The following is a 66,615-nucleotide window of genomic DNA, read 5'->3' as shown; positions in this document are numbered from 1 at the left end:
ACGACGTGTACGACATCGAAAGCATTCTCGAACGCAGAACCCGTAAAGTGGGCAAACGACGTGTCAAAGAAGTCAAAGTACGTTGGAAAGGATATCCACCCAGTTTTGATTCTTGGATCGACGCTTCGCAAGTCATCGACTATAAAAAGAAGTGACCATCATGCCCTTTCACACAGACGCAGCTACGTCGACCACTCCTTCACCTAGTTCTTCTCTGCAAGATTTACAAAACAACCTTTGTGGGTGTGGTGTGGAGAACGTGTGCCTAAAACGCAAATCGTCTTTATCTGACAAATCTTCGTGGTGTATTGTGTCATCGGGGCAGCCATCGCCAATTTTAGTTTTCAACAAGGAGACAAACAACTGTGGACCATTTTATTGTGCAGTTGCATCGATTACCTGCTTCCCAATCCCCCCCTGAAATTATTTTCCAACGGGAACCACGGGAACCTTGTGTCCAGTGCCAGTGCCAGTCACCACTCCAACAACAACAACCACAACCAGAACCCCATTTTAGGCGGAGACACGCCTCTGACGTCCAGTAACCCCTCGGACAGCCACAGAACTCTGGAATTATAAGTCACCAAAACCAGTTTTACTTAACCTTACCCAGTGACAGTTCCATGGAGGTGTTTCCCCACAACACGTTGTGCTGTTACACGGCCAAATTACCTCAGGACATCCCCTTAGATCACGAAGCCCATTGGGAAGTGGCTTTAGTGGAAATCATTCACCCGACCCAAGTCCTCAATGTCCTTCCCAATCAAAATTCTTTTAAGGTGGAAGTTCATGACGAGCAAATGCAAAAGTACTTGAATACCCATGTCAAATATGACAATAAAACCTATAATGACAAAACTCAAACGTGGACCTACAACTTGTTGATTCCCCCAGGCTATTATTTTAGTGGTCAACATTTGGTCAGCACCATAAGCTCCAGGTTTAATGTCGTGTTTCTGGAAGCTTTGGAAAGTACCCAAAAAAGTGTCACCATGGAGTACCACAAAGCAGCTCGTCGCTTCTTGATGAAATTTGACCGGAGTAAAATCGTGTCCATTTTATTTTGTCCTGAATTGTTTGACATGTTGGGCGGAGACATGGACATGAGAATGACCATGCTCAAGAAAAACGAATTAACAGTCCTTTAAGACAACGAGTCTTTTACCAAGTTTTTTCGTGCCCCGGTAGAACTGAACCAAGGACTAAATTTGATGTTTGTGTATTCCGATGTGGTGGAGTATAACGTGGTTGGACACACCTCCGTACCGTTACTGCGTGTCATTCCTTTCAAAGTGGATTCTGCCACGACCACTGACGAGGAAGGTGGAAACACTTATCACGTTCACCGCGAATTTGTCCATCCTCACTATTTGCCTGTCAGCAAGTCGTATTTGGACACGGTCAACATTGCTATAGAAGGAGATCTGGGACAAAATATTTCATTCACCAAAGGAAAAGTCACGGTGAAACTCCATTTTCGAAAACGGTTCTCTCACGACTCGTAAGTCATGTATCCAGTGTACCGAGGGGCTGCTCGACAGCGAGGACACGGTTTAGGAGATATGCTAAAATCGGCCTTTCGTTCGGTGGCTCCGGTGTTGAAACCGATGGTGACACGCGGATTGCACGCCTTGAAAGATGCGGCACTGACGCAAGGCAAAGAATTTCTCCAAAATGTCATCATCGACAAACAAAACCCTAAAGAAGCCTTCATGAGGGCTGGCAAAAATGTCTTGCTGCAAACGGGCAAAGACCTTTTGGGCCGACCAGACACACCTATAAATGCCCTGCACGCTACCGAGTCAGGCATTCAGCAACGACAAGGCAGAAAGAGACGACGAAGAAAACACCCTTTCACCAGACTTCACACTTCTAAAGCGAGAAAGGCAAAGAAAAGAAGAACCGTTCGAGACTTACACGTTTTCGATTATTGAGACACATCAACAACAAAAAAAAAAATGATGCACCGAGAGTCATGCGCCTGTTCCAAGTCGGAACTGGATATGTTTGCCATGCCCCCCACTATAATGACCATGCAAGAATCCTCCTTGCTTCTTTTATGTTGTCTTTAAGTGTGTCAGCACACCTGACCTTAAGAACAAAAGATTGATATTTTAAGTCTTTGGTTTTATGTTGGTTAATACTGAAATGTCAGCAGGTGCAGAACTGAAATTACATATTCTGATCATTTAATAATACATACACACATATAGCATGCTAATATTTGGGAACGAAATTTCTGGCAAGAGCCCATAGAATTTCATAATTCCATAATTTCCTTTTGTGTATATATATATATATATATATATATATATATATATATATATATATATACACACACACACACACACACACAGACACACACACACACAGAGTAAATCTGTCCTAATGTTCATCCGTTTACAGTGATTTCTCATTGGCAAATATAAATGTTCTGCATGTACCTGCCACGTGCCTTCTGCATTTAGTGGCCAGGTGTTTCCTGTCCAAACAATGTTTTTCCCCAGTTTTAAGTGGTTACTGACATGTATTTACCGTGGCCACTCAGTATATGCAAAGTTAACTTTTATTTAATGAAAGAGGCACTATTTACATAAAGGAATATACTGATGGTAATTGTTAATCTGAAAGGTATCAATACGTCCACTGACCGCTCTGGTGGTCTAGTGGTTAGAACATCCGCCTCGGATGAATGAGGTCGTGGGTTCGATGTCCGGTCGAGTCATACCAAAGACAAAAATGGTACTAACAGCTGCCTTGCTTAGCGTTCAGCATTATTAGAGGTTAGTTAGGACTGGTTGGCCTGGTTTCAGGATAATGTGAATGGGTCGAACATCATGCTACGTGTCTGCGATATGATAACCCAGTGCTAGACATCACTATAAGCTGTCACACTGCAGATATCATAGCGATATGACTAAAAAATTGTTAAAACTACGTTAAAAATCCAAATCACACACACACTCAATATGTCCAAACAAAAAATAAGGCAATGTTATCATTTGGGTCGAAGATAGATCCAATTCCTTGCTGAGAACTTTGTGATCAACATAGAATTAAAATTGCCTTTTGTACCAGTTTGACAGGTATAGTTCAATGTCTTCATCTATTTGTCTTTAAATTAAAGCTCTATCTAAAGAGACATTTCATCTTTGAGATGAGTTATATCCCTTTTCTTTTGCATCAGAGGTAATTTGATACTTAAACAATTCTGTAAAGTGAGACAAAGTTTCAGTTTCTGGGTGCCAAACAATAGACCAAATGACTTCATCACAGGTTTCTCAATAAGCTGTCTTTTTTAATTTGTATTCATCACAGGTTTCTCAATAAGCCAACTGTCTTTTGATTTGTATTCATCACAGGTTTCTCAATAGGCCAACTGTCTTTTAATTTGTGTTTATCACAGATTTCTCAATAAGCCAACAGTCTTTTTTTGCAACTTGCTAATCCATATATTGTTTTTGAAGAATGAACAGCTTTTCCCAAGCTTATTTTATAAAAATCATTCCTCTGTTTAACATTTGTGTACAAAGTGTTAGTCAGCTGTGAAATTATTGCTTTGTCATGGTGTAAAAAGCAAGCTAAGATCAGTGATTATTTTAAGTCAGGGGCTGCTCTTGAAAAATATAGTGACCCTCTCAGAATTGAACCCTCAAGATACCGAAATCCCCTCAAGACCAATTTTTTTTAAATCTCTGAATTTTACTTTTTTATACCATCTTTTTTTTACCTAATAAACAAAAAAAACCTCAACTATAAATAACAAAACAAATTAGATCCCTAATTTTAATTTTATACATTTAAAAAACAATTTTAAAATCAAAATGTGGTTCTCGAAGTTGGTGGTATATTTTAGCTGCTAAATTTCAGACACATGTTTTAACAGCATAATTACAATTAGGAAGTACTGTAATGGGCTGTACAGTGAGACAAAGACTCATAACATATCCTAAGAGCATAACAGGTTGAAATAATACTTGACAAATGTTCATGAATTATGACTGGACATTGGCCCTGAGCACTTATATAATTTTGACAATGATGTTCCTTATTGAGGATAATTAATATGACTGGGAAATTGAACTTGTGTCACATTTTTATGAAAGCAGCCAGACTATTAATGAAAGTGATGTTTATGAATTAAAAAACTTCATGAATGCTAAGGATGCTCCTATAATTACATTGTTCCTCTTTCTCTCAACTCATAAGCTTTCAGAAATGGACTTCTTTCACATCAGCAAAAATGATAGTAAACCAGAAACATCTCATATCCAGAAAAGTTCATTCTGTGTGTGTGTGTGTGTGTGTGTGTGTGTGTGTGTGTGTGTGTGTGTATACACCACTTCTGCCAAAATATCATGGTTGTTCAAGACAGACAGTCTTTCTTGAAAGGTTGTGACACTGTTTAACAGGAAGATTTTTCACACAGTAACATGCACACACAGTAAAGGAGAGATTTTGCCATTGTGTATTTACCTCATCAAAGCATGAAGTTTCAAACTAAATTGAAGCTCTCAACTTAAGCAAAAGATTGCTCACTGTCCTTTTCTGGTTTCTAGAACAGTTGCCAGTGTTTGCAATGTTATAACATTTCTACAGAAAGGTGAACAGACAAAAAGAAGGAACTCTTCTATACATATGTTCAAAGAGATGTAACTCCAAAATTTACAAAATTCTTGAGATTATCAAAGACATTGAACTACATCATATCAGTTGCTTGAACATATTGACTAACCCATGCAAAGATGGTGACCATGTTAGTAAAGAAACTCCCATTTGATTCGAAAGACCAACAACTTGACAGTGTTAGTGATCTCCTGATTACAGTAAGGTTATAAATTATAAATCGATGAATGAAATGGTTAAGTTTTGTATATTTTTTATATCCTTGATGCTTTTAATTTTGAAACTCAGTAGGGTTGTATAAGCAAATGGGAGGATGTGTGAATACTATCACAAGATACTTGACAGATATGTTCTCCAAACATGTCTTAGTTCATCTGTATTATGAAAGTGAGAATGGGTAAGAGCTTAAGGTCTTTCCAAATATATAAATGCTGCACAGAATATGCAAATAAAGGACTCAGCTAGTTTTGTTCATATAGCTTGATTCACCATTTGTTTTATTAGTAAAAGGCAAATATGTCGAATAAATACATAATCATAATGACTTTATACCATGGACATGCACATACTGGTTGGGAGAAAATATCTGTGGAGTTTGTTAGTCCATTCATTTCATTATATTAGAAACTTCCAGGTTTGAGTGATCTGGAACCGTATGAAAGTTTGTAACATCGTTGATTTTAGTATTATTGTCGAGAGTCGAATACATAAGGTCAAAGGTCATTATTTAGCACTAAAGCATCCTAAGCTTTAGCCATCTTAGCATTGTTTGCCAATGATAAATGCAAACTTTATGTATCTTTAGGATAACAAAAGTTAGTTCAGAAATAAAACATAAATGAAAACTATCCATGACCATGCAGTCTATTATGTGTACTTAGAGTAACATCGAAGCAGAACTGTATTTTGTCATATTGACTTTTGTTCTAGATATCTACAAACATGGCATTTCTGGAAACAAGATTTTTTCAGCTAGGAAAGGGTCCCATATGCAATTATTCTAGAGCATGAATTTGAAACTAGAACCATTTGATATGTTTAAAACTCTAATAGCAATCATATAAACTAGTTTTCTTTTCTTTTTCAGTTCAAGTCAATCATATTTCTTAAAAGAGAGTTCATACCTATCAGGAAACTATTTTTGTCTATCTATAATTGAGATATTAGAATAAGAGATTGAAATAATTTAGCCCAAGACAAGAATATAACATTTCTGTTTTTACTCCTTTCGTTTAATGCCATCACTGCAGTAGCAAGAGGAAATTACTGCACACATGACTGTAGATGCCACATCAGATTGCTTGATCAATAGAGGATGTGCTGCAGTTCTGAGATTTACAATGCTCATGCATCTGCACTACCTCTGCAATTCTCAGTTAAAAGTATGTAACTCCAGCATGGATGAGACTGCACAAGATTCAGAAATCCTGTGTGAGATCTTCTCAGTACTCAAGGTCAGTGTTGACATGTTTCAGGGAAGACTTGAGGAAATCTTGGAAACATTTCTTCTTACAATCCTGAGTTCAAGCCTTCAGTCCACTGTAGATCTTATTTGGTAGTTGCTCCTCTAACATCCTGGTAATGTGGCTTGTATGTCTCATCTGTAACTTCATCAGTGGAATGTGGATGCATGGAATGTTTGCCTGTGTGAGAACTTAAGTGTCTAGAGCCATGTCTTGCCATATTATCCTCATCAGTTTCTGCAGGCGGCATCTGTGACGGTGGTTTGAATTTTGTAAAAATGTCAACAGAATAAGATATTTGAATCATACGTTATGCATTCCGTTTGCTTTATTTTAAATATTTTGTAAGAAAAAATCAACTTTCAAAGTTTTTAATGAATGTGTCATCTGGCTTATTTGTGAGTGGTCTCCCTTATACACAACTCTGGAACATATGCATTCTTGGAGTAAATATTTTTTTATTTCATAAAGGGTGTATATCATGTTCATCAGCTGTTTTTAAATGAGATAGAAGTAAAACAAAGTGATGGATTGATCATGAGCCATCATTATAAACTTGGTCATTGTTGCTTTCATGAAATGTGACTTGAAGGAATATGGAATACTGGTTGGCTTTAAAAAAAAGCGGCGAAACAATAACAAAACATACTGATTTCCATGTAAGAAGTTTCTTTTCCACGCTCACTTGATTTTATTTTAAACTCTCAGGATGTGAGTGGATTTTTTGTTTGTTTGTTTTTCTTTGGTGCCAGTTTAACTTATTCACCATGTCAGTTTGGATTGAAGTATTTGTAATATTTTTATGTCTTATATATGCACTGAATAATTGACAAATACAGCTTGCTTTCAATTTCAAGTTCAGTTATCTTATTCTTTTTACTTTACCTATTTTAGAGGAAGTTTAGCTTATGTCATGATTCTGTGTTACTCCAGAATCAGGGTTCTGTCCTTGAAGTGTAGTTTGAATTGTCCTTGAATTTTTTTTCACATAAACCTGTATGAACCCTGTAAACTTGCTTGGGCACTATATAGCAAGAATTGTGTTGATATGCTGTTAAATTCTAGAGTCAAAACACCTATTTTGATCATATATTTTGGACAGTTTGCACTTGAGATAAAGAAGACATCTATTCATTTTTGGGGTAGAAGGTTAAAGGTCAAGGTTATATTTACTGAGAGAAGCAAAATGATCCCACAAAACTACTTAGGTTCAGTACCACAATGCTTGATTAAACTTAGTAGATGGCATGCATTTGAGACAAGAAAAGCACCTGTTATCTTGCGATTGAGAAATCAAGATCAAAGGTCTCCAAGACCTCTAATACAAATCATAACCAAACTTAGCCAGCATTTGTGACAAGAAAGGCACCTATTGATTTTTGGATTGAGTTGTCAAATTTCAAGGTCACTGAATGAATGAAAAATGGGATCAAAAAGGTCGAAGTCATGGTCATTGTGACTCTTAAGAAAAATGGATTTTGTTAATAACTTTTGTTCAAGAGTAATTTTCTTTCACTTCAGGATAAGTAAGAAACATTCAGATTTGTTGGTTTGAAGGTCACATGTATGCATCATGGTAAGTCTAAAACGAAAAAAGATGATACCTGCCAGCCAATATCATTTTGGTGTAATGATTATAATTGCATAAATTGAATTATCTCTTATGCTCACCTGTGCATGGATTATCCATGTAGGTGCATTAATAGAAATAACATGAAATGGAGCAATGATAACTGTTTGTCGCTTCTAAACCCATATCCACAAACATCAACATGTATGGGATTAGATATATGAAATTGGCTTTTCAATCAGGCTCAGTGGAAATTTTGATAGTATACTGTCTTATACAGTTTTCATCGGTATATTCGATGTTTCAGTTCTGGTATTAATCCACTTGGATTTTCCCATTTGTGACAAGAACACAAACTAGTTGGATATGAAGTTATTAACAAAAATAAATCTAAATAAATCAATTTTAGTGTTATTTGACATTTGGACTTGCACTCATTTCTTTGCAGCATTAGTGGCTTTAGATGTTTAACACACACCTTATTTAGGTGGAACGGAAAATATCTGAGGGTTTTTCTCGGTGGATGTTATCACGAAAGTTGAGACATACCCTTTTATAGGCATCTATTCCATATATCACTTTTCACTTGTTTAGTATGGACCCTGGGACTATCCAATATATGGACAAAATACAACTGCAAGTGTCATTAAGGGTTAGTGCTGTTTGCTTAAAATTACTTAGCATCACCTGTCTTAAAAGACCACCCTAACTGCCAAAAATCATAGTCTCTCAAGACAGATTATAATACTGTGTGATTAAAAAATATATGCATTGAGAATTTTTTGGTCTCAAGACTGGTGGTATTTCAAATTGGTAGTCTCTCAAAATGGGTTTTTACTATAAAATGATCAATAATGACCCCACATTTTGAACAACAACTGAGACTCAAAGTCCAAATCTTTGATATTCTATGACAGTGTTTTGAATAAAGTTCGGATCATGTAAAATTCAGATTTTTCTTAACTATTGTTTCTATACCAGACTGACAAATTGCAGTGCTGTTTAAGCTATATGTCTTTACAATTTATAATTGATTGTTTTCAAAGAAAGGTTTTGGCTTATATTTTGATGGATTTATGCTGACAGTGTCAGATCTTTGTTTATTTTTGCAGATGACCAGACAAGAACTCAAGATGATATCAGGAATGACATCAAGTTGTATATGCGCATAGATAAAACTGTACGTTCCACAATATATTGTAACTCACAAAATATTCATCAATATAGTTTCCATGGATCTAGTGAGGAAACTGAATTCGGAAACTTTTTTGCACTATAGATATGGAGGAGTTTGTATTATGTATGCAAATGTTCAGATGGAATTAGACTATAAGCTTGTAAATACTGTTAGTCTTACTTTTCATTGAAATTATTACTAGATTGATCTGGATAAAAGTGTAAAAACGACATAACCCATTTTATTTTGAAGAAAGTTATAATGGTCAGTACAAAATTACTCTCTAATATATACTGATGATTGTTTATTTGACATAATGCACAAAAGACTCTATCATCATTTTAGCGATGTTTGTGCTGTTTTTTGTTTTTGTTGTTGCTCTTGGTACAATTGACATTATAATGTAACTATTAGTATTGTTTTTTTTAAATATATATGCAGTCTGTGTACTTGTCTGTTTTGATTGTCACAATTGTTTTATGTTGCATTGGTAAAATAAGTCAACTAGAAGTAGTGTTTTTTATGTTACCCAGACCAGTGGCATTAAAAAAGGTTATTGTACATTAAGAAGACCCAGCTCAAATTTGATTTTCACCATTTTCATAAAGGGTTTTATATAGTTGTGACCCCTGTTTGATTACAACTTTGGCTTTCTATTTAGATTTTATTCATTAGCTTTTAAAGAACTTAGAGTGTAATCAGATTTGGTATGAGGCTTTACATTTTATCCATTTTCTGAAAAATATTCTATATGTTATTGCCCTAATTTGACTTAGAATTTTGTTTTCCTTTTCATTTTGACTAAGTAACTTTTGAGGGACTTAATGAATTGAAAACAAATTTTATTTGAGATTTACATTGAAAAGATGAAGGTCAGGTTTGATTGCTATTATCAAAATTTTATGGAATTGTGACCCATGTTTGACTTGGAACTTTACCATTCCATTTTATTTCTGCTTCGGACCAGCCTGTGTCAGCAACCATGGTGTGTCCTTGGGCAAGGCACTTTACTCCAATGCCCTGGCATTAATTGAGCTAGACTTTTGTTAATGTGCCATGAAGCACCAAACCAAAAACCAAATTAAACCAAATCATTTCTGTTTAATAACTTTTGATGGACTTAATTGTATGTTATGTTTTTCTGATGCTTTTCTTGAAGAGGACATAGGTCAACTTTTTTGGATATGTTACAGGGTTTGACCCTTGTTAAAGTTTGAATTTTGTTGAATTTTATTACTAAATTTTCACTGAAAACGTTTGTTGGACCTGGTGTATTTGAGCCTGTTTCTACGGATTTCTTTGTATAATCCTGTCATGAAGGGCAGTGGCAGATGCTTTATCTGCTCGGAAAATGGACGCACCCGCCCATCCACGAGTCTCCTGCTACCTTGCAGGTTGGCTCTGCAGGTCGGCTTTGGTTAACCAAAGGCTAAGGGAGTGAACCCTAAAAGAAAATCCGGAGTGGAGACCCTAAGGCAGCTGGACGATGTACTACATCCCCTCTGGCATCTCCTTGGTCTGGAGAGGGATGGGCTCTGCCAGACGACTTTTGCCCAAGACACACTGATAATGCTGGACAAATCTGAGCTTACAATACCGGATCGGTCGTCGCCCGGGTCAACAAGGACCGCGCCTGCCGTTGTCCACGAGGACGGAGATGACAAGTGTGCTACTGGTACTATGCATACAATCAGAGCGAGAGACAACATTGCCATCGCCACCGGAACATTAGAACTCTGTCGCAAGTAGGAAGACTCCAAGAGTTGACACATGAGCTGGAACACTACACATGGCACATTCTGTGAAGTTAGATGGAAATCCCTAGGAGAACACCAAACCGAAGATGGGCATATGTTATACTATAGTGGGGAGTTTGACAAGTCCATAAATGGAGTAGGCTTCCTTGTAAACAAAGCCATCAAGGGATCTATGCTGGAATGCTGCCCCATATCTAGCAGAATCATTTTCATTCGTCTGAAAGCATCTCCCTTTAACATCACAATTATCCAAGTCTATGCTCCAATACTGATCATGATGATGAAGAAATAGAGGAGCTTTACAACAAACTACAGGGTATTCTAAACATGGTCAGTAAGAAAGATATCCTCATTGTCCAAGGAGACTGGAATGCCAAAGTTGGCAAAGACGCTCTAAAAGACTGGGAGGTACATTGTGGACCTTCTTGCAATGAGCTTTCCAATGAAAAAGGGAGACGGCTGCTCGAGTTTGCAAGCTACAACAACTTGGTACTAGCCAACACCCTGGGACAACATAAAGCTTCACGATGCTGGACATGACACTCACCAAATGGAACCCATCACAACCAGATCGACTACATACTGGTTCAAAACCGTTACCGATCTGGGATCAAGAGAGCAAAAACAAGGACATTCCCAACAACATTCCAGCTGAACTTATCAAGAATAGGGGAGAATGAATGAAAGAGCTACTAACAAAAATTTGCAACAAGATCTGCCAGACAGGTGAATGGACAACACAATGGACCCAGTCACTGATTATAACACTTCCCAAAAAAGGCAATCTCCAGCTGCGTCAAAATTACAGAACTATCAGTTTGATCAGCCATGCTAGTAAGGTAATGCTGAAGATCATCTTGAACAGACTGAATCCACAAGCAGAAGAAAAAATCGCTGAAGAATAGGCCGGGTTCCGGAGTGGAAGAAGCACAACAGAACAAATATTCAATCTCAGGGTTCTGTGCGAAAAGTACTCGCAACACCAACAAGACATCTATCATGTGTTCATAGATTTCAAAAAGGCCTCTGACAGACAATGTGTGGCATGAAGCATTGTGGGCCACAATGAAGAAGTATAACATGGGTCAAAAGTTAACCAATACCATCAAGCAGCTGTACGCCAAGGCTGCCAGTGCAGTAATTGCCCTAGGTGCTGTGGGGGACTGGTTCCAGACAACAGTGGGGGTGCGTCAAGGCTGTCTCCTGTCACCCATGCTTTTCAAAATCTACTTAGAGCGCATCATGAGCGAAGCCCTGGAAAACCAATGTGGGACAGTCAGCATTGGAGGGCGTAACATCACCAACCTCCGCTTTGCAGACGATATTGATGGGCTGGCTGGCAGTGAAGACGAGCTAGCCACCTTAGTGAAGAACCTGGATGAAACATCTTCCAGATTTGACATGGAGATAAGCGCTGAGAAGACAAAACTGATGACAAATAGTGGCAAACAAATCTCAGCCAATATTAAAGTCAGAGGACATGAACTGGAAACAGTGAGCCAGTTCAAATATCTTGGTTCCATAATCACTGAAGAGGGATCAAGAGCGGAAACTTTGTCCAGAGCAGCACAAACAATGGCAGCTATGTCAAAGCTAAGACCCATCTGGAGAGCAAAGTATATCAGTCTGAAAACTAAAATCAGACTATTGCGAGCTCTAGTCATCTCAGTCTTTTTGTACTCATGTGAGGCATGGACCCTGACAGCAGAATTACAACGAAGAATCCAGTCACTTGAAATGAGATGCTACAGAACCATCCTTGGCATCTCTTACATGGACCACTTCACAAGTGAAGAAGTGCGTAACACCATCAGGCGCGAAGTAGGCCAATATGAGGACCTCTTCACCACCGTCAAAAAGAGAAAGCTGAAATGGTATGGCCATGTCACTAGAGCCAACAGTCTATCCACAACAGTCCTGCAGGGCAGCGTCCTGGATGGCAGAAGGAGAGGTAGACAGAGAAGAAAGTGAACTGACAACATCACAGAATGGACCAGGATAAGTTTTGCGGAGACACAGGCATTGGCACATGATCGAGACAAGTGGGAACTGGTCAGATGTTCACCAGCACAGTGCCTCAACGACCACACTAGGTCATGAGACTGATGATGATGATGATGATGATGATGTCATGAAGTGTGCCCCAAAGCCATGTGATCTGATTCCTACATAAGTGCTGCTTGAGTGCTTAGTTTCTATATTGCCTTTATCAGCTGAGGTTATTAATTCTTCTCTCTCTCTCTCTCTTTCTGGGATGTTCCATCATTTTTCAAAACTCCATTTGAAAACCTAAACCAAAAACAAACCCCAAAGATCGAACTTTAACAATAAAAAAAAATGATGCCCTGTTTAAAACCTCTCATTTCTGTCACTAATTGTAGAAAAACATTGTTCTGTCCCAACTTGTAATCTCATTTGAATTTAAATGGTCCTGTCAGTCATTTTTAGTCACATATTGACCTTGTCGGAGTACTGAAACTGACCGTTTGAAAGTAGTTAATGATCGTCTCTTTGCTTTGGATTGTGGAACGATTCCAGCTCTCATCCTACTCAACTTATCTGCAGCATTTGACATAAAAGAGCAAGATATATTACCTCACTGTCTCCAACATGTATTTGGTATTTGTGATACAGCCCTACTAATGCTAAAGTCATACATATTCAAATGGACACTGTGTCTGTAAATGGAAAGCATTTCATTCCGTCTCATCTTTGTTGTTTCTTTTCATTTTTACACTCAGCTTGTTTCATGTGTCATGCTGCAGCATCTGATGTGTCACCAGATGGATGCTGATGAAATCAAAATGTATTAATTTAGTCACCCAACTGCAGTTGATACTACTATCAATGATGTAGAGAAGTTCACTTCTGATGTGAATTGTGGATGATGTATAACAAGCTGCAGATGAATGATGATAAAACTGATGCCATTTACGAAGACTTTTTCATTCTTCTCCTTTACCTCAAACAATAACTGTCTGCAACACCAACATTCAATTCAAGCAATCATTCTTGAACCTAAGTGTCACTCACAACAGTTATTTCTCATTGCACCAGCATGTCATGAACATGTAAGGCTGCAGATCTTGAGCAGAGATGCATCAGTTCCAGTCACCATTTTCTTTCTGTTGATGACACACTTGTGTATTCCATAGTTCTTTCTATAGTTGACTTTTTAATTCTCTTCTGGCTAGTTTGTCTTGATGCCTGCTGCAGAAATTTCAAAAAGTTCAAAACACTGCTGCACAGATAATCCTTGGAGAACCAAGACTCAAGCACCCATTGACTCCAGAATCAGCTATAAAAGTTCTTTTCTCTTCTACATTTTGATTGGCAACAGTCCAAATTACCAACCTGACATCAAGAATGTGTACATAACATAAACAAACTTAACACTGTTCTTCTGGTACACATATTCAGATTATTCCCACTGAAACCAAGTCTTTGCATGTTAGGGCCCAGCTACATGGAACCAATTGCTGCTTGCACTTAGACACAATGACAGCATTCTCTCATTCAAGAGCACATTAAAAACTCAACCCTTTCAGTTGCGAGAACAGATATAATATTTCTCTGCCCTTAATTAATTTCACCATGGCTTGTAATTCCATGATGTTGTGGTTTTTGTTGTTATAGTCTTGTTTATGTATGTTGGTGTGTGTTAGCTAGCATTATGAAGTGCCAAGAACTGTTAAAGATGAAGTGAGGCACTAAATCATCACTTTTATTTTTATTATTATTATTATTATTATTATTATTGAAACCAAATTTGGCACAAGGCCTTATATTACGAAGACCTAAGACAGGTTGGATATTTACTAGTGTCTTTGAGAAAAGTGTGTGGAGTTGTGGCCCCTGTTTCACTTAGAACTTTGCCCATTAATTGTATTTTATTGGCATGAGTATCTTGTTATAGGTAGGCACATGTTACATTTATTTTATTATATTTGTCATTATGTGGCCTCTTCTCAACCATGTTAAAATTTGAAGTACAATCGGATCCCATTTGCTAAAAAACACATGGCTCAGACATCCTGTAGCACACCGACTGGTGTGCAAGATGCAGAAGAATGTATATAATAATATTGATTCACATAAAATTGAGCTAATGATCTCATGACCTGATTTATTACTTCCTATGGAGGTTTAACCTGTTAAGATTCAGTAATACATTTTTATTATAGATGTCATGGCTTAATTCAAAGCAGAAACATGTGGTTCTGTGGAAACATAATTTCCTGATTTTATTTACTGTAAAATCATGTACATTTTTACTTGATGATAATCCTATGTTTTGCAGCATTTGGAGTCTCTGCATTTGCCTTCGTTCTGATCCTGATATATTTCCCAAACAAGCCTCCCTTGCCACCCAGTATGCATCAGTAGAGAGACTGGACTTCTTTTCCGGTTTTAAATGTCTTTTCAGGTAAAACAAGTGTAGTAGAGTGCTCTGTATCTTGCATACAATGAAGGAATAATTATGTTATTAATATAGCAAAATTAGAAAAGTAAATATGGGTATAGAAGGATTAGTTATTTTTATGATACTTATCGACAATACATGTGTCAACATTGTGAGCCCCATAAGTGGGGTTCTCATAAGCTGCCTCAGTAAAGCCATTTCTAGGCACTGGCATATCTGATCAATATATACTAGGAAGCATTCACTCAGTTTTCACTGCCTGTAAAGCAGCTACTTGTTTAGGGTGGCTGTCACTCTGGTTCTCTTACTGTGCTCAGCACTGTCAGTAGTTTTCGGTTCCATAAGCATCATTTGAACTCAGCCATGCTAATGATTTAATTATCCTCAATAGGCATTTAATACTATTTGGTTATTGTATAGAGACTGTTTTGTGTCACATGAGAAATTCCAAATTTGGATTTGCAAATGCAGCTGTAACAAAATTATTTTACCAACACCATCCATGACACTGTTTGCGATTGATACATCTCGAATAATAAATTTGATGTTTGTACCTATGATAGTTGCTTTGATTAGGATTCCAGCAACACTTAGTCCTACATTGGTCATGGCATTGCTTCCATAAATAGCATCTGCAACCACCTACATGTGTTTGCATTTTGCAAGCAAAATTGTCCTGCTTTGCTTATTTTTTCGTGCTCTGTTGGGTTGTCTCATGGTAACTTTGCTTGGCAGAAACTCATACACACTTGCATGTGACGTGGGGCAAAGTCATGAGGGTTGTTGAAGGCTTTGACCTAGATCATTTACTACAATCTCAAACTGCTGTATTATATTGCTGATAATGTAGATGCTTTTGCTTATCCTCCAGTGTCTTCCACTTCAAGATTATGCAAATGGAAGCTTTGCCGTATCCTGTGGACCACTGATGAACAACCAGATAAATCTGGCAGTTGAAATTCCAAGGAATGTATTGTCTTTTCGTCATCAGACAGCCTCAGTGGCAGGAGTTTCATTTGAGCCTGCATGTCTAGATTTAATAAACAAGTCCACAGAAACAAACAGTCCATGCAAGAAATGGTGAAGAAAATTGATTTGATGAGAAGACCCACTGCTCTAAAAAGTCAGGAAGAGAATTAGAGAATTTTCTCACAGCAGTACAAGCATGGTTTCCTTCTATGACAAGAGATGTAACTCAATCTCACCTAATCTTCTAAAGCATTTAAAATAACATGGATAGACCCCTCCTACTCCCCCCGTTACATCCTACTAGGAGGGCATACATCCTGCTCCATTTTAATATCCCTGAACCAAGGGGAGATCACTTTGGGTCTTGCAGGATTTAATTTGCAAGGTAGTGGTTGTACTCATAAAGTATTATGTTTAGGCAAGTATTAGTGGTGAAACATATTTTAGTCCAAATCTTTTTTCCAACAACAGCAAAAAAAATTCAGAAATGGAGTTGACTTGTAAGCCAAATATATTCTAAATCTTTGTAGCGAAACAAAAGATCTGCTACTCTAAACATGGTGAATGAAGATTGTGACTGTTGATAAGAGTGTGTTTCAAAGCTAATATTATGAAAACAACTTGTATGAGTTAATTAGTCATTGTATACACTAATTTAAATACATCTGAAGCATTTTTATAATTGATACTAATAGAGTTACCATTTTGTGTTGGCAGATTTCATAGTAAAATTCACCCAGACTTTAACATATTAAAATCTCATCATTGAAGCATATGTAATCAAGGGGTTTAATTTGATTTTTTTGTTGTTGTTGTTGTGGGGTTTAACGCCATTTTTCAGCACACGATAGGCTATATATGGCGGCCAGTATTAATGGTGGAGGAAGAACCCGGGAAAACCCCAGAAAGAACCACCGACCCACGAGAAGCTACTGGCATGCTTTCTCATATACCTACATTGGCTGAATCTGAGACTCGAACCGGCGCAGACAGAGGTGAGATGGCAGTGATCCGTAACGGAGAACGCTTTAGACCACTCGGCGGTTTAATTTGAAAGGGTATGATTGATACTAATGACAAGTATATGTAGTGTATATAACAAAACTTTGTCTTAATTTTCAGACACAAGATAAACGTTTTTTAACTACGGTTTATCATCTTATGAACTTACAACGGTGACTGTGATATAAACATAAAGGCATTAGACTCTGATCCATCATTCATTTATGTTAATAGGATGGGATGCAAATTACAAGTGTCTGCATTGGGAATTAAACATGTTTTGTCTGTCTTGCATTCTGGCATACATACCACTAGACTAGAAGGTGCAGGACAGCTAGGCTGGTTAGTAAGTGGTCTCGTATACCTAGACCATTACATACAGTTGAAAACAGTTTTTATCTATACTGGAAAAGTTGAATATCATAATATGTATTCATGGTTATTGATTTACAGAAATGTGACATTCTGGCAGATATCAGTGGTGTATGGAGTGTCTGTTGGTGTCTACAACTGCTGGGCAGGAGTGCTGGACGTCAATCTTAAAAGCCATAATATCTCGGAGGTTTTTATGACACAAGACCCCATATTCACAAAAACTTCTCATCCTGATGCACAAATTAAAAGGGCCTTTGTATATATTACCCCATGCATTGATAGAGGCTTGAGTGCATAGTAATTGTGTCTGATTATTCATCTATCTTTCTATCCATTTCTACTTCACAATCTCATAAATCAACTTGTCCCTCAGTATTTGATGGATTGCCATGTCAATTAGTAAATATTATGATAATAACTTAAAGTTGCACGTAGAGATAAATCCCGTTACTCTAGTTGTTTTTGTAGAGTTATTGCCCTTTTGTCTTGTAAAATGATGCAACCCCATTAGTCAGCAATTTTTAGTGGATTTCCACAAAAGTGGTGAATATTATTTTCATCACCTGAAAATATGCATATGAACAAAGCAGATTGTTCCAGCCATACTTTTATTATTGCCCTTTTTATCTTGCATCTTAATGCAGTACCAATATTGGTAACACAACTGGTCAGGGCTGTTCCATTAAAACATACATGGGACCTGTGCACAGCACTTTTAAAAACATATATACCAGCGTGGTTGGATTCAAAATTGCTTCTGTCCCAGGTTGTTTACTCAATAAAATTGCTTCTACAGGTGGTTGAAATAACTGGTTTGGTAGGTCTGTATAAAAATGGGAGCTAAACATAATATAAAAAACTTCCACTTTAAATATCCAGTCATCAAATTTATATTTTATGTTATGCACGCTGTATTTGTTCCCATCAAGAGTATTCGGAAGACAGTAAAACATTGTTATTGGTCAGATATAAATAGGTTGGAGAAAATGTACCACTTGACCCTGCATTTGTAGTTTTAGAAAATGAAAATCTATGTCTTTATTTTCTTAATCACGAGGAAAACTAGCATATTTTTTAATAAATCTCCTTATAAAATTGAAGTATAAATTCTGCGGCCACATTAATTTTAGTTTCATGAGACTTGTTTTGCTTTATTCGGATCCGATGCACGCTGCAAAAAGAACTGAATGGAGCCGTATTGTGACAGTAATGGCGGTGAAATAACTTTCAACCGGGGTAGAAGTCAGTATTTGGTTGAGAAATCAAAGCCTAGAGAAGTACTTGGCAGCTTTAGAGGTAAGTTCTGTTATTTGTTTCAGCAAGCTAATCAAACAGTGTTAAAAAACTAGTGAAATTCCGTTTATTCAATCATTACAAAAGTTGTCATAGATTTGCACTTTCCAATTTGTTTTTAGCCTCTTACCAATTTTAAAAATGAAATACATCAAGAAGAGAAGTTTTAAATAAGTGCAGTGCATCATTTTCAATTGTCCATTGAGAGGGCAGTCAACCATTCTGTGTACTGCACTTGCATATTAAGCGGGTCTGATCATGGCCATACATGTTGTGCAAAAAGGGAAATAAGTGTCTTCCCTTGTAGTTTTTTATGGTACATATATATAACTGATAGGTTAATTTTAAGCAACTGGATTAGCTCTTTTGTCCTCTCTGGTTTCCAGGATGGATGATGCATTGTAGTAAGATCTGTCATCTGCATCCAGTAATTGCAATGTACAATGATTTTAATATTTTTTGAAATAATGGACAAATAAATATGTATGGAATTAGTGAGATTATCAAACACGGTGAATGATCAAACCTGTTGCTTGATCATGCAGATATGGAAACCGTGTTACTAAAGAAACTCTTGTTTGATTTGAAATGCAAACAAATTGACAGTGTTCGAATGGGGATACTAAGCAAATGTATATGTTCGCACTGGGGAGGGGTTAGAAAAAGTACACCCTGCAACTGAGTTGGGATGAAAAAAAAAACTGTTTTCAAATGTCCTAAATGGACATTTTCATTGATCGAAATTTCCTTACATATCGTTAATTGCGGTGCCCTAGGAATGTCGTTTGGAAAGAAAATGTAAAAAATTGTATGAGCTATTTTTAAATTTGATATTTCATAGTGTTGATTAAATTTCCAGGTCCTATCGACTGTTTTCAATGATAAAACGAGCGATACATCAACGTTTCTATTACCAATTTTGATCGCAATTTTCTTCAAGTTCAAAAAATAGGGATACATTTTTGGGGTATTTTCGGGTTTAAAAAATGCGACCCACGCCTGACACCGCGTTACAAGCGGGTTCGCGAGTTATCAGGGCACGAGTTATCGAGGGAGTGGTGTACTACATGCACACCCGATAACCAAAAATTTATTAAAGATGCAATAAAACCTATTTGTCATAGCCAGCAACAAACAACTGATAGTATTTGCAACTTTCCAATTTGTTTTTAGCCCCTTACCAATTTTTAAAATGAAATGCATGAAGAAGAGAAGTTATAAATAAGTGCAGTGCATCATTTTCAATTGGCCAATGAGAGGGCAGTCAACCATTCTGTGTAGTGCAGTTGCATATTAAGCGGGTCTGATCATGGCGATACAAGTTGTAAAAAAAGAGAGATAAGTGTCTTCCCTTGTACTTTTTTATAGTACATATATACATCTGATATTGTAATTCTAATAACTACATTAGCCCTTGTGTTTTTTTCTGGTTTCCAGGATGGATGATGCATTACAGTCAGAACTGTGTCATCTGTATCCAGTAATTGCAATGTACAGTTTTTAATATTTTTGAGATAATGGACAAATAAAAATGTATGGAATTAGTGAGATTATCAAACACAGAGAATGATCAAATCTATTGCTTGATCATGCAAATATGGAAACCGTGTTACTAAAGAAACTCTTGTTTGATTTGAAATGCAAACAAATTGACAGTGTTCGAATGGGGATACTAAGCAAATGTATATGTTTGCACTGGGGAGGGGTTAGAAAAAAGTACACCCTGCAACTTAGGGGGGATAAAAAAAGATATGACTGTTTTCGAATGTACTAAATGGACAGCCCCTTATCCTCACCTGGAACAATAACTCATATTAGGCCAGCAGTGATGATGAGACCAAATAGCCTCAGTCATTTGTTTGTATTTTTTTAATGTTAAGGTTGGAATGGCAGCATGAAATTTTAATAATTTTTTTATTTTTAATTATTTTTTATTTTGCTTTAGATAGTACAAAATGTTAGTCAGAAACTGAATAGGAATTTTTTTTACCATTTTTACCATATAAATTTGATAATGGGTAATCTCTGGACATGTCCTTGCACCAAACTGTAATATCTCTGGCACACACACACACACACACACACCGCATTATGAATATATGATATAAGCAAGGTGCTGGTAAGTTTTTGTTTTGCCGAAAACAAATGATCGCTTCACCGTCACTTTGATCACCGTATCGGTGTAACAATAATTAATCAAAACTAAAAGTTTCTGCCGACCTCTCCTCACCATACTCTTTGTATCACGTTTTGTCATTGTTATCTATGACCTTCAAAGAAAAGTCATAAGATGCATTGATATTATTCCCAAACTAAGATCTTCGTATCATGCATATTTCCTATCTTTTTTAATTTTAAAAATACCTTTTAAGGCTGTTGCTGCTGTTGCTGGATTTGTTTTGCTTTTATTTGCAAGATACTTTGATCCCTACTGAGGTTTCCAAGAGACAAAACTGTAGTAGATATTCAGTATATATGACCTTTAATTTTGATATGTGCAAAAAAAAAAAAAAAAAAAAAGAAAAAAAAAATCTAAAATTGACCAAAACTTTCATGAGAGGATTTCATGAAGAAAAAGTATCTCTCTTGCCGGGGCCCCGAGTGGCCGAGTGGTCAAAAGCGCAATTGGTTACGGATCACTGCTATCTCACCTCTGTCTACATGGGTTTGAGTCTAGTATTCGGTCAATGTGGGTATGTGAGAAAGCTTGCCAGTAGTTTCTCGTGGGTCGGTGGTTCTTCCCAGCGTTTTCCCGCTTTCTTCCTCCACCATTAATACTGGCCGACATGCATAGAATATCGTATGCTGAAAAATGGCGTTAAACCCCACAACAAGAACAACAATCTCTCTTGCCTGATGTTTGCTAAATTCATTTTACTCTTCATGAACCGATTCAGTCGAAATGAGTCATAAGAGGAAAGAAAAACAGCAAAGTATGTAGAAAAATTAAATATATTTAGGATTTCAAAAGGACAGTTAGCGGAATTGGAGCCATGCTGTGCCTGTGCGTTCATTGGACAAAATAAATGTCCTGGATTTGAACACATGTAACTAATACGTTAACTACATGACGAATTAAAGATTAATCATCGTCATCATTATCAAACTCGCTGTCGTCATTATCTTCTGTTTTATTATTATTAATAGTACTTGAAGTAGTAGTCTTGCCATTGGTCCTGTTGATATTATTATTATTATTATTATTATTATTTTCCTTGTTCTTGTTGCTGTTCTAGATGTTATTTTATTATAAATGTCAACATTGTCATCTTCATCATCATCAACATCATCGTCATCATCATTTTATTATTATTATTATTATTATTATTATTATTATTCCTCTTCATCTTCATCTTCTTCTTCTTCAGATTGACACTAAGATTGAGATTTAGACCAGATTCAGATTCAGAAAAATAGAGGCTCACATTTAACATAAACAAATTATTCTGTCGTGATTGGATTATATACAATAATATAATGACGTCACAATAGCTTGACACGTGACGTTGAGATCAATCTTTTGCTATTGTATCTATAGAACAGGAAGCAAAATAAAACTGGAGAAAATTCTTGTACCCGATTTTTTGGTTTGTAAAAAGGATCGAGAGGTGTAAGTATTCCATATGTATAGATACATGAACAGTCAATTATTGTTGTTGCTTAATGTTTAGCATATACTTAATGTTTCCATCACAAAATACCACGCAAGTTACAGCTATACCCATGTGTAGTTTATTGCCTCAGTAGATTATATATACATTTATTTTTTAGGCGTGTTTTGTTTCTGGAGTTTTTAATTGAAAATAATAATATTATTATTATTATTATTATTATTATTGCTGTTCTTGCTATTGCTGATGCTGTTGTTTGTTTATGAAGATGTACGAAATATTTGAGTCTGGACATAAAATGGCTTCTCCTCACCACACACATTGTATCAGGTTTTGTCATTGTTTTTCTTTGATCTTCAGGCAAACGTTGTAACATTGGTTTCTTTTTATTTTTAACAGTTTTTAATAGTTTGGTTTGGATTTTTTACAAGATGTTTAGATTCATACTGAGATACCGAGAAATCTAACTAAACTGGATATTTCATGGATATAACCAGTCGTCTTGATATAGAAATCAGCACCAAGAAATCTAGAAATTCTTAAATTAATAGAGTTAAATGATTAATCCAATATGAAGCGAACATAACTTGATATCAACAAAGTTTTTATTAGAAAAATTCATATGACTTTACTAATGTTTACCAAGTTCTTTATCATCTGCATGAACCGATCCAGTCAAATTGAATCATAAGAGGAAACAAAAACCAAAAGTAGGCAAGAAAATAAATCCGTTTCAAAATTTCAAGAGGACACTCTAGCCAAACTGGAGCCATGCTTTGCATAGACGTGCTTCTGATAAAAGAAATGTCCCACATTTGTATACAAAATAACTATTACATCCACGTCATGAGTAGAGTGAACTTTCCTGAAGAGATAACTTATGCACAAATCATCATCATCATCATCATCATTTTGTTCTTCTTCTTTTTCTTTTTCTTTTATTGTAACTATTAATAATAATAATCATAATAAAAATAATAACAATTATTTTACTTCATAATAATGATAAATAATAACAAAACTTTATTTTTATCCGACTCTTTAAGAATCTGATGTATTTGTAGAAACATTATAAAATCTTTGTCTGACTAAAGAAGGATGTCCATGGAGGATAAAATATTATTCTCTTTGAAACATGTTATAGTTAATTTCCTTTTGGAACATGCATATTGCTTTTAAAAAAATACTGCTTCCTACGTTTCCAACAATATTAATTCCCAAATAAAACCAAATTCTTGTCGTTCGCACTTCGTTTTGACTTTGTTTGAGAAGAGTAGCTTAGATTAGGTTTATCATAACTTTGTTGGTTTTGTAGGGTTTAACGCCATTTTTCACCGCAAGATAGGCTATACATGGTGGCCAGTATAAATGGTGGAGGAAGAATCCGGGAAACAAACGGATAGAACCACCGACCCAGGAAAAGTTATTGGCAAGCTTTCTTACATACCCACATTGTCCGAATCGGAGACTCGAACCCACGCAGACAGAGGTGAGATGGCAGTGATCCGTAACGGTGAGCGGCATAACTTGCTTGTGCATTAAGATGTGAAAGACAGTCATGTGCAATGCATAGTAGAGAGGAATGGGATGGTGTTTGAAGAAAAGCATGAATTTTAAAGCGAAATGGATGCTCTAGAAATATTCTAATATCAATTTGGTTCAAATAGATTCATCTTACTTGATCAAGTCCTGAAAGAAACATCGGACGTAATTCGCCAACACTTAGTCCTGCAATGTAAGACATATCACAGGTTGGTTTTGTTTTAGTGCTATCCCACCCATCCACCCCAATAAATATTGTAAGCGACCTCTAATTCCTGTCTGCTAGGGATGGTTAATTGAAGAAATTCCACTCAACAGTAAAGTCAACCAAAAATGTTTAATGAAAGTAACATAGCTAAGAAACTGGAAAACTGTTACCAGTACACAATATTCATTTGGAATAAGACAAATATACTCCTGAAACACTCGTTGCTTGCACTCTTGTATTGTAACAATTTGATACTGACATTAATTTCTGATGTCTTGTTCCAGGATCTTTTCAATAAAATGTCTCAGCACATAATAGTCCGTTTTAATGTTAAATAAATTAAATAATAATTAGAAATCATAGAGTGACCCTAACAGACGAGAGTTGAAGATTTGCTTTGTATTCGTTTAACCCAGGTTACCAATGTGGTGGGAGATAACTGCACGATAATTCTGAAGATTAATTTACTTACTCAACATTTCTACGTAATTTTCCAGAATGCTTGTCTCTGCATATTGTTAAAAACACGGACGTTTAAATATTCCAGGTATTGCTTATTTTACTAGCTTTTTACCTAATTAATGTCCACATAATTCAGAGTATTATTATTACTTTGTCAGTCCTATACTATTATTATTATTATTTAGCAATTTATATATGTCATTACCTAAAAGGAGTATTGGACTTCACAGACGTTATTATCGTTTTGAAGTTTACCGCGCAGTTATCTGACAAGTACCGTCTTCCACTCAAATATATAACCTTCGGTTTTATACCACGTGACAGTACTGAACCAATCAGAAATGGCAGACCGAATCCGCCAACGAATCAGATGTGGCAAACTGGCAAACCTGAGTCTATCGCAAATCTTGCGATATCGATCACATATGAATAAGGTTCAATATATTCCAACATATAAAATATTCTCATATCTTATATCTTATTCTGTACAAAACTCTGAGACAAAAACTCTGTATCCTAATATTTCTATATAGTTTTCAGTAGTAAAACAACAGTTCTCGAATGGATAAACTGTGGCAAACCAATGACAGGGTATAATGATACTAACAGAATTGCGGTTGCTGGGGAGGTTGCTACTATGCACAACACAAATTACATTACTCAATAAATCTAACAGTTTTTATATAAAGTCGGTATATTTAAGATATTACTTTCGGCAATAAGTTCACTGTGACTTCATCTAAGTGTAAATGTATGTGAATCACATACCTGTAATATCTAACCATCGAGGTCATGGGTCACAAACGAACCAAGATGGCATCCATAAGAACTTGACTCGATCGTCGAAAAGTTCGTTTACCGCGAAACACGAACAACCTGAAACTTCATATTTACTACACGTGTCGTGATGTTCACATTAAGCAACCACATGATGGAAAAACACATCTGGTATTAAATGAGGTAACACAAGCATGTAATTTGTGCAAGAAACGGTGATGAATGTAAAATGTCAAACCTTGACAAGCGAAGTGTAATATAATGATCAACATGGTAATAGCTAAAACGTATTGACAGAGATTTCCAACCTACATAATAAATATGGGATTACCTAACTAGTAATTCAGTATAATCTGACTCCATGGACCGCAGGAAGTCTGAGAACATGCCTATGAAGTGGCGCATTATCGAAAACAGGGAGCAGTTGTACGTAAAAATTCATGTAACCACAAAGCAACTAATTTGCCATAACTGCATGCTCCTGCACTGCCCTAGGTCCAATGAGCTAAACATGCATTACTAATATCTTAAAAGAAACATCTCTAATAACATATGGAGAATTCACATACAGTAGTAAAATCCACCCCAACCCCATTATGGTGCAGAACTGGTTAATCATGAGTCAATTACAATATATTGGGTAGTGTTTCTTAAGTTGTAGGGCTAGCAACCACTGAAAAATATGTTCGGAACTCATTTCGTTTACATGACATAATATGGCGCTATTCGTGACATAGTCATCTATTTCAGATGAAATCGTTGAATTCATTTTGACTCAGACGCTACACCTTTCAATTGTTGCACTTTAATATAGTTCTTGGATATTTTTTGCGTTGTTCTATAAATAGGAAAATTAATTCGTTTAAGTTTAACCATTTATTATTCAAACAGCAACTGTCCTTCCGAATAAAATAAATATTTGACTTTAAAAAAAAACAACATTATCTTTAACACAGAATGTATATGCATGTGCTTCATGATGTCACACAGAGAAACATTGAACAGTATGCTTTACTTTAAGCATGATTATGGATGCAGATATTCCAGATTTACAGTAATGTATTTGTGACCGGATATTTGCGTTATTCACTTTGGAACAGTAGACTATAGAAGACATAGATAAATTTAGAATTGTATCACAGGATAAGACCATTTTACGTCGTGGTTGGATAATGTTTTTTTTCAGCTTGGAGGCTGGTTTATGTCGACATTTTTCAAAGAAACAGGTTTATTTTATTTCCTGTAAGATGACATTTAAACCACTCTTGTATATAGGATGGATTCCATATCACAGGTATACCCCACCCCTTTCCAAACGCAGGCTATCAGTTGACCAATTCCCTTCGTTTTATTTGTTGTTGTTCTTTCTTGAAGTATTAACTCCATTTTGCAGCGCATGATAATCTACACTTGGCGTAATGAGCTCATGTTGGGGTTGTCTAATGTTGAAAAGCGCTTAGAGCTTCTAAAGATTAGGCGCTATACAAAGTCCTCATTATTATTATTATTATTATTATATAATTATTATTCAAATATTACAATTTTAACATTATTGTTATTATTATCATCATCCTTATTATCATCATCATCCTTATTATTATTATTACTATTATTATTATTATTATTATTATTTGCATTGAAATGTCAAGAGAAACAAAGACTTTTTTCATATTCATAATTTTAGCTGCTTTAAATAGTAATGCTATTAGTGTTGTTAATAAGAGAGAAATCTAATCAGATAATTGATAACAGTCAGCTGTTATGGCCTCAAAGTAGATCATTGGAGTGACATGTTTGTTTAAGCCTATAAATATATTTGGGGCAGTTGGAATCCTTCACTTTGATAATCGTGTATCATTAATGGTTTATATAGTGAAAGCAATAACTTTACACTTGACTGTTGGAAAAGAATACTGTATGAATGCACATGTATATAATACAATTACACTTTATTATTGGACAAAGATACTATACGAATATATGGTTAGACAGGTATGATAGGTGTGGCATAATTACATTCTACTGTTGGACAGGGATAATAGTTGTGGCATAATTACACTCTGCTGTTGGACAGGGATAATTATTGTATAATTACACTCTACTGTTGGACAGGGATACTAGTTGTGGCTTAGTTACACTGTATTGTTGGACAGGGATAATAGTTGCTGCATAGTTACACTCCACTGTTGGACAGGGATACTAGTTGTGGCTTAGTTACACTCTGCTGTTGGACAGGGATAATTATTGTATAATTACACTCTACTGTTGGACAGGGATACTAGTTGTGGCTTAGTTACACTGTATTGTTGGACAGTGAAAATAGTTGCTGCATAGTTACACTCAACTGTTGAACATAGATAATAGTTATTACATGGTTACATTCTACAGTTGGACAGGGATAAGTGTCGTGGTATAATTGCACTCCACTGTTGGACAGAGATAATTATTGTGGCTTAGTTACACTCTACTGTTGGACAGGGATAATAGTGTGGTAAATTTAGAGTATGTGCACTTGGTTGTAGTGCCCCGTTTTAAGCAATTCTTAGATTTGTGTGATTACTTGTTTGATTATTGGAATTTGGCGCCATGGAAATATTCCTGGCACGAACTAATGAGCTAATTAATAGGAGCAAACGTCACGGAGTGAAGTGTTAGTGTGTTTCCATGATGTCCTGGTTCACTAGTAGTGAATTCCAACCAAAACCGAATGAATGTCCCTGTCATAAAATAGTACATATTAAAATCTAGTAGTATACATTGGTAGTGTGACTGCAAGGACAGTACTTATGGTATTAAACTGGTAAATTACACAAGGGCATAAATAAAAAGGGACTTGGCAGACACCGTTTATGTCGCAATGTGGAGCGAATATGGTGCAGTTATATCGGCGAAATGTGCCTGGAAAGCATATATTGACTGGCCTAAGGTGGTGGAGTTAAAATAGTTCCCATTGTTAGGGAGTACTCATATATGTTCTAAGGCGTGAACGGTTGGTGGTACAGAAACATAATGAAGCCAAAACACGCAGATGTACGGTTGATAGATAGTTGGCAGTTTGGTTTATCTGTGGTCTTGCATTAATTAGAGGAAAATTTAGGTATAGAATGGACATGTCGGGCTTTCTAATTTACAACTGAGGTTGTATGGAAGTCTTTGGAAAGTCGGGGTAAACTTATGACTTCTAGCGAGAATCGCGCCAGGGTTTGACAACTGCTCAGTCAAGTAAATACCCGTGTGCGTGTAACAATAGTTATGGCTTAGTTACACTCTACTGTTGGACAGGGTTAATAGTTGCTGCACAGTTACACTATACTGTTTGACAGAGATAATAGTTGTGGTATAGTTACACTCTACAGTTGGACAGGGATAATTGTCGTGGCATAATTGCATTCCACTGTTGGACAGGGACAATTGTTGTGGCATAGTTACATTCTACTGTTGAACAGGGATAATATTTGTGGCTTAGTTACACTCTACTGTCGAAGAGGGATTATAATTGCTGCATAGTTACACTCTACTGTTGGACAGAGATAATAGTTATTACATAGTTACATTCTACAGTTGGACAGGGATAATTGTCGTGGCATAGTTACACTCCACTGTTGGACAGGGATAATAGTTGCTGCATAGTTACACTATCCTATTGGACAGAGATAATAGTTGTGGTATAGTTACCCTCTACAGTTGGACAGGGATAATTGTCATGGCATAATTGCACTCCACTGTTGGACAGGGACAGTTGCTGTGGCATACTTACATTCTACTGTTAGACAGGGATACTATTTTAGCTTAGTTCCCCTAAACTGTTGGACAGGGATACTATTTGTGGCTTGGTTACACTCTACTGTTGGACAGGGATAATAGTTGTGACATAGTTACATTCTACAGATGGACTTGGTTAATTGTCGTGGCATAATTGCACTCCACTGTTGGACAGGGACAATTGTCGTGGCATAGTTACACTCTACTGTTGGACAGGGATAATGGATAATAGTTGTTGCATAATTACACGCTACTGTTGGACAGGGTTAATAATAGTGGCTTAGTTAAACTCTACTGTTGGACAGGCATAATAGTTGTTGCATAATTACACTCTGCTGTTGGACAGGAATACTAGTTGTGGCATACTTACACTCTACTGTTGGACAGGGATACTAGTTGTGGCTTAGTTACACTCTGCTGTTGGACAGGGATTCTAGTTGTGGCATAATTACACTCTGCTGTTGGACAGGAATACTAGTTGTGGCATAATTACACTGTTGGACAGGAATACTAGTTGTGGCTTGGTTACACTCTACTGTTGGATAGGGATAATAGTTGTGACATAGTTACATTCTACAGATGGACTGGGTTAATTGTCTTGGCATAATTGCACTCCACTGTTGGACAGGGACAATTGTCGTGGCATAGTTACACTCTACTGTTGGACAGGGATAATGGATAATAGTTGTTGCATAATTACACGCTACTGTTGGACAGGGTTAATAATAGTGGCTTACTTAAACTCTACTGTTGGACAGGCATAATAGTTGTTGCATAATTACACTCTGCTGTTGGACAGGAATACTAGTTGTGGCATAATTACACTCTACTGTTGGACAGGGATACTAGTTGTGGCTTAGTTACACTCTACTGTTGGACGGGGATAATAGTTGTTGCATAATTACACTCTACTGTTGGACAGGGATGCTCTAGTTGTGGCTTAGTTACACTCTACTGTAGGACAGGGATACTCTACGAATACTAATAGATGTGACACAATTACACTTTAGCAGGGCAGATGAGGTCAGAGGTTGTGGGGTTGGAGTAAAAAATTAAAAAGGGTCCTGAGTTTCCTCGAAATGGCACCAAGCAAAAGTCTATATGTGAATTTACTAAAAATATGCATAATACCCAATAAACGTGTGCAAAAATAAAATGATGGTCAAATTTCAAGTTAAACTGAGGATACGTTTGTGTGTGTGGACGTTTCTTTAGGGGGCTTCAGAGGTTCTGGAATACCCCTCCCCCTCAATCTTTCTCTGCTTTACTGCTGAACAAGAATGCTCTATCAATATACATGATTGTGATACTGTCACATTTGACTGTTGGACGAGCAGTGTCGGATTAAACCCTGTGAAGACCCTTAGGCAGTCTACATAATTACTCTATTGTTGGGCAAAGAAACTCTAAGAATATTCACATATACCACATCAAGGCAGTCACCAGGCCATACAATACTAGACTGTTATAATTGTATTTCTTGTTACAGTGTGATTAACTTTTCTTTTAAATGGGACGAACACATCTGAGTGTAATCCTGATCATGACAAATGTGTTATCTACATAAAGATGCATTTGTTTTACAAAGGTCAGATGCTGATTTGTTATTTAAAAGTCAGATGCTGATACCTGAGGCTGAATGGTCTAAAGCGCCCACCGTTACGGATCACTGCCATCTCACTTCTGTATGCGTGGGTTAGAGTCTCAGGCTCGGCCAATGTGGGCACGTGAGAAAGCTTGCCAGTAGCTTCTCGTGGGTTGGTGGTTCTTTCTGGGGTTTCCTTGGTTCTTCCTTCACCATTTCTACTGGCTGCCATGTATAACCTATCTTGTGCTGAAAAATGGCGCTAAACGCTACAACAACAACAATGACAACAACAACAATATTACGGTCAGGTGCTGACACCTGATTTTTTATATTGTGGTCAGGATCTTTGTTCTGTACTATGATAATCACCGGATGGATATTTTGTATGTCTTTGCTACAATTTTGTGTTTTTATCCTGTACATATTTCAGCTTCAATAACGTTGACCTTTTTGGAGGCCTTGTGGGACAAATAGCTGACTACGCTCGTAGAAGAAGCAAGTCTTTAAATGACGTTATGAAGACTCTCTCATATTTGCAGCTCGTGCAAGGTAAGACCATTTTTAAGGCTGAGTAAATTTACATCAATATCTAAATAGACTATCGTATAAAATTCAGGAGAGAAAAAATTATTTATAAAATTTCTTTATAAATCGTACATAATTTGATAAAATATCCATGTTGGTCAAAAGCTTATTGTCGCCTGCGCAAAAATATTTTAGCATTTAAACGACACCAAGTTTTCCGAGGCATTTGCCATGTCCTGCCTAAATTTTAATGATTTTAAATGCTGTTTTATGAATGGATTTTTGTAGGACTACCAGCTTTAAACGAGGTATTTTCATTTCTGAAAGTCTTTGCTTTCGAGCTTTACAAGACTGAAGGGATCGTCAATAACAGCGCATGTACGCTATCTTCTGCCAGCCATAACACGAACGGCAAAGTGTAAGTTATTTATTAAGCATCTATTTGTTACATTAAAATGCATGATGTCATGTTAACATGTGAATTATGTTCAACTGATGAAACAATTATGTATTCTGTAAAAGCATTGTGCAAAGTTTTATTATATAGATGTGAAATGAGAGAACATAGCTTATAAATATCCTAATAACAGAAGTTAATTAAGTTGACTCATTTGATAAGAAAGACTTGACTTTACAATTGTAAGTCATTTGCATATACTACTAAACATCATCCCTTTCCTTGTTATTGCAGTATCTTGACAGTTATAATTGTTTATGCAGTATCTTGACAATTACAATTACTTATTATTGCAGTATCTTGACAGTTATAATTACTTGTTTATGCAGTATCTTGACAGTTAAGATTATTTGTTATTGCAGTATCTTGACATATAATTACTTGTCATTGCAGCATCTTGACAGATATAATTACTTCTTATTGCAGTATCTTGACAGTTATAATTACTTCTTATTGCAGTATCTTGACAGTTATAATTACTTGTTATTGCAGTATCTTGACAGTTATAAATATTGTTCTTGCAGTATCTTGACAGTTATAATTACTTGTTATTGCAGTATCTTGACAGTTATAATTACTTTTGTCATTGCAGTATCTTGACAGTTATAATTACTTGCTTATGCAGTATCTTGACAGTTAAAATTACTTGTTATGACAGTATCTTGACAGTTATGAATATTTGTTATTGCAGTATCTTGACAATTATAAGTACTTGTTTATGCAGTATCTTGGCATAGTCATTAGTGCACTTTGACATATGAAGGATTACTGAACCATGTCTTTTGCGACTATTTCTGTTTCATCTCTTCGTTACGTTTATGTAGATATACCGATATGTTTGTAAAATATATTTATATACCATAATATACCGACATATTTGTAAATTAGTTAATATACCATGATATACTGACATGTTTTTGCACAATACGATTATGTATCAATTATAGTGACATTATTTGTACAATGCTTTAATATACCATGATATACAGACATGTTGGTTCCATATATTTAGATACAGTAATATACTGACATGGTACAGTACGTACATACTTGAACACTACATTATATACCAACTTGTCTCTTATTATTAACATCTTGTGCTTGCCACAACAGCGAAATCTAACAATACACATATAATGTGGCATGCCTGTATTAACATCACGTCCAATATTTGATAATGATTTCAAAAACTGATGATGCAAACATAGAAGAATTGCTTATACCACTAAACCAAGTTTGTGTCATATCGTTTTCTAACCGTGCAGAGAAAAATTCAGAGATAAATGTAATTCTACTTTACCAACTTCTTGTGATATTCTTTGTTATTATTATTATTATTATTCATGAATCTCAATCATCTTTAGACTCAACAAAACAGTACATAAGGAGCTGGAGTTACAGAGACGTTTACTAGATGCCGCTATGAAAAATCATATGGATCTCTTCAGGCAACTGCAAACGCTACAAAAGGTGCTTGTCTTTGCAATGTCTATCTACCTTTTGAATAATTCATCGCTCTGGCTATGTAAGATTGCGGAGAGAGAGAGAGAGAGATTATTTTAATGTATGTTTTAAATAGAGAGAGAGAGAGAGATTATTTTATTGTATGTTTTAAACAGTTAGAGAGGATATGTTCGAATTTCTGTGCATCTCGAAGATTGGTAGATCGTACATACGATAATTTATTTACCTAAAGTGCCTTATTTAATACTTCGCACTTTTAATATTTTTCAAAACTGTTGTAAGATAAAATAACTTCTATCGTGAATGATTCCCAAACAAGGTCATCTAGTCATATTAAAGGCGGGACACGATGACCTTGATTACAGGTCAATATACCAGGAAGATTTGCTGTCTTTTGCAGATTTATTCTTTATCTAGATGTCCATTTCGGATAGAAAATAATTATTTCTTGCGTGTTGCTTTAAAAACGTATGAAAAAGAGATTTTATTTATATGATTTTCAATCATTTGATATGTTATACAACCATAATCTTTCAGAAATGTCTTATTTACCAAGACAATGTGAAAAAATATCAACAACAACTGCAGATAAAACTTGATCAACAAGAGGCAGAAAATAATAAAGCAACAGAGAAGGAGATACTAAACCTAAAGAAGAAGGTTGCCATGAATGAAGAGCTGTCAGACCTGGCCTACCTCTCCTACCAGGCGATACAAGAAAAGGAGACATGTACCAGGAGCGAAATGCGACAGGTTAGGGAGCGGCATGTCATCGAACGTTTATTTATGTATTTATTTGTATTGTTTCTTGAAAGCAAAATTTATTAATGGACCTAGAATTCGAAAGATTTAGTGAACATGAAATTACAGACAAAATTTAGAATAGTTACTTTATTCTTACTGCTACATGCAAACGACTGGCGATGCTAAAATTGCGTTTGGTTGACCCTCCATATTCATCATTTCAAGGACAGGTTAGTAATTTCAATTAAGATGACAGAAAAGGAATATATCACGGTAATAGCCGAAAACTCTGCACCGTTTCCGACACACATAAGCTCCTCCTTGCTTCGGTAGTGCTAACTTAATTGTTGAAATAAAGTGACGTTTTTGTGTATGATGTTGCATAAATGTTCTCTAGCTCATCGTTAAAGAGAGACAAGTTTAAAATATTATAAATTAACATTTACCTACCAAAATGTAACTATGTCATATATATCGTCTGACAAAATTTATCTTAGATTTAACTTGATGGAATGGAATGAAGACATGCCATTTTACCATTTCAGTTGTCTGAGGTTCTTCAGCAGCAGGTAGTCGAGAGGACAAGTTCTAAACTGGCAGAGTCATTAGAGGTTCTAGAGGACCTCGCATGGAGCAATAAGCTATCCATGTAATTAGTTAATTGATTTTCCTTTGATTTTCTCACTCATTCAGTTGCATCCCTGAATAGATAATGTTGTGTTTTAATCAAAGAGGTCACCCGCACCCAACAAAATAACCACACCATTATATTTTTTAAAAGTCATTCTCTAAAGATTTAATTTTAGTCTCCAAACATTTGAGAAAAGGCATATTAAGATATGAAATAAAGCTATGGGATTGCTGTTTTGTCGCCTTGGAGACGAAAACGAAATTTTCAGAAATCCAGGATGTGATGTGATGTGATTTGGATTTTTAACGTAGCTTTAACAATTTTTCAGTCATATCGCTACGATGTCTGCAATGTGGCAGTTTATAGTGATGTCTAGCACTGGGGCATCATGCCGCAGACATGTAGCATGATGTCCCACCCAGTTACATTATCCTGACACTGGGCCGACCAGTCCTAACACTAACCTCTTAATGCTGAGCGCCAAGCGAGGCAACTGTTAGTACCGCTTTTGTAAGTCTTTGGTATGACTCAGCCGGGGATCCAACCCGCGACCTCCCGTATCTGAGGCGGACGCTCTAACCACTAGGCCACCGGAGCAGTTAACATGCGTGCATGCATGAGTAAGGTGAAAAGATGAATGAAATCATACCCATTTGGAGACAAAGACTGACTCTGACAAAATGTTATACCATATTTAATGCAAAAAGCTGGACAGCTATTACGAACAGGGTTTCCAAACGAGAAAAGAGCCTTTATGGAAGGTAATCATTTTATTCATGCTTCTTGGAGGATAAAACAGTGAAAAAATGATAAACCACTAAATCAGTTCCTAGGCATCACATACCTCGGATCTCAATGCTATCGAGAATATATGTCAAACAATTAAATCCAAGCTTGAAATACTACTACACAAAATCAAATCTAGGTCTGCTTACATTCGAGCTGTTCACTATATTTAGTACCCTCCCGATTAGTCTTTAAGCAGAGTACTATATGACTCAAAATTCATAGAATGTAGTCTTTTTGATAAGAACAAGGGAGTCTAACACCATTAGTAGATATGATAGTACCATTTTGTTTCACATTGTTGCAACTAACAATAGATACCATCGTGGTTAACAAGGCTTTTCTGTTTGATCGACTGAATCCTTGAAAATCAATTCAGTGCCTCAGCGTATCCAGTGCAGATAATTTTTTCTGTCCAATATAGACGCACACATTTTCAATCTGTCTTTAGTATGAGTGCTTTCTCTGCTAAAGTATATGGTATCACGGTACCAATTGTTTTTCCATATACCTCAATGCTAATGTTTTGTGAAAAAATATACTTTCTGTCTTACTTGGGCATGCATGTCACACACTGTCATATAGAACAATGCTAGATTGTCAGTTTGACAATGACATAACCAGGTACTCCATTGCATTTAAGAGAGATAACTCTACTGGAACTAGACAGGGGTAAGAGTTATCTAGTCACAACAAGCACATTTTCAGCCATGTGTACCATATTTTTAAAAAATCATAAAAAATACAAAATATGATCCAGATAGAAATTAACACAAACTCACATGTTGCCAAGAGGCTCAACATTTTTTTAAGCCAAACAGAAAGTACAACTCTTACATAATGCACCAACCACAGCTAGTGTTGTTCTTTAATTCTGAATACAATGTTCCATACACCTTAAGCTCCGCCCACCTGGACTTGCTCAATTGGTACCATTATACCATATGGTAGACAAGTAAAGGGAATGATATATCACCTAATAGAACACGTTTCAGTATATATGCTGAGGATGCTGCAAAAATACATTTTTATGGTTAGTATGTTTACTCTCCTCGTTTTGTTCTTTCTTTCTCAATTTCTAAATGTTTTGTTTTGTTTTAAATGGGTTTTCTTTGAGAATTAAACAACAAACGCCCAGCATGTTAACAACTCAGTTAAAAGTGAATTGAAGTAGATTAATGAAAATGATATGGGAATATAGCTGATAAATAGATCTCACACACATATACTCAAGCACACAGATTAGATTTTCCGATCGGTGTTTCAGGTTCTGCTGATTTACATTAGTCCCTCAGTGGGTAAATTAAAACTCTTGAATAAGCTTTAACGAGCGTTAAGGGAGCTAGTCTTAGGTTCGCTAAGTACAGTTATTTTTGTTTACTTGAAAGCAATGTTTAAACTCCGTTATTACAGAAGTGACACTGAGAACAGACTAAAAGTTATTGCTGCTAATGAAAACAGTCTCTCTAATTTGCAATAATGAAAAACATTAAGCAGCCTTTAAATCACTCATTTGGTTAATACAGGTCTAGTTTAGAAAAATGAAATATTTATAGCTATGATATTTGTTATGCAGTTTCAGATGAAGTTACTCAATATATAGATGTATAAATAGTTTTAAAAGATTATGCAGTTATGTACTTATACTGCTATTTCCTAATTTTTAGTTGGGTTGTAGTTTTTAGACCCAATATTGAATGTCTCAATCACTCTCTAACATATATTTATTCACCTACTGACATAATTGTGGTTGCTTATATATTTGAATTCTTGTTACCTGGCTACCGTCTCACCTTCCTACCTTACCTTTTTCCCAACTTATAGATTTATTTTGGAGAAAATAAAGACCATTGACTGCCAGTATGCATCAGAACAGTTGTACAAGCACATATGCAAAGCGTATGTGTTTCCAGATCCCGAGGTAAGTTTCCGATAGATCTCTGACCTTGGGTTAATTTCTCAAAAAGTATTTTGTGTACCGTTGAATCAGAGATTTGTTAGTTTTCTTTTTATTATTAGCTGCATTCCAGCTGTACATAAAATATAAAATAAATAATTTGAATTAGCCTTCCAGTCTTAAATTAAATAACCACAACTTTGTATTAACTTTCTCCCCATATTTTCATCAGATGTTTTTTACTCCTATTCCTTTTGAACTAAGACGATTTTTATGTGCCGATGTGCTGTTGAAGGCCAGTCAAGACACCAACGAACAAACGAACCAACCAACCTGCCAACTAAGGCACTATTTGTGGCACATTGCAAAATGATTGCATTATTTTAGAAATGATTTGTAGGTCTAAATCGACAATTGATGATAAAATTGAAATTATCAACTAACAATTTTTTTCCTAGCATCTCATTATTAAGAATTAATATACCGGAATCAAGCTGCAGAAAATATGTCAAGTTTCTGTTATAAGAGTGGAATTCGATTGATCAATTATAGAGCGGTTAAATAGACTACAAATGGTAAAATAATGAGTTGTCTTTGCACATGATAATTTACTTTTCAATGTTTTTATTTATTAGGAATGGAATATTAGAACCGGTTATAACGTCGAACTACAGGATCCTGCATTATATTCCAGCGATTACTGCCTAAAAAAGGGCGAGTTCCTTCGTCTTGTGGACGTTGAGGAACCTGGTGAATATATATATATATATATATATATATATATATATATATATATATATATATATATATATATACTGAAATTGAAAGGAATTATTTTTAATCCTATTTATTTAACATGTGTTATGTCATATTTCGGAGACTTTTTTAAAAGCAAATTTTAGTTAATTTTGTGGATTTTGTAGTCTGCAAAAGATTTTTTTTTCTTTCTATGCGGTAAGTACTGATGCTGTTTTTTATGTTGTTTTTCTTACAATGGCTTACTATTCGTGTTGTCCTTATTTTACTAATGGTTGGTGTTGTTCTTATGTTACTAATTGTTGGTGTTTTCCTTATGTTACTAACTTACACAATTCGATAGCGGGCTTATGCGTGAGTCTGATTTCAGCTGGTAGTGTTTAAATGCTAGGTACTATATCAGCTGAAACAATCTGATGCGACTTCACTTAATCCATAATGGCCAGTTTATTTATTTATTTTTATTCCTTTCTCAGCAGAGGAAAACTTGTGGTGTCTTTGGGTTAAATAATAATCATTCTGTTGATGTTTTAAAATTAAGGGATAATATTGTTTTCGATGTTAAAAAACGATCCTTTCGTTATTTTCTCGGATTTCAAAGATGCAAGTATTATTTTGTATGGTTTGATGTGGGTTTATATGTTATGCTTTATGGCTACATCTCGTGCCAAATAATTATGTATTTGTTGACACGCAACAAGTGATATAAGTTGATATTATTGATGTAATTGGTTTTATTAACATGATTAATATTACTGACGTAATTGATTTTATCGAGTGATTAATCTATTTGATGCAGTTGATATTATTATCGTGACTGAAATGAATCAAATTCTATAATTAAAAAAAACATTGATATCATATCATGTGTGAATATATCAATAGATTTTACATCAAATGTATGGTGCATATTGGAATACCTTTATCAGAATATACAGATCAGAAATTACAAATGACGAATTGGTAATTTATACTACTATATGTTATGTAATGTCGTCACTTTCAAGTCTATTGATACAAAATAACGAAGATAATACATTTAGGAGTTTGTTCTCCATTCGTATATGTTAAAAAGCAAAATTCAAGTGGTAGAAAATTGAATTAAGGCTAACCTTTATTCTTGTAGTTTTTTGTACTTCTGCATGTAAAATGTAACACTTTTGTTGGGAAATGGCTCATTGCTTTTTAATCTTTTTAGCTGAGTTATTGTTAAAGAATTATCTGTAAGGCCTTGTTAATAAGGCACCATCATTTGCTTTGATGTCTCTGCGGTTTGGACAGTGGTGATTAAAATGAATTTGCTTGTTAGAAGATATCTGATTGCGACAATAAAAATCAACTGCTATGATTATTTTGATTTATATGGTATCTCTGCTCTCTGATTTCTATTAAAATGCATCCGTGCTTTAGTGTTTCTGGCCTTGATCTAACAATGGATGATTGTACATTAGAAAACAGTCTATTGGTAATTAAATTCCAGTAACGTTTTTTAAAATATCAATTAGTTAGGGCTTAAAAGCAAAAGCTGTAGGTAACGGGGGGGGGGGGGTGCGCTTCAGCTGCGATCATAAAAAAAAAACTTCGAGTGCCTACATGGCGTTTCTCGTTGTTAACATTAGTCATTATTCCTTTCAGCTGAATTGTACCACACTTTTCAGCTGAATTGTACCACAGTTTTAGTTGAATTGTACCAGACTTTCCGTTGAATTGTACCTCACTTTCAGTTGAATCGTACCACAGTTTTTCATCTGAATTCTACCTACATTCAGTTGAATTCTACCACACTTTCAGTTGCTTTGTGCCCCATATTTCAGTTGAATTGTACCTCACGTTTCAGGTGATTTGTACCCCACATGTCTGTTGAATTGTATCCCACCTTTCAGCTGAATTGTACCACACTTTGCAATTAAATTAAACTACACTTATAACTGACAGACAAGCATTATTCTCGTTTCCAGACACAAATTTGGAGAGCAGACCAGAGGAAATATACGTTAAGGCAGTTACCACCTGTAAAAAAGGGACCGGGTCAAGTCTCACCTTCAAGAGAGGTAAATACAAGATTCCATGTATTTATGGTTAGAGAATATGCAGAACAAAATTTGCATTTACTCGTAGTATTCAATTATTGAGTGTTTTTATTAAAGTTACATTTTCGAGATCCAATTCACGGACATGTGTATTAAAGGAGGAAAGTGAAACTTACCCATTAACTTGTATTATTTCATTCAATCCCTCGATTAATTGATACACTTTGCAAAAACCACCAGTAGCATGGGATTTCAAAACACGTGTAAGATTATCAGGTGATTATCGATAATATCACGTGATTGTTGTTACATTCTTGGCGGTCTTCATCATGGTGCTGTATAGCTGGGAGTGGGGGACGTCCTTCTGCTCGTTTATGAAACTAACGTTAGCATCAAATACATGTGCTGTTAAGAAATATTGTATAGTGTCCATTGTAAATCTGTTTTAAATCAAAAGGATTGCATGCTTTAAAAATATCCTATCCATGAGTAATTAATGGTCTACAATTCTTACACGTAACCTATTAGTTCATGCTTGACCAAATATGAGTCAAACATGTTTCGGTTGGTTTTGTGGAATAATCGCATTATTAAGCATAAGTCTTTGCTACTTTGGCAGAAACGTAACAATATACCAATGGATAGGAAGACAGAGCTATGCTTGCCTGTTTTTCTATTCAGTAATATGGGGCATATTTTGTATAAACTGTCTGACATCCGAAGTATGGATACGCTCTCCCGTCTACATATTCCTTCACCATGTCATTTCACCAATGGTAATATATATATATATATATATATATATATATATATATATATATATATATATATATCAGTTGTGTAATATTATGTACATATATATGTGACACTTGCCACACTGCAATTTTTTTAACCATTTTTGCAGGTAACATTTTCAAGCAAAAGCTGGTGTCAGCAGATGGGACAGTTGGATTCGGATGGAAAAGATCAAGCAGAACTGGGATGAAAGTGTGGGGCTATTACCAAACTTGTTTCGTTAAATTTGATCATTTTCCTAAGAAATAATTTATATTGCTCATTCATATTCCTAATTGTAATCGATATCTTATTGTATACATACATTATCGTAAGCAGGGCTGGTGCGAGCTATGTGCAACTAGTACTCTTGCACATTTCAGCCGTTTTTAGAGGGGCGTCAAACCAGGGAAGAAAAGGGGTGGAAAAAATCAGACAAGGGAGCTAATATGAGACAAAACCTTTGTTTTTACTTCGTATGAAAATATTTTATTTGGTCTTTATCTTATATAATTTTTTACGAGCTTTCTTAACAGCTCATGATTTTGGGATGGTGGCACACCAAATGTCTGTTTTGCACAGAGCATGGCTCGCGCTTGCCCAGATTGTAACACATATATGAGTCAGTATCAAAATCCGCTGTTATTTGGGTCAAATTAAAATGAAGAAAAAAAGGAAGAAAAAAAAACAATTCTCACAATCCAATCTTTATTAGCTAAATTCATCGTATTATCTGTGAAGAAGTGGAATTAGCAAATAGATAGCGTTAACCCCTGTTTTAGCCATTCATGCAGTTCAAACATTCTTCACAAATAAAATTGTTCTTCCTGTACCATAATTTTAGTGCTAAGCATATAAATATATATTTATCATAATATGTATCACTGGAATAATTGCAGACAGTATATTTTATATAATGAAAGTCAAACTGTCCTCAGGTGATGGTACTTTATAAAGATATGAACATTTACCAATTGCAATTCAAAAACCAAAAAGCTTTTTTTTCTTCTTTCCGGTAAGAATATAACAAGTAAACATCATATATCACGTTTAATTTGGCATCAAGGTTTTCTGCATGACAATTATGGTTGTTTTGGGATTAATATATTCGTAGATGTGACGATTATCTACGTCTACTATTTTTTTCTGCAGTCAAAATTGGAAACTGTTACAGGAAAGAATTCTCAGTTGCAGGAAGGACATTTTAGATACTTCATTCAGTTTTCATAAATATCTAATCCAGACATTGTGTAACATTATTAAATGCCTTGATATTTATTTAGATATATTTCTATTACTGTTCTGAAATGCTATCATTTCTTAAACAATTACTGTGGCATATTCTGAAACAGTTGCATGATGGGCAGGTTGTTACAGGAATGACTTAACCCATTATGGATTTCAAAATTCCGTAAATTAATTAGTATCGTATTATTAGTATCGTATTATTAGTATAAACCTTTCTACTGAATAAAAGTATGTAGTCAATGAGACATTACATCAGAATACAGCATTTAAATTGTCTGCAACCATTACCTATCTTACTCTACCCCCTCCTTTCATCACATATCTACCCACCCACCCATCTTCTTCTATCTGTCTTACTCCTCTCAATCCGTTCACTTCCCATTAAATTCGTTTTCATCTTTACTTCACCCATCTCAACTTCTTCTATCTTCGCTTCAATTATCTTACTATCTATCATCTTTTCTTCACTTATCTTACCATTTTACGTCTTTGCATTACCTATCCTATTCTCCTTCTTTTCTACACCTGTATTACCCTCATCTATTTTGCTTCACCTGTGTTACTCTCCATCATTTGTTCTTCTCTACCTTTACCCCTTTCAATTTGTTTACATTTGTTTTACTACCTGCCATCTTTCCTTTACTCATTTGGCACTCATCCTCATCCTCTTGACTGTATGAATTCGTTTCACGGAACATAATATATACTTAAAATAACACGCGTCATTGTATAGGTAAAGATATGTATCCCATCAACCATCACAAAATAAATCCATCGTGTAAAAGAAACATTGTTTTCTGTTATATTTGCGTCATGTTCATAAAATGTATCATCCAAGCTGTGAATGTCCAGGCTTTTAAACAGCAGTAATGTATTTCCTATTTCATTCAAAATGATTTGCATATCAGATTGTGTCCTTCCTGTAACAAATTCGTCTCCCCTAAAGCACACATGGTCGTTACAGGCTTTATAAACACACTCTATTTTCAATTTATTGTGAAGTATGTGCAATTCGTATAATAATCAATGAAAATGGGGTTCAATTGGAAATGAAAGTTTTGATTTTGTTAAGTTATTATCCATTGTTGAAAAAACAGATAAATCAAAGTGCATGAGTAATAGGGTGAAAACATAAATATAATAATATAAATCGTATGAAATTTTTTTTATTACCAATATTTATAAACTTGATGACATATTATATCATATCTAAATTAAATGTTTCCTATTTTTGTATACTTTGAATAATTACTGACATATTTTGCTATTGACTCATATATCACATTCATAAATATCCTTAAAACCATCAATGTCGATAGCATTTCACGTTTAATAAATGAAACCAATGATAATTTTAGTTTAACAATAAATGAATGGATCGATCCAAGTCAGCCTTCGTACCTAGAATGAAAGATTTCGGTAGCAAACGTTTCTAATTAGGCTACAACTAGAATTAACATGCATTAATGGTATGTAAAATAAACTGAGTAACAAAACATGATGAAGTCGTATTTCAAAAAACTATACAATAAAAGAAAATTTGCATTTGATTCATTGTATTACTTTTAAGGAAAAGAAATTATGATCTATCTTTTACGGTGTGATGATGTCAGTGGTATTTTTGTGCAGCCGATGAGGTGCGCTCTACAGATATTAAAGGATCATTTAATAGTTACTAAGATCTACAAGATCTATGTCTTTTTTAAATGGCATTTTTTTTTCTCTCTCTAAAAATCTAACCTTACGCAAAATGTGAGACTGCAGAGCGCCACCGTAAAACAAATATGGAAATTTGTGCTATTTTGTTTTCTTTTTTTTCATATCATCGTGTATGATGTTTAAAACAAAAGTTTTAATTTAAGTTTCTCTTTCACGTGAAAAACATGTCTTGTGGACGTATTGTGTAAGTAATGGCTTTAATCAAGGCAAAAATAGAAAATTTAGAAAACATCAGTGGTGTAAAACTAAACTTAAAACTGTTGTATTGAGTGATAGAAATATATAGGGAAAATATTTTGTTCATGCGCCTGTATTGAAATTAACAAATAAATAATGGCAAATCAAATTGGCTATTTTTTTCCATATTCTAGTATTAGAAGAATACTCTAACACCTGATCTCCATGAATATCATCTGTTCCATCGTTTTGAAAATGAAAATTTTAATATTTACTTCTCAGGAATAATTGTGTCAATTTTTTTAAAATTTTTTTTTGTGTTGCAGTCTTCCAGGAAAACATTGGTGGATATGTTGAGAAACGCACTTTTTAAATAGTTCACGTTTCATCGGAGGGCAGAGGGGAGGGCTGGGATTGTGTGGGACTTTGCTACTAATAAGTAATGTGAGCATTGTTCCAAAGGATTATTTTGATGCTTCTTACTTAATGGTTTCATCTGTAAAATGAAAATTTAATCATACAATAATACTACTTATTTGGTCTGTATGCGTGCTCTCGACACATATTATGAACGTCTGAGAGAGTGACGGGTGTAAGGTGAAGTTGTTTGGATTTGCAACATGCACAGTGTAGAGAATGTTGGCATACCTCAATGTTACTTTCACATACTTTAGCTGCAATTTCGTAGGATACTGTACTTGTAGAAATTGTACATGATCTCAGCACACGTCCAACCAAAATGACTGAACACACACTCGAAAAATCATCCTGAATTAGACATATTTGCAAATTTTTTCCGTGACAAAGTACACACCATTAAAGATAAGCTTCACACCACAATTTCAATTGACTCGTCGTCACCATACAGTTGGGATACAGAATTTGAGCGGCAACCATTAGCAGCATTTGAACCTGTCTCTATGGATTTCGTACGTACTCTATGGATTTCGTACGTACAGTCGTGAAGAAGAGTGCACCAAAGTCATGTGAACTTGATCCAATTCCAACATCACTGCTGCTTGAGTGCTTAGATCCAGTATTGCCTTCACTAAGGTGGCGCTATACAGTTTCGCATTTTCCGTAGGGTTAATATTTTAAAGATAAAGAATTTCCCCGGCTTTCCTCACTGGTTGTACTGGCTATTTAAAAAAGACCTTGTATATCTTAGGTATAATTAAAAGAAACTTTAATTCCCTTTATTTTGATGTATGATTGATGGGTGTACTATGGGTTATAGAGTATACAGCTTGGCCTTACTTCAGATGTGCACCTTTCAAAAAAGTGCTTGCTCTACTTTGTCATTTTCACTTCCTGAACTTCAGAGGTAAATTGTATAAAAAAGAGCCGATAACTTTTTTTACATTTTATATATTTCATTCATTGCACTTTCAGAAGCTGGTATTGTCTAGTCTGGCAAAATTCATTTTCCCTATTTTAATAGCTGCTATGTATAGTGTATTTTAGACTAATTCAGGCTGATTTTTTAACACAAGGGAGCAGTCAATTTAGTTAGCAGTGTGCTTAAATCATGTAAAATTTCCAAAAGTACAATATTCAAAGAAATATCATCCACATTACATTGCTATAGCATATAGGTATGCCAACGTTCTCTCCATTGTGCATGTTTTAAATGCAAACTACTTCACCTTACATACGTCACTCTCTCTAAAGTACATATTAATTGGTGAGCGCCCCCTAACTGATGCTATTAATACCTCTCTCTCATCTGGGGAATTCCCATCATTTTTTAAAACTGCCATTGTAGAGCCTCTGCTGAAGAAACCAACACTAGACCATAACGATTTAAAGAACTACCGCCAGTTTCTAATCTCCCATTCATTTCAAAAATCTTAGAAAAGGTTGTTCTATCCCAGCTTGTATCTCATCTAAATTCAAACAGTCTTTTTAGCAATGTACAATCTGCATATCGCCCTTGCCACAGTACTGAAACGACTCTTTTAAAAGTAGTTAATGACATTCTCTCTGCATTGGATAGCGGAAAGATTACAGTCCTCACCCTCCTTGATTTGTCTGCAGCATTTGACACAATAGACCATGATAATATTACTTCACCGTCTCCAGCATGTATTTGGCATTCATGATACAGCCTTACTGTGGTTCAAGTCCTACTTGGTCAACAGGACACAAATTGTATCTGCAAATGGAATACACTCCAGCCCAGTTGATCTATGTTGTCGTGTTCCACAAGGGTCTGTTCTTGGATCTGTTCTCTTCATTCTGTACACTCAGTCGCTCTCAAGTGTCATAGATCATCATCCAGTGTCTCACCAATTGTACGTTGATGACACCCAAATATACAAATCTAGCCACCCAACTGAAGTTGATGCTACCATCCAAGGTGTAGATATGTGCATTTCTGATGTGAAATCATGGATGACTTGTAACAAGCTGCAGGTGAATGATGGTAAATCTAAGGCCATTCTGATCACAACAGAAAGACTTTCTCATTCACATCCTTTACCTCAAACAATAAATATCAGCAACGCCACCATTCACACAATCAGGACGAAACCTAGGTGTTAATCTGGACAGTACTCTCACATTGCACAAACATGTCGTGAACATATGCAAGGCTGCATATCTTGAGCTCAGACGCATCAGCTCCATTCGCAAATATCGTTCAGTTGATGCCACTAACACACTTGTGTGTTCATTGGTACTTTCAAGACTGGACTATTGTAACTCAATTATGTCTGGTTCATCTAAATATCTACTCCAGAAACTTCAAAAAGTTCAAAACACAGATGCTTGGATCATACTTAGATCACCACGATCAGAGCACACCTCCCCGCTGCTCTGTACCCTACACTGGCTATTAATTCGATCCAGAATCAAACACAAAATTTGTTCTCTGTGCTGCATTTCACTGTCGGACTCTAGTCCAACATACCTATCTGACCTCACCCATGTGTATACACAAGCAAGATACTTACGCTCCTCTTCTGACAATCGTATACTCATTATTCCAAGTATGAAAACAAAGTTATACTGACAGCGTTCTTTTGCATACCAGGGCCAAGCAACGTGGAATGAATTGCCTACTGAACTTAGACACAAAAACACAGTGATCACATTCAAGAGGGCTCTCAAAACTCACTTATTTCGACTGCAAGAACAAACTTAAAGGCCTAATAATGTTTCTTACCTGAAATCTTCTCAGTATGTTTTTTTAAAAATGTTTTCCATAATACCGCCAGTCAATTGTCTTCGACAAATATCAGATATTGCAATGATGATTTCCGGAGAATTATTTCCTGCTCGTTTTCCGCCAATCAGTATGTGTAGTCGTTCTACGTCAGAAAGAACATTATTTGGATAAAGAACAAGACCAGCTCCCGTAAAAGCACTACTAGTAGCGGAGTGAGGATCATCATGAGATTCTTCCTTAGAATCTTTTTTACTTGATAAAAGAGACAATTTCTTTTTCCGTTTAGTTTCTCTCTCACTCATTTATTCTTCTCTTTGTCTCGTTTTTTCTTTTTCTTGTTTCATTTTTGCCCCCACCTGTTCCATTTCTTTTTTAAACTCTTCAATTGACTCACGCTTTGATGAAGAAGATTGTTGTTCTTCTATTCGTTGCAGAGGTGGAGGAAGTTGATATGAAGACTCTTGCTGTGGTGGAAGAAATTTTTGGCATTCTATTTTTTATTTTTATTATTATGATTTTTTGCTACGGTAGAGAAGATTGTTGGTATTTTATCTGTCTCAGTGCATCTTCATAACGTTTTTGCACTTCTTCAACAAGACATCTGTATTTTAAATCATCACATCTGGCTTTTTTCGTCTTTGTATATGTGGTGTATCCACTTAATATTAATAAGTGTATTATCATTTACGCCGTCATAACCAGATTGTAAAGTTCTAGAATTATAATACATACCAATTAATATTTTTCCAGGTAAATCTTTACTTTTAGTATTTTTAATATCTTAGACAAAGTCTTCATTAATTTTTTAATCATATCAATGCTTTCTTTTTTTTTACTTTACCAGTGCCTAAAGGTTTTTTTGTTTCTTTAGTTCTTCTTGTTATCTTTACAGTTTGCTCCGCAGTTTGTCTTACTGGTAAAAGAAGACCTTCAGTAGATGTTGCAACTCTTTCAGTAACTTTTGCAACAGGTTAAAATAACTTGTCTGTACCTTCTGCAAATTCAGTTTGTTCTTCTTGACGTTATTGCAATTTCTGTCTAACAGAATCACGAACAGGAATTATTTTTTGATTGCTTTTAGTCTCTCTCTCTCTCTCTCTCTCTCTCTTTCTCTCTCGCTAATCTAGCGGTGTGAGACACTTTAGATGGTGACATTATTGACATGATAATGATTTAATTATAGCAGCAGAGAGGGTGCGACCTCAGGTTGTTTCAATTTCGTAATATATTTGCGCTTATGTTTGATTTTTCAGTCCGAGAAATAAACAACAAAATAAAATAAACTTACTTAATTAGAGAAGCCTCAGTGTGATTAGACTACCCTAATTTTTAAAGTTATTTACGCAATTTAAAGATTTTTTTTTACGAAGGCTTGTTTCAGCATTTGGACCTTTCCAAAACAGTGATGTTCGCCCTCTCTGCATAAGCTCACGTGGTCTTACTAGTAAGCTAATAATGATTATGTGCTGTAACACTTGGACATTATGATGTGCTCTATCAAACTTGGTACGTAGGCTTACATCGTCCAAAACGGGTAGTTATTTACTAAAATATTACATACTTTTAGGTTATTAGCCTTTACGAAGTTCCTTTGTGGAAAAATGGTGACAAATTATGGAAAGCAGTAGCAAGAGACGCCTTAGTTGTTTCAGAAATTATACATGTGGAGGAAAAGAGCTACCAAAAAAAGGAAATCTTACATACAGTAAAGAAACTTCACAACCTGAGTGTGCCATTTAGCCGAAATGCTGTATGCTTATGAACTTTGCAAATCATCGAACTAATTTACTAAAAGAAAAATAGCTTTTACCATCCTTTAAGCTTTAAAATTGAGGGACATGGGTAAAAGAAAAGTCTGGAAAGCTTTAATGTATGTCGTTTTCTTCATTACTAGGAGTCAAACGTTGATGATGAGTTACACCAAAGTTAAAAAAACTTTATTTTTATCCGACTCTTTAAGAATCTGATGCTTTTGTAGAGACATTATAAAATCTTTGACTAAAGAAGAATGTCCATGGAGGATAAAATAGTATTCTCGTTGAAACATAGTATTGTTAATTTCCTTTTGTAACATGCATTCTGCTTTTTAAAAAATACTGCTTCCTACATTTCCAAAAATATTAATTCCCCAATAAAACCAAATTCTTGTCGTTCGCACTTCGTTTTGACTTTGTTTGAGAAGAGTAGCTTAGATTAGGTCTAGCATAACTTTGTTGGTGTTGTAGGGTTTAACGCCATGAAAATAAAAGTATCTCTTTTGGCCGGGGCACAAAGTGGCCGAGTGGTCTAAAGCGCTCTTCATTACGGATCACTGCCATCTCACCTCTGTCTACATGAGTTTGAGTCTAGTATTCGGTCAATGTGGGTATGTGAGAAAGCTTGCCAGTTGTTTCTCGTGGGTCGGAGGTTCTTCCCAGCGTTTTCCCGCTTTCTTCCTCCACCATTAATACTGGCCGCCATGCATAGAATATCGTATGCTGAAAAATCGCGTTAAACCCCACAACAAGAACAACAATCTCTCTTGCCTAATGTTTGCTAAATTCAGTTTACTCTTCATGAACCGATTCAGTTGAAAGGAGTCATAAGAGGAAAGAAAAACAGCAAAGTATGTAGAGAAATTAAATATATTTAGGATTTCAAAAGGACAGTTAGCAGAATTGGAGTCCCACAACAACTACAACAGATCTTCATTTCTTGTATCCATCAAAAAGAAGAGTAGGTCTAATCGTAACAATATAGAGTAACAGGAATATGTTCATCAATCTACGTAGCGTTGACTGCGACATCACAGCGCGCGACATTCAATCCGAATTGTACATGATCTTGTCCAAAAATGTCCTTGTACTTTAACATTGCATTTGCAGTGGGTACTTCTCGGTGCGTGTAATTAATGACCTTCCCAGGGAGTATGAGCACCCAAGAGGAATAAAAACCTAAATATATTATTCACAAACGGGAAGAAGAAATAAAAACACAAATCTACTATACACACAAACGTAAGCAAACACACACACACACACAAGCATTACCTACATTAGGAGGACCTTGTAAATCCACATACATTAGGAGGTCCACCTCAAGGAAAGCAATTATACGCTTCCTTCATAGAGGGTTTTGTTTGATTTTAAACAAAAACATATCTCCGGATCTAGATGTTTTGAAAAACTACATTTTTATTTTATTGATATGGTGTGTTTTCCACGTACATTGGGGGGATGACACACATGTGGTAAATGGCATACACTACGGGGACAGAGATTTACACACCTGTAGTTCACTACACTTAAGAGGACTTCGCAGAATTACCTCCTCCTTGTCCAAGGGAAAATTTCAGAATTCCGTTTGTTTCGTAGATGTTATTTATTTAATTGATCGATGTTTTCAACTTTTTTTTGGTGTTGTATAAAATAAAAACAGAAACAAAACAATATATAAGTATGTACATTATTCCTATATTTGTTTTACTTTAGTATAAGAGTAGTGAAGTGGGGCACCCTACATACAATGGAAATTAGCATTACAGACCCCCCTGGGCAAATCTACCGACAATGGAAATTTAACATGGCGAAAAATCGTGGGCAAATCTACCGACAAGGGGAATTAACATGGGAATAAATCGTGGGCCACATTACCGACAAGGGGAATTTAACATGGGAATAAATCGTGGGCCTGTATCCATTAACATAAAGGGCATCTGCGACATCTTCTTGTCCTCAAGCTGCGTCTTACTCGAGGGCCATAAATCAGTGTCCTCTTGAGGCAACCTTGTCTTTCTACATACACTCTTCGTATCCACAGACTGGTGTCTGACTTGTCGACAACGGTCCACTTGGACCGGACATACATGAGTATGTCCGTCCTGAACATCATGGAAGACACAAGGGTGGATGATTCGACTGTGGTCCACATCTTGAAGCGACGAGAACAGGTGAATCAATGCAGTGAACTGCACTTATTTATAGGTAGAGGAAGGATTGAAACGGATTGAGTTCATTCACCAATCCGAACACGCGTTACAAAATTCAGTCAGCCTGCACCCAATACGAAGAGAGCAGTCTGTGACGTCAGTTGGTCTATATAGATTCGCTAGCGCTTGTGTGCAGTCAATCTATGCGACAGTGATTCAACATGATGGAAATTCAGAAAACGATCCATTGGGGTGCACCAACAGGGGAGACTGCCCAAGGGAACCCGGACTTACTTTCAGAAGAGGTGAATTGGGATTTTGTGGATTTTCTCTCCTCGCAAGAATTTGTTCTGGAACCTTCGTTACCTTCTTCATTACCGCAAGTGGAGAATTTTAGACAGAGACAGAAAGAAGAATTGGAGAAATTTATACAACGACAAAAGGAAGCGGAACAAGCTTTTCTCCTACAGCAACAGCAGCAAGAAGAAGAGGTAAGAAATAAACAACAGCAAGAAGAAGTAGCAGCAAAGAAACAAGAGGGTGAAAATCAAATGGTCACGGTACTGTTGGACATTTTAGTGGAGTTAAGGAGTCTGAAACAAATATATCAGACTTTTTTATTACGACCGAAGAGAATACGACCTTCCCGAGATAAACACGTCAACCCTGTGACTAAGCCTACTGTACCACCCTTAGTGATTTCAACCCAATCATCATCATCAACATTACGCAGTCCAGAAGTAGGCCTTGGCCGTGGCAAAGGCTTAAGGCAGTTAAAGTTGATTGCTTAAACTCACCCCTACACCAAAATAAAAAGGCCCTTTTCAGGGCCACCCACATTTCTCAAAAAGAGATAGCCTTTCAATTTGCCAATAACTCAAAAAAAATAAACCAACCCATTTTACCCCCTATAGTACGTGTCTTTGTATGAGTGCGTGAGTGTACATTCTGATTTTAAAATCATAACTCAAAGACACTTACCTTATATCATTAATTTATTCTTTTATCCATTGTTACAATCCAATTCACAATTCACAACACAACACTTTAATAAAAAGTTCATTGACTTCTTCTTTCTCCTTGTTTAGTCTCTCTGTTTTTTAAATTTCTTCACCATCACACTCTTTTCCTCTTCTTCCTCCTCACTTTCTTCCCTTCTTCTTTTCTTCTCCTGTTTCTTTTTCTTCACCTGTCTGCTTTCTTCCTCTGAAAAATCCCTCTCTTCTTCCGAAGAATACCTCTCTTCTTCTGAAGAATTCCTCTTTTCTTCCGACTCCTCTTGTTTCTTTTTTGGGCAATCTGGAGACCAATGTCCTTTTTCTTGACAATAATAACAGGTATCTTGACTTTTGTCTTTTTTAGCCCCTGTTTTTTTTTTGCTTTTTTGACGGTCTGGACACTCTGAAGACCAATGCCCTTTCTTCTGACAGATATAGCAAGTATCTTGACTTTTATCTCGAAAGGAAGGAGAGTAGTCCGTCGGCTGATCTGAAGAGAATTTTCTAATGACCCCTCGCAAAGCTCTGACGAAACGTTCGACTTGGTTAGTCTCTTCCATCGTTGTGCTCGGCTTGAGAGTGAAATGAATAGTGAAAGGACAAGACACACACCCTTTTATACACGCTGGTCTACCATGACTATAAATTAGTCCATGGTGTTTAAACTTGAGTCATTTGACGTTTTGCACTCAAGATGAAACGATCCTATTCATTTGAGAAGAAAGAAGAAGAAGAAGAAAGTAAGAGGCAGAAACGTGATCTATTGCCTCGTACCAGAGCTGAAGTCTTGGCACAAATTCATGCCAGTGATTTTGAAGAGGACATGAGTGAACCAGAATTTGAAACCTCTAAACCAAGTTCACCACCCTTAGTCAACCCTGAAAAAGACTATTCCATTCGAGAGACTGAAAAGCGCTCCTCTAGAAAATTTAGAACCACGGCTTACAAATACACAGTGAAGTTTAAAGATTTCAAGGCTGAAGTGCCGTTAGAGAAAGCAGAAGTGTTCATCACTGGGGTGTGGGATTCTTTGCTCACCGCACTCAAGCGACAATGTCAACCCAAAGAAGACGATCGTTTGAGACTTTCCATACAACACGACGGTTTGAAATCCCCTGTTTAGATCGAGTTTAGCACCCCTGCAGAATTGACCGCTTCCAAAGTCATGGACAAGATTCAACACGTGCAACAATCTAATGATCAGTTTGACATCACCGATTGTAAAGCCACACTGGACATGACCCACGTCTCTCCTCCTCAAGGGACTGGACGCAAAAAGATGTTATTGGTGGACGACCTTCGCAACACCAAAACAAGTCTCGTCCGAATAAACAACACTCATGACCAGATGTGTTTAGCCCGTGCCATCGTGGTGGGACGAACCTATGTTAACAAGAACGACACGGTAGAATGGAAAAGAACCTGGAACACTATTCAACGTTCCGATCGAGCCAAACAACGAAATGAAGCAGAACTCCTGTTGCAACAAGCTGGCCTGTCCAAAGACACACCCTGTGGCATTCCTGAGATGCAAAAATTGCAAGATGCCCTAGCTCCACGATACACCTTGAAAGTGCACCCTCAAGAAATGCGCGGACCTCTGTTGTTTCGAGGTCAAGATTTTAAGGACGGAAAATACATTCATGTTTATTATCACGATGACCATTTCGATACCATTACCACCATCACCGGATTCCTGGGATACAGTTATTATTGTGAGAAATGTGATTATGGTTATAACAATCGAGAGCAACACAAGCATTGTGGATCGAAATGCCCAGGATGTTTGGCCTCTCCACCCTGTCTGAACGAAGAACCAGTGCCTTGTTCAACTTGTCTGCGCACGTTTGTCAGCCCTACCTGTTACCAACATTTGAAGACGCAAGGTTCACAGAAGAAATGTGCTTGTCAACTGCTGAGAATGTGCCCTACCTGTGGACAAGGCCTACTTACCAATAATGCCAAGGCACACGTATGTCGAGGAAAGAAAAAATGTCACATTTGTCACCACTTCGTTGACTTGGAACACCAATGCTACGTGCAAAAATACCAGCCCCCACCAGAGAAAGAGGACGGTCACAAGAAGAAAGGCAATTTCATCTTTTTCGATTTCGAATGCATGCAAGAGACTGGCATTCACATTCCTAATTTCTGCGTGGCTCATCGAGCGTGCGAGAAGTGTATTCAAGAACCTGTCTTCAGTTATTGCCCTCACTGCAGCAAAATTCCTGGAGGGCGTGAAAAAATCTTTCGGGGACCGAACACTTTAGCCGATTTTGCCCAATGGGTCTTAGACCCCATCGACAAGACGTGGAGCAAAGAGGACATCGAACGTTACGGAGATTGTCATCGTCATGCCACGGTGATGGCTCACAATTTCTCCGGATACGATGGACAGTTTCTTTTGAGGTACTATACGGAACAAGGCACCGAGCGTCCTAAAGTCACTTTGAACGGAGCCAAAATCATTTTCATGCAAGTGGGACAAGTGCAGTTTAAAGATTCGATGAGCTATTTGGCCATGCCTTTGAGTCGAATGCCTAAAACGTTTGGAATGACAGAAATGGCTAAAGGGTACTTACCACACTTTTTCAATACGGAAGCCAATCAACACGCTGTTCTACCCCATTTACCCGAGGATCACTATTACGACCCCGACAACATGTGCACCGAACAACGAGAAGCTTTCTACGCTTGGTACCAGGCTCACACCTCGGACCCTTTCGACTTTCAGGAAGAAATGCTAAAGTATTGTCGTTCCGACGTGGACATTTTACGGCGTTGCTGTGGAAAATTTCGAGAACTGTTCATGGAACACGGAGGGGTCGATCCTTTGAAAGAAGCTTGCACCATTGCCAAAGCGTGTTCCTTAGTGTATCGACAACGATTCATGCCTGAAAACACCGTGGCTGTCATCAGTCCTCAAACGACACACTATGTCAAACGTCAATACTCGGTCAAAGCCCTACGTTGGTTACATTACTTGTGCGACAAGGAAGACAAGTGGATTCAGCATGCCCGCAACGGAGGGGGTGAAAAGACCATCGAAACGTATTCGGTAGATGGCTGGGACTTAGAAAACCCAAAGATCGTGTACGAGTTTAACGGTTGCTTATTTCACGGATGTCCCGTCTGTTACCCTGACCGTGACACTAAAAATCAGTTTTTACAACGAACCATGGAAGACTTGTACCAGGACACTTGTCAGCGACGCCTAAAGTTAGAACAGGAAGGATACCAAGTGGTGGAAATGTGGGAACACGAGTACGATCACCGTATGAAAACCGATCCCGAGTTTAAACGCCTCGTGGAAAGTTACCAGTTCATGGACCCGCTGAACCCGAGGGATAGTTTGTACGGAGGAAGGACCAATGCCACCTGTTTGCTGTACCAAGCCGACGAAGAGAAAGGAGAAGAAATCAAATACTTGGACGTGTGTTCGCTGTATCCCTACGTGTGCAAATATTGTCGCTTTCCTGTAGGGCACCCACAATTGTTCACGGAACACATCGACCTGAAAAACATTCGACAATACGAAGGCTTGATCAAGTGTAAAGTTTTGCCGCCCACGGACTTGTACAATCCCGTCTTACCTCACCATTGTCAAGGCAAACTGATGTTTCCCTTGTGCCGTACTTGTGCCGAAACGTGCAACCAGGACCAGCCTTGCCATCACAGCCAGGAAGAACGTGCCTTGACGGGAACCTGGGTCAGCATAGAATTGTTCAAAGCTCTGGACATGGGATACCAACTGTTAGAAGTGTACGAAATTTGCCACTTTCCTAAGACACAACAGTACTACAAGGGTGACCCCAGTCAGAAAGGCATTTTCGCTGACTACGTGGATGCCTTTTTGAAACTGAAGCAAGAAGCCAGCGGCTATCCGTCCTGGTGTCACACTCCCGAAGACCAAATAAAATTCAAAGAGAAATACTATGAACAAGAAGGCATCTCTTTAGACCACATCGAGAAAAACGAAGGCAGGCGATCGTTTGCCAAAGTGATGTTAAATTGCTTGTGGGGTAAAATGGCACAACGACCGTGTTTACCCAAGACGGAATATTTGACAGAACCTTCCCGCTACTTCCAGATGATTCACGACAAAACCAAATACATGAAACACGTGGACGTCGTTCGAGAGAATCTGATCTTGGTCAATTACGAAGAAGATCTGGACTTTGTACAAGACGACCCTTTTGGAAATGTCATCATTGCGGCTTACGTGACAGCTCATGCTCGCTTAAAATTGTACGAAGCTTTAGAACTGTTAGGAGAACGCGTCCTGTACTTTGACACGGACAGTTGCATTTACATCAATCACCCGAGTCAACAGCACCCTGACATCGAAGGAGACCGTTTAGGAGCCTGGACAGACGAGCATCCCGACGACAAGATTCTAAGTTTCGTCAGTGGCGGTCCCAAAAATTACGGCTACGAATACCGTGACAAACAAGGAGAAGTGCACACGACGTGCAAAGTGAAAGGACTGACTCTGAATTATCGTACCAGTCGTGTGATTAATTTTGGGGTATTGAAAGAAGCCTTGCAATCGGGAGAGGATGGAAACTTTAAAGTCACCACCTATGAACCGAACAAGATTGTACGTTTACCCACTCACCACATCGTCAGTCGACCCTTGGAAAAAGTCTATCAAATCGTGTACCAGAAGCGAGTGCGACTACCCAACCACTTTACTTTGCGGTATGGACACGTTGGTATAAAACATTGGTTGTAAGAGGATAGTCACCCACCAGAAAGATGACTTCGTCACAGCAAGAATCGAGTGAGAAACCCGATGAGAACTCCAAGTTCAAACCCTACCATTTTCCAGTCTTCTTACCTGACTATTGTGATTGTGCCCGTCGATTGGACACGTTTCAGAAATGGCCTACGGATAGGGAAGGATTACCTTCTTCGCATGTTTTAGCTAGAACAGGATTTGTCTACTTGGGACCTGAGTCAGGATAGGGATACGAGGTACAGTGTTTCGCTTGCGGACTGAAGTTACGAATGGATCTATGTATCTATAAAGATTCAGCTATTCTGGAACATACTCGATGGTGTCGGCATTGCCCTTACCTTTCTATGGCCTTTCCACCCATCACACTACGGTACAATGTTGACGGTACCTTAGAGACGGTACCTTCCAAAACAAGACATAAAAAACGTAAAAAAGGAAAGATGTACAAGCTTGAGACTGCATTGCGACTAGTATAAAAAGGGGCTATGGTCAAGATCGATAGTTCATTGTGACTACCAAGACCGAGCAAACAAGATGAATACTTTCAGAGAAACACAGAACAAGTTGTTTAGAAAGGCACAATTCAAGTGTGAGGCTTCGGAAGTGGAATTCGATTGTGAGCCTTGCGATGGGTACGATGCCGTACGTTGTGACCTTAGCGATTCCGTAAAGCATCATGGGAACTTTAGTGTCACTACCCCTATTATGGAAAGGGATGCTGTGCGTGTCAAACCTGAGGGATGCGAAAGTGATGCCGCTCGTCCTCTTGGACATTTTACTGGGTTTCGTTTTGAAGGGGAATGTTCACCTTCACGTCTACCCCCCTACGGATGTCATCCAGCCCTGAGCAAACTCCTGTTCCTGTCACCCAACCCTCATCGAAACGAACCTGTGAAAGACGAATATTCGTTTCTTGTGCGTTTGTCGGAATACTGCGACTTTGAAAATCGTCTTCAATCGTTCAAAGGAAAATGGACTAAATATCTGGGAGGGCCGACCCCCGAAGAATAAGCCAGAGCCGGATTTTTCTACTTGGGCGAAGGAGATAAAGTCAAGTGCTTCAGTTGCGGTGTGTCACTTCACCACTGGGAACCGCAAGATTCAGCCTACGTAGTACATGCTCGATGGTCACCGAATTGTCATTACTTACCCTTAGTGGGACCGAGACATTGAAGTAACTTCTTACCATAATCTGTTCATGGATACTTTACAAGAGAACATTCGTGCTTTGCCTGTGGAGTTGAGAGAAAGGATTTACCGAGAAATGGTCAAAATACAAGTGAAACGTAAAGAACAATTGCATCCGTTACGTCACCGGTGTTTGAACCACTGGTACCTGAATGCTATACAAGGACTGATTGAGTTGAAACTGTTCCATTGGACAGACATTGATCAACGACCTCCTGGTTATAAAAAGAATTGGTTTGGTATTGACGATTCTATTTGCTACATTGTAAACGTACTCGATCCAATTCCAGAGGAAGAGTTAACGAATTACCATCTTTCACGCAATGTCAACTTGGTGAAAGAGGAAACTTCTGAACGAATTGTAATGTGTAGATTAGTGATGAAACGATTTAGATTCGACAATGAATTAAAACCATGTTGGTGCAAACAGTACATTTCTTGTGTCAGATAAAAGAGGATTTAGTATGACCTATTCATGGATACTTTGCTAGAGAACATTCGTGCCTTGCCTGTGGAGTTGAGAGAACGCATTTACCGAGAACTGATCAAAATACAAGTGAAACCCAAACTCAAAGTGATTCAACCGTTTTTAAATTATGCTCTGTTCCAAAGTATAAGAAGACTGATTATGAGTGGATATTACATCAGGCACAAAGGTAAACGAGGCTATTGGCCACCACCCAAGGATTCCAAAAACAGTGTATATACTTATGGATACTTTACAAGAGAACATTTTGGGCTTGCCTGAGGAGCTGAGAGAAAGGATTTTCCGAGAGCTGGTCAAAATACAAGTGAAACGTAAAGAACAATTGCATCCGTTACGTCACCAGATCTTTAACCACTGGTACCTGAATGGTATAAGAAAACTGATTCGTCAGAAATTGTTTCAATGGTCAGACATTGTTCAAAACTTTGAGGTCGCCAATGATGTACATGTTCATAGTTTTGGTTACTTCGAGATTCACTTACTGCAACGTATTGAGGAAGACGAGTTAAAGGATTACCAACATTTGTTACGTGGAATCTGCTTAGCGGAAGACGAAACTTCTAAACGAACTCTGACGTTTCGGTTACAGTATGTAACATTTAAATTCCCTACTGGAGAACGAAGATCTCTGGCTAGAAAGTACGTGTATTGCATCCGAAAAAAAGAGAATATAAAAACAGGCTGCCATGCCACGACTTATGTCACATGTAATTGAACAGATTCCGTGGAAGGAACTCAATGACCATATTCAAACCGTGAATCATTACCATCGATTATTACAAGAACTGTATCCATTCAATTTGGGTCGACAAGTGGTGTGTGTCTTAGTGACTTGTTTTCTGGGATTTCGTTTACCAGCCGATTCTTTGTGGACTCTTTACGATCAGTACTTACCACCTCAATGGCCTTAAATGGTCACGAAAAACTGCTTTTGCTCAAAGCCTTGCGTTTTCATCTGGATACTTCTCGACCTCTACGGGAAAAAAAGATTCGTCAACTTTTAGCTACCCAAGATGTGTATGACGATGTGTGTGTAGCTTGTGACTTACACCCCCATTGGACAGATGTCCGTGCCTGGAAAGAATGGGATTTTGAGACTTGGACCCAAGAAGTGGCCCAGTATGCACGAGAGTTGTTCAAGGAAAAAAGTTACTTTTCAACCCGTGTTAGTGACGGTGCCAGAAGAACCCGTCACCCAGGACAGGACTGTCGTGGACAGGCCTGAAAGACCCTTTCGGGAGGACACTTGTGTGACCTTACCCCCTACTATAGAACTGGTCAGAACATTACCCAAAACATGTTGTTGTACAGACACTTGTTTTTATTCCACGTTAATGGTTATCATGTGCCTTTTATTCTTGTACGTAAGCCTTTGGCTTTTATGTATTTTTGTCTTTGGTATTCATGCTTGAAAAAAAACATTCAATAAACGTGTTCTGAAAAAAGTATATAAACTCTTGTCTTGTTTGTTTTCGTGTCACAAGTGACATTCCTCACACTATGGCTACCTCTGCTGTCTCTGCTCCCTCTTCCTCCACTTTCAAAGTCGTCGACGAACACTTAGATCGGCCAGTTGGGAGGCTTTGTATCTTCGCCATCCCTTTAACATGCTCATTGCTGGACCTAGCGGTTCAGGCAAAACCGAATTCGTCAAACGTTTGATCGAACATAAACATCATTTGATCGATCGACCACCTCAACGCATCGTGTGGTGTTACAAAGAGTGGCAATCGGTGTACAGCCTCTTGCGAGAAAGTCAAGGCGATTCCATCGTGTTTGTGGAAGGCATTCCTAAAGAAGACGACGGCATCGTCTCTGACTCCCGTCAAACCCATTTGGTCATTTTTGACGACATGTTAGGAGAAGACGAAGAAGAAATTAAACTGTGGTTTACGCGCAAAGGGCATCACCGTAATTCCAGTGTCGTTTACAGCACTCAAAATTTGTTTCAACAAAGTAAAGCCCATCGCACCATCAGTCTCAATGCGCATTACGTGGTCTTGTTTAAAAGCCCTCGAGATAAATCGCAAGTGCAAGTCTTAGCCAAACAGTTAGGAACGCCTTGGCTGACTCAGGCGTACGACGATGCCACTCAAACGCCACACGCCTATTTTCTCGTCGATTTGAAACCGACCACCCCCGAGGATTTGCGATTTCGTACCCACTTGTTTCACCACTGGTTCCAAGACGGAGGGCCTGTCCTGTACACGTCTCCGTCCTCGACTTTATTTCATTCCACATAAAAAAAATCTATAAAAACCTCAGACCCTTTTTGTCTGTCTCACACACAGTGCGAACATGACGTCCCTTCAGTCGCATCTTCAGGTCAAATTGATTCGTGCCTTGTATGGCATCAGTCGAGAAAAAAATCCACAAATACGAGCTCGTGTCTTAGAAGCTAGTCTCAAAGAAGTCTTACGATGGTTCACGGTGACGGCACGTCAAATACTCCAAGGAATCATTCAGATTCCTCATCAAACCAAACGCTTTTTCGATCGAAACAAAGTCGCTTTGGTCCAACTGGCCGATCCCCGCATCGACACTCAAACCAAAAAACAAATCATTTTGAAACCTGGAGGGAGCGGTACTCTAGGAGAGGTCATCATTCGCTCTCTCTTAAGATGGGATCCTAATGCCCCCAAAGTTATACACAAGAAAAAAGTCCAACGAAGCCCCAAGAAGAAAAAGAAAAAGACCAGGTCACCAAAGAGAAGAAGAAGTTCTCCAGTGGCGGGACCCTCCTCTTACCAGACACCACCCCGGAAAAAGAAACAGAGAAAAAGTCCCCAGAAAAAGAAAAGTCCACGGAAGAAAACTAGTCGCAAGAGAGGCACTTCTGCCAGGATGCAACTTTACACTCGCAAACCACGACCTGCCACGGCAGTGACTGTGTCTCCGGCAGCCTCACGTTTATCCACTTCTCCGTTGATGACACCAAGAACTGAAGAGTACTTGGAGACGTTCATCACACCAAGAACATCTCCGTTGATGACCCCAAAAAGAACTTCCCCAGTGGCAGGACCCTCCAATTTAGTGGCAGTGGCTGCTGCTCACAAAGTACCTTCTCCCAAAATCAAAGTCCATGAAAGATCGGGCATGTTACAAAGTTTACTGGATTTGTCCAAGCAAGAACTGGCTCGATTTAGTCCGTTACGTACCCCTGCACGACGTGTCATGCCTGTCCTCAAACTAATACGACGTAAAGACAATCAGTGGCGACGCGTTCCAGTATAAAAAAGACCTGTGACCAAGTTGGGGGTATCAGTGTTTTTGGTGCTTCTGAAGATGTCACCCTACAGAAAACCCCAAGGAAAGAAAAGGAAAGGACTGCCTCCTCGTTTAGTCAAACATGGGGACATGTTATCTATCCTGTCCAAAGCTTCTCCACCTCTACGAATAAAACTCATTCAGTCGGCCTCCAAAGAGGTCATCGATACCGTGTGCGAATGTTGCTTGAAGGCACTATCCCTTTGTCCAAACACCAGAAGCAATGCTTAAGCAAACATCGTCACGTTCTTCGCCAAATGGTTCAAAAGAAAATTCCCATTCGTCAAAAGAAGATGTTGGTCCGACGTGGAGGCATTTTACCCCTATTGTTAGGCCCCATACTGAAAGGAGTCTTGGGAACCATGTTGGGAGGACTGGTGGGAGCAAGATTAAAAGGCCCTCGGAAGTCCCAAGATCTCAGAATCGACCCCTGACAACCCCATGGAAGGACGAAAGCTAGCTTTAGTGCCTTACAAACGATGGATGGAATACCATCGTTGGCAAGAACAACGCACCCCGCATTTACCTCCCAATCCCAATTTGAGCGAGATGTCCCAGTTACAACACGAATTGCAGTCCTTGATGGATCGCCAAAAATCGCAAAAGTACGGTCAACTTTTGCAACGACTGCAACTCTTTCACCAGAAAGCTTTAGACGAAACAGCTCTACCCGCTTTGAAAGATTTTAAGACCTTGATGAAAAGTCCAGCACCATCACCAGTATCAGTACCAGTACCACCAGTACCAGTGACCAAGACAGAAAAAGGAGAAGAAAAAGAAGGGTTTCAAACTCCACCAGAAAAAGTACGCAAGTTAACAACACCACCTACCTCCAGAATTGGATGGATTAAAAATATGATGGCCACCCCTTCTTCATCACAAGAGAAAAAGAAAGTGAAGACAGAAGTGAAACAAGAACCGATATCCCCCGCTCAGACATCCTCCTCTTCGACACCTATTGCCGGTCGCACACGCAAAGCATTGCAATCCAAGAAAGTACCCCAAGAGAAAAAGAGTAGCATCCTCCAAGAGTGGGTGTCTTATTAACATACGAACAGAAAAAATGGAAAAAGTCTTAGCCAGCATTTACTACGATCCCTCGCATCCTGCAGGTTACGCAGGAGTTCAAAAATTGTATCGTGCTGCCAAAACTCGACTGAAAAGTCTCCGTTTACCTCAAGTGCAACGATGGTTACAAGAACAAGCTACCTACACTTTACACAAACCCATTCGACGCAAGTTTGCCAGAAGTCGCACACGAGTGGAAGGCATCGATCATCAATGGCAAGCCGATTTAGCCGATGTCTCTCATTTGGCCAGCTACAATCGTGGCTACAAATATTTGTTTTGTGTCATCGACGTCTTTTCCAAATTTGCCTGGGTCGTACCCTTGACTTCCAAATCGAGCAGCGAGTTAGTGCGAGCCCTGCAACGGGTGTTGAAACAAAAGCGGTCGTCACCCTCTTCGATGGCAAACGGACAAAGGCACCGAATTTCTGAACCAAGCTTTCGAAAAAGAATTAAAGAAACGTAACATTCATTTTTTTACCACCGAGAATCCCGAAACCAAAGCCAGCATCGTGAAACGTTTTCAACGCACATTGAAAGAACGCATGTGGAAATATTTCACGCATCACCACACTCTGAAGTACATCGACATCTTACCGCACCTGGTGCAAGCGTACAACCAATCTTACCATCGAAGCATCGGACGTGCCCCGCAGGACGTGACTTCGACAACGAAGTGTTGGTATTCGAGCGCCTGTTTGGTACGTCCCCGACGAGGGCTGTCCCCAAGAAAAGTGGAGAGTTGGCCGTAGGAGATTGGGTGCGCATTGGCAAAACCAAACGCACTTTCGACAAAGGTTACTTACCTATCTGGACGACCGAATTGTTTCGCGTCACTGGACGAGTGCATGGCTGTCATCCTACCGTCTATAAATTGGAAGACATGAACGGAGAAGTGCTCAAAGGAACGTTTTATTTGCCCGAGTTACAACGTGTCACCAGAAAAGAAGACGACGTGTACGACATCGAAAGCATTCTCGAACGCAGAACCCGTAAAGTGGGCAAACGACGTGTCAAAGAAGTCAAAGTACGTTGGAAAGGGATATCCACCCAGTTTTGATTCTTGGATCGACGCTTCGCAAGTCATCGACTATAAAAAGAAGTGACCATCATGCCCTTTCACACAGACGCAGCTACGTCGACCACTCCTCCTTCACCTAGTTCTTCTGTGCAAGATTTAGAAAAACAACCCTTGTGGGTGTGGTGTGGAGAACGTGAGCCTAAAACGCAAATCGTCTTTTTCTGCCAAATCTTCGTGGTGTATTGTGTCATCGGGGCAGCCATCGCCAATCTGAGTTTGCAGCAAGGAGACAAACAATTGTGGACCATTTTATTGAGCAGTTGCATCGGTTACCTGCTTCCTAATCCCTCCCTGAAATTCTCCTCGAACGGGAACCCCGGGAACCTTGTGTCCAGTGCCAGTGCCAGTCACCACTCCAACAACAACCACAATCAGAACCCCATTTTGGGCGGAGACACTCCTCTGACTTCCAGTAACCCCTCGGACAGCCACAGAACTCTGGAATTATGAGTCACCAAAACCAATTTTACTTAACCTTAACCAGTGACAGTTCCATGGAGGTGTTTCCCAACAACACGTTGTGCTGTTACACGGCCAAATTACCTCAGGCTATCCACTTAGATCACGAAGCCCATTGGGAAGTGGCTTTAGTGGAAATCATTCACCCGACCCAAGTCCTCAATGTCCTTCCCAATCAAAATAAATTTGATGTGGAAGTTCATGACGAGCAAGTGCAACAGTGGATGGATACCAATAGCAAATATGACAAGAAAACCCGTAGCACACAAAATCTAAAGTGGACCACCTATCACTTGTTCATTCCCCCAGGCTATTATTTTAGTGGTCAACATTTGGTCAGCACCATAACCTCCAGGTTTAATGTCGTGTTTCTGAAAGCTTTGGAGCATGTCAACAAAAGTGTCACCATGGAGTACCACAAAGCAGCTCGTCGCTTCTTGATGAAATTTGAACGAAGTAAAATCATGTCCATTTTATTTTGTCCTGAATTGTTTGACATGTTGGGCGGAGACATGGACATGAGAAAGACCATGATGAAGAAAAACGAATTACCCATCGTTTACGACAACGAGTCTTTTAGCAAGTTATTTCGTGCCTCGGTAGAACTGAACCAAGGACTGAATTTGATGTTTGTGTACTCCGATGTGGTGGAGTATAACGTGGTGGGACACACCTCCGTACCGTTACTGCGTGTCATTCCTTTCAAAGTAGATTCTGCCACGGGCGCTGACGAGGAAGGTGGAAACACTTACCACGTCCACCGCGAATTTGTACATCCTCACTATTTGCCTGTCAGCAAGTCGTATTTGGACACGGTCAACATTGCTATAAAAGGAGATCTGGGACAAAATATTCCATTCACCAAAGGAAAAGTCACGGTGAAACTCCATTTTCGAAAACGGTTCTCTCACGACTCGTAAGTAAGTCATGTATCCAGTGTACCGAGGGGTTGCTCGACAGCGAGGACACGGCTTAGGAGATATGTTAAAATCGGCCTTTCGTTCGGTGGCCTCGGTGTTGAAACCGATGGTCACACGCGGATTGCACGCCTTGAAAGATGTGGCACTGACGCAAGGCAAAGAATTTCTCCAAAATGTCATCATCGACAAACAAAACCCTAAAGAAGCCTTCATGAGGGCAGGCAAAAATGTCTTGCTGCAAACGGGCAAAGACATTTTAGGCCAACGAGAAACACCTATAAATGCCCTGCACGCTACCGAGTCAGGCATTCAGCAACGACAAGGCAGAAAGAGACGACGAAGAAAATACCCTTTCACCAGACTTCAAGCGAGAAAGGCCAAGAAAAGAAGAACCGTTCGAGACTTAGACGTTTTCGATTATTGAGAAAAGAGACAAAAAAAATGATGCACCGAGAATCTTGCGCTTGTTCCAAGACGGAACTGGACCTGTTTGCCATGCCCCCCACGATGATGACGATGCAAGAATCCCAGTGGGTGGAATTTCACCCCGTCTCCTCACTGACCGATTCCGCTCCCATCGAGTTTGAAATCAAAGGACAGCCCGAAGATTACATCGATCTGAATAGCAGTTACTTGTACCTGAAAGTCAAAATTCTAGATAAGACTGGAGGTGCTATAGACGATGAAGCAGTAGCTCCCGTCAACAATTTCATGCATTCCTTGTTCAGTGGAGTGGACTTGTACTTGAATAACAAACTGGTCAGTAGCAGCATGGATACTTACCCTTATCGTGCCTACCTGGAAAATCTCTTGACGTACGGAATAGATGCCAAGAACACTCATCTCAATGCCTGTGTGGTATGGGAAGCTGACGAACCTACCAAGTTTGAAATATTGGAAACTGATGAAAAGAAAGACAACAATGATGGATTTCTAGAACGAAGAAAGAGAATCACGGGAGCCGACACAAGTTTAGAACTGATGGATCGTTTGCATTTGGACATGTGGTTGCAAGAAAAGTATTTGCTGAACGGGGTGGATGTCCGTCTGAGACTGAATCGTAGCAGTGCCGCTTTCCATTTGATGGCTGATAGTGACGGTTACAAAACCAAATCCTAGAAGCCAGACTCTACGTACGCCGTGTGGAAGTGTTACCTAAAGTGGGAAACGACATCAGTCAGACGTTGAGCAGAACGACCGCCAAGTATCCCATACGACGCGTGGAAGTGAAAACCTTCACCATTCCCAAGGGACAGCGATCCATGATCGAAGATCATCTGTTCCAAGGACAGTTACCCAAACGTTTGATCGTTGGTATCGTCGAGAATACAGCCTTCAACGGAGCTGCCGAAAAAAATCCTTTCTACTTTCAACACTTTGGCGTGTCCAAAATCGAAGTCAGTCGCGATGGCAAGACCTTGTGTACCCGACCTTTCGAACCTGACTTTACCAAGAAGAATTACTTGAGATCGTACTTGTCCCTGTACGAAGCCACCGGACAGTTAGGAACCAATACC

The 66,615-nt window shown here is 37.8% G+C and overlaps 1 protein-coding gene across 1 annotated transcript; it reads left to right on the top strand.

Annotated features, from left to right (window-relative positions):
* Positions 1–6,023: 6,023 nt before the first annotated feature.
* Positions 6,024–41,653, top strand: LOC149780971 (uncharacterized). Its single transcript, XM_089936253.1, has 9 exons — positions 6,024–6,080; positions 15,888–16,096; positions 31,036–31,154; positions 33,608–33,804; positions 34,341–34,444; positions 37,037–37,133; positions 37,745–37,859; positions 39,824–39,916; positions 40,800–41,653. Exons 1-9 carry the CDS (start codon positions 6,024–6,026, stop codon positions 40,937–40,939), a joined length of 1,131 nt encoding a protein of 376 aa, XP_089792379.1. The 3' UTR covers positions 40,940–41,653.
* The last annotated feature ends 24,962 nt before the right edge of the window (positions 41,654–66,615 follow it).

The sequence above is a fragment of the Sinohyriopsis cumingii genome, chromosome 16 (assembly GCF_028554795.1).
Source record: "Sinohyriopsis cumingii isolate HCF-2022 chromosome 16, ASM2855479v2, whole genome shotgun sequence".
NCBI classification, from domain to species: domain Eukaryota; kingdom Metazoa; phylum Mollusca; class Bivalvia; order Unionida; family Unionidae; genus Sinohyriopsis; species Sinohyriopsis cumingii.
Note: the sequence above shows the minus strand (reverse complement) of the source record. Positions and strands in the feature narration are given on the sequence as shown.

Coding starts and splice junctions, on each gene's coding strand:
- LOC149780971 (XM_089936253.1), top strand. CDS start 6,024: ATGGATGAGACTGCACAAGATTCAGAAATCCTGTGTGAGATCTTCTCA. Junction 6,081..15,887: donor AGATCTTCTCAGTACTCAAG/GTCAGTGTTGAC, acceptor CTTATCCTCCAG/TGTCTTCCACTTCAAGATTA. Junction 16,097..31,035: donor AACAGTCCATGCAAGAAATG/GTGAAGAAAATT, acceptor TACATATTTCAG/CTTCAATAACGTTGACCTTT.